This window comes from Mesocricetus auratus, unplaced genomic scaffold (assembly GCF_017639785.1).
Source record: "Mesocricetus auratus isolate SY011 unplaced genomic scaffold, BCM_Maur_2.0 Super-Scaffold_100038, whole genome shotgun sequence".
Lineage (NCBI taxonomy): Eukaryota > Metazoa > Chordata > Mammalia > Rodentia > Cricetidae > Mesocricetus > Mesocricetus auratus.
This window is the reverse complement of record NW_024429216.1, coordinates 5624937-5696755: the sequence shown is the minus strand read 5'-3', so window position 1 is coordinate 5696755 and position 71819 is coordinate 5624937. Positions and strand designations below refer to the sequence as shown.

The window sequence follows — 71819 nt, the reverse complement described above, 5'->3', positions numbered from 1 at the left end:
TCTTTTTCTTGTCTTATTGTTCTAGCTAGAACTTCAAGTACAGTATTGAAGAGATATGGAGAGAGGACAGCCATGTCTTGTTCCTGATTTAAGAGGAATAGCATTGAGTTTCTCTACATTTAGTTTGATGTTAACTGTTGGTTTACTGTATATTGCTTTTATTATGTTCAGGTACGTTCCTGTTATTCCTAATCTCTCCAGGACCATTATCATTGAAGGAGTGTTAGATTTTGTCAAAGGGTTTTTCTGTATCAAGTGAGATGATCACGTGACTTTTTGTCGTTTATTTAAATGGTGGATTTCATTGACAGATTTTCTTATGTTGAACCATCCCTGCATCCCTGGGATGAAGCCTACTTGATCATGGTGGATGATTTTTCTGATGTGTTCTTGGATTCGATTTGCTAATATTTTATTGAGTATTTTTGCATCAATGTTCATGAGGGAGATTGGTCTGTAGTTCTCTTTCTAGTTGTGTCTTTGTGTGGCTTGGGTATCAAGGTAATTGTAGCTTTGTACAAAGAGTTTGGCAATGAACCTCCTGCTTCTATTGTGTGGAACAGTTTGAGGATTATTGAAATTAGCACTTCTTTAAATTTCTGGTAGAATTCTGCACTAAAGCCATCTGGACATTTTTTGGTTGTGAGACTTTTGATGACTGCTTCTATTGCATTAGGTGTTATAGGTCTGTTAAGATTGCTTATTTGCTCTTGATTTTGGTAGGTGATATCTATCCAGAAAAGTGTCCATTTCCTTTAAAATTTCAAATTTTGTGGAGTACAGGTTTTCAAAGTATGACCTGAAGATTCTCTGGTTTTCCTTAGTGTCCATTGTTATGTCCCCCTTTTCATTTCTGATTTTGTTGATTTGCATGTTCTGTCTGCTTTTTAGTTAGTTTGAATAGAGGTTTGTCTATCTTGTTGATTTTTCTTGAAGAACCAATTCTTTGTTACATTCTTTGTATTGTTTTCTTTGTTTCTACTTTATTGATTTCAGCCCTCATTTTGATTATTTCCTATGTCTACTCCTCCTGGGCGAGTTTGCTTCTTTTTGTTCTAGAGCTTTCAGTTGTGCTGTTAATTTTCTATTGTGACAATCATCCAGTTTCTTCATATGTGCTCTTAGTGCTATGAACTTTCCTCTTAGTACTGCCTTCAAAGTGTCCCATAAGTTTTGGTATGTTGTGTCTCCGTTTTCATTGAATTTTAAGAAGTCTTTAATTTCTTTCTTTAATTCTTCCTTCACCCAGGAATGGTGCAATTGCGTGTTGTTCAATTTCCATGAAGTTGTGGGGTTTCTGCAATTTGTGTTATTGCTGAATTCTAACTTTAAAGCATGGTGGTCCAACAAGATACAGGTTATTCCAAATTTTTTGTACCTGTTGAGGTTTACTATGTTGCTAAGTATGTGTTGATTTTAGAGAAGGTTCCATGTGGCACTGAGTAGAAGGTATATTCCTTTGTGTTTGGGTGGAATGTTTTATAGATGTCTGTTAAACCCAATTGGGTCATAACTTCTGTTAGTTCTTTTGTTTCTTTGTTGAGTTTCTGTCTGGTGGTCCTGGATAGTGGTGAGAGTAGGGTGTTGAAGTCTCCCACTGTAACTGTGTGAGGTCTTATGTGTGATTCGGGTTTTAGTAATGTTTCTTTTATGAACATGGGCACCCTTGTATTTGGGGCATATATGTTCAGAATTGAGACTTCATTCTGATGGTTTTCCTGTAATGAATATGAAATAACCTTCTTCATGTCTTTTGATTGATTTTAGTTTGAAGTCTAATTTGTTCAGTACTAGGATAGCTACACCAGATTTTTTCTTGGATCCATTTGATTGGAAAATCTTATCCTAACACTTGACTCTGAGGTAATGTCTGTCTTTGAAGTTGAGGTGTGTTTCTTGTATGCAGTAGAAGGATGGATTCTGTCTTCATATCCATTCTGTTATCTTGTGTCTTTTTATAGGCAAATTAAGACCATTAATATTGAGGGAGATTAAGGACTATTGAGTGTTAATTCTTGTTTCGTTTTTGATTTGTTGTTGTTGGTGTTATTGTTTGTGGATTACCCTTTTTCTTTTGTCTTTTGGTAAAGTTGGATTATCTATTGCGTATGTTTTTGTGAGTGTGGTTACCTTCCTTAGATTGAAGCTTTCCTTCCATGTACTTTCTATAGGGCTGGGCTTGTGAATATGTATTGTTTAAATCTGGTTTTGTAGTGAAATATCTTGTTTTCACCATTTATAGTGATTGAAAACTTTGCTGGGTATAGTAGTCTGGGCTGGCATGCATGTTCTTTTAGTGTTGGTAGAATATCTATCCTGGGCCTTCTGGCTTTCAGAGTTCCCATCGAGAAGTCAGGTGCAATTCTGATAGGTTTGCCTTTGTATGTTACTTGGCCCTTTTCCTTTGATGCTCTTAATATTTCTTCTTTATTCTGTATGTTTGGGGTTTTTACTATTAATGGTGATGGGACTTCCTTTTGTGATTCACTCTATTTGGTGTTTTGTAGGCTTCTTGTACTTTCATTGGCATGTCTTTCTTTAGGTTGGGAAAGTTTTCTTCTATGACTTTGTTGAATATGCTTTCTGCACCTTTGAGCTGGGTTTCTTTACCTTCTTCTATACCTATTATTGTAGGGGAAACAGGACTCCACCATTAACCATGTGGCACTCTAAAGACGCATACGGATGTGGTAATGAAAGGGCGGAACCACGTCGCTAACCACATCCACTTTAGGCATAACTGGAGACAGGGTGGCGGAACTACGCCAATGGGGCATGTACGGAGGAAGGAATAAAAGACTGAGCAGTAGAACCTCTTGCTGTCTTTTAGGCTTCCAGTTCGGTGGCAGAAAAATACTCGGCTCATCTGGGTTGCTTGTTTTTCTCTTGTGAGTAATTTCTACAATAAATACTTACCTCTCTCAATAAGTGTGCTGTTTATCATTGCAACATCATATTTTTGTCTCACGGTGGGTGCAGATGGGTCTCAGGTACTCCCTCTCCCAGTGGGTGGGAGCCCTGCCCTCTGCCTTCTGCCCTCTGTGGGGGCTAGAGTAGGCAGGCTCTATCAGCAGGCTTCTGGTTGCTCCACCTGGTGGGGGGGGGGGGGACAAGTCGAGCTTGCTGGAGTTCCCAGTCCAAGAGCTTGAGTATTTTTTGTTTTTTCAAGATGGGGTTTCTCAGCTGGGTGTTGGTGGCGCACGCCTTTAATCCCAGCACTCGGGAGGCAGAGGCAGGTGGATCTCTGTGAGTTTGAGACCAGCCTGGACTACCAAGCGAGTTCCAGGACAGCCTCCAAAGCCACAGAGAAATCCTGTCTCGAAAAACAAAAAAAAAACAAACAAACAAACAAACAAACAAAAAGATGGGGTTTCTCTGTGGCAGTTGCTTTTGTAGACCAGGCTGGTCTCAAATTCACAGAGATCCACCTGCCTCTGCCACCCGAGTGCTTGGATTAAAGGTGTACACCAGCACCGCCCAGCTCAATATTATTTTTGCATCAATGTTCATGAAGAAGATTCTCTTTCTTAGTTGCATCTTTGTGGGGTTTAGATATTAGGATAACTGCTCTATTGTGTGCAACAATTTAAGGAATGTCAGTGTTAGCTCTTCTTTGCAGTTCTGGTAGAATTCTGAGCTGAAACCATTTGGTCCTGGGCTTTTTTTGGTTGGGAGGCTTTTGATGACCATTTCTATTTCCTTACGGGTTATAAATCTATTTAATTTATCTGGACTTGATTTAATTTTGTTATGTTGCTTATCTAGAAAATTGTCCATTTCCTTTAAATTTTCCAATTTTGTGGAGTATACATTTTTGAAGTATGACCTGATGGTTCTCTAGATTTCCTCAGTGTCTGCTGTACCTTTATTTTCTTTCTGATTTTGTTAATTTGGATATTCTCTCTTTGCTTTTGGTTAGTTTGGATAAGGGTTTGTCTATCTTGTTGATTTTCTCAAAGAACCAACTCGCTTGTCTCATTCTTTGTATTGTTTCTATTTTATTGATTTGAGCTCTTAATTTATTTCCTGCCATCTATTCCTCCTTGGTGTATTTGCTTCTTTTTGTTCTAGAGTTTTCTGGTGTTCTGTTAATTCACTAGTGTGAGGTTTTTCCAGTTTCTTTATATGAGAATTTAGTGCTATGGATTTTCCTCTCAGCACTGCTTTCATTGTGTCCCGTAAGTTTGGGTATGTTGTGAGGTCATTTTAATTAAATTTTAAGAAATATTCAATTTTTTCCTTATTTCTTCCTTGACCCAGTGGTGATTCAGTTGAGCATTGTTCAATTTCCATGTTTTTTGTGGGTTTTCTGAATATTGAATTATAACTTTAAGCCTTGGTAATCCAATAATATAATTGGGGTTATTCCAATTTTTTGTATCTGTTGAGGTTTGCTTTGTTACCAAGTATGTAATCAGTTTTTGAGAAGGTTCCATGAGGTGCTGAGAATAAGTTATATTCTTTTGTATTTGGGTGGAATGTTCTATAGGTGTCTGTTAGGCCCACTTGAGTCATAACATGTTAGTTCCCTTATTTATCTTCTAAGTTACTTTCTGGCAGACCTGTCCAGTGATGAGAGTAGGGTGTTGAAGTCTCCCACTATTAGTGTGTATTTCTTAATGATTTAAGCTTTAGTAATTTTTTTGGCATAGATTTTCAAAATGGACTTCATCTTGATGGATTTTTTCTTGTGATGAATATTAAATGTCTTTTTAAAATCTCTTTTGATTGAGTTTGAAGTCTATATTGTTAGATATTAGAATAGCTACAACCCTTTAAGGTACTGTCTGTCTTTGAGGCTGATGTGTTTCTTGTATGCAGCAGAAGGATTCTGTTTTCCTATCCAGTCTATTAGCCTGTGTCTTTATATAGGTGAATTGAGTCCATTTATATTAATGGATGTTAATGACAATTGCTAGTTTGTTATTTTTTGGTGGTGGTATTGTGTGTTTCTCTCCTTAGGAATTTGATGGTGTGGGATTATCTATTGCCTGTGCTTTTGTGGATATAGCTAACATTCGTGGGTTGGAGTTTTCCTTCCAGTACTTTCTGTAGGGCTGGATTTGTGGATAGATATTGTTTAAATCTGGTTTTGTCATGGAATGTCTTTTCTCCTTCTGGTGTGATTGAAAATTTTGTTGAGTATATTAGTCTGGGCTGGCATCTGTGTTCTCTTAGTGTCTGCATGATGCCTGTCCAGGACCTTCTGGCTTTCATTGTTTCCATTGAGAAGTTGTGGGTAATTCTGATAGGTCTGCCTTCATATGTTACCTGGCCTTTACTTTTACAGCTCATAATATTCTTTTATTCTATGTCTAGTGTTTTATTATGTGGCAAGGGGACCTTTTTTTCTTTTTGCTTCACTCTGTTTGGTATTCTGTAGGTTTTCACACCAGAATGAATTCTCTGGTGATTAATAAGCGTTGAGGCACTACCAAAAGGGTTTCCACACTCCTTACATTTATAAGGTTTCTTACCAGTATGCATTCTATGGTGCTAAATAAGCCTTGAGTGTTGAGTAAAGGCCTTTTCACACTCCTTACACTCACAAGGTTTTCCACAGGTATGAATTCTCAGATGCAGAAAAAGATTTGAGCATGAATTAAAGGTTTTCCCACATTCTTTACATTCATAGGGTTTCTCACCAGTGTGAATCCTTTGACGTTGGGAAAAATATAAACTACAACTAAAACTCTTGCCACAGTCCTTACATTCATAAGGCTTTTCACCAGTTTCTCACTTTTCTTTTAAAAAGTGAGAGGTGACTAAAGGCTTTCCCACACTCCTTACACTCATAGGGTTCTCCACCAGAATGAATTCTCTGGTGCTGAATTAGTTCTAAGTTCTGATTAAAAGTGTCTTACATTCATAGGGTTTATCTTCATGATTAGTTTTTCAGCATAGATTAAGAAATGCAGGTTAAATAAAAGTGGGCATGTCTTTAGAGGTTAAGTATTACTTGACTAATATGTCTGTTCTTTAGTGATAACATCTTGGTTTCACACATTGATTTCAGAGTTGAAAGAAAATAAAAAGACATATATTAATTTTTTTCCTATTCTGAGGGAGTTAAATTCTGAAAAAGAAATAGGAGTTATAAGCTAAATAATAATGAAGTAGGAAGGGACCCTCAGGAGAACAAGAAATGGGAGTTTGTAAAGCCCTGATTCATTTTCTATAAAAGTAAAAATCTGTCCCTTCTCTCCCCTGCTGACAATGTATGGATTGTGCCTTCCTATCTTTCTCTTAGCTCAGAGATAAAACCCCATTAGATGTTATAAGGTCCCCACAAATGAGCCATCCACTAAACTGTATCTTACATGAAAAGAATTTTATAAGATATATTCATTTGTGTATATGTGTATGAGTATATGTATATACATCACATGTGTGCATGTGCTTGTAGAGGTCAGAAGAGGGTGTCATGCACTCCGGAACTGGAGTTACAGGCGAAGGTGAGCCATCTGATGTGGGTGCTGGGAACTGAACCCGGGTCCTTTGGAAGAGCAGCAAGTGCTCTTGACTGCAGAGCCACCTCTTCAGTAACCCACTCCCAATTTTATGAGAAAAGAAACTTCTTTAAAATGCCACCCTCATGGCTAGAAGACAATTGCCTGACCCAAGACCTTTCCAGAAACCTGAAGAAAAAAGGACCTGTCTTAACCATATGTTGTGACACGTACCTATAGTCCCACCACTGGGAAAGAGACAAGACCCTGTCTCAAAAATTAAACAGAACAAAAACCAGCCTGCTATTTTCTCTGATGGGGTGGGCTGCCTCTCTTAGTTGTTTCCACATTGCTTCTCCATACCCTTTTCTTGCCTCTCTTCTCTTGTTCATGTGGGAAAGCCTCCATGTTAAAGCTTCTGACCGAGTGTCCATTTCCTCTCTGCCTGTCTTAGTATCTGTTATTGCTGGGATGGAAGTTACCATGCATTCTATATCATCGCCTTGAGAATTAAATGCTTAGATAGTTCTCAAATATGGGTAAGCAATTTTTAAGGCCAACAAGAAAAGCAGACATTAAAAACAGCTGATGAAGCCTGGCATTGGTGGCACATGCCTTTAATCCCAGCACTTGGGAGGCAGAAGCAGGAGGATCTCTGTGAGTTCAAGGCCAGCATGGTTTACAGAATGAGTTCCAGGACAGCCTCCAAAGCAATACAGAGAAACCCCGTCTTGAAACACCTAAATAAATAAATAAGTAAATAAATAAATATATATATAAATAAAAGAGCTAATGAAGGGATCTGAGGAGGTGATCGAGGAAGTACAGGAATTTTAAATCTTGGTGCAGAGCAAGACATTTTAATATTGTTAATTACTGAATTCCTGGCCAGCACTTGTATAGCTCATATCCAAACAAGGTTCCTCAAACACATTTTCTCTATAAAGACATCATACAGTTGTATCCTTGGGAACACTACAAACACTTTGTTTGTGGGTCTATTTGTTTTCATGGTGCTGGGGACTAAACCAAGAGCCTTTCTGTGCTAGGTAAACCCTCTGTTACTTAGTTCCATGATAAAATGTGTGAAATGAATGCTTTCATATAATCATCACTGGGGACAAGAAACAACACAATTAGCATTAGAACAACTTCACACATTTTATCATGCTATGTATGATAAAATGGACTATTCCAGCACCAACATCGGGTGGCTCACAGTCATCTTCAACTCCAGTTCCTGTGACACCCTCTTCCCCTCTTCTGGTCCCTACAAGCACCTGCACACATGTGGTACATGTACATACACTCAGACATACAATAAAATAAAAAATCTTTTTATAGAGAATACGTTTTCATGTAAGATACACTTTAGTGGATAGTTCATTTGGGGACAGTTCATAATCATTTCATTTTCTGAATATATGTTACACTTAATTTTTTTTTGAGGTAGAGTCTCACTATATCGTCCTGACTGGCCTCGAACTCACTATGTAGATTGGACTGGTCTTGAACACACAAAGATGTGTCTATCTGCTTCCTGAGTGCTGGGATTAAAGGCATGTACTCTATGCCTGGCTTAAATCTTTTAAAGTAAAAATGGTTTTTACTTCATGCGTGTGATATGGTTATCTAGAGGGTGTGTTTGTGCATGTGTGTGTGTGCACGTGCACACATGTGCACATAGAGGTCAGCCTTGGGTATCATTTCTCAGACTTACTGTCTACCTTAGTTTTGAACGGGGTCTCTCATTAGCCTTGGAGTTCAATGGTTAAGCTAGGCTGGCCCCAGGGATCCACTTTCTTCAGTGCTGGAATTCCAAGGATGTACCACCATACCCATCATTTGTTTGTAGATTAGGAAGATCCAACTCAGGTCCTCATGCTTTCCCAATGGAACTATTATCCCGGAACTAAACTGCTAAATATAGGCAAGCTGATCAAAAAACTGCAATTGTGCAGTATATGAAATGAAAACTAGCACAGGGAATGGAGAAACAAACACATGTGCAGCTTTCTTAGGGTGGGAATAGTCTGTTATATAACTAGAAATGTGGCATATGTTTTCTTTTTTTTCTTTTTTTTTTTTTTTGGTTTTTCGAGACAGGGTTTCTCTATGGCTTTGGAGGCTGTCCTGGAACTCGCTCTGTAGACCAGGCTGGCCTCGAACTCACAGAGATCCACCTGCCTCTGCCTCCCGAGTGCTGGGATTAAAGGCGTGTGCCACCAACGCCTGGCGTGGCATATGTTTTAAATTGTAGAGCATAGTTGTTTTAGAAACAAAGGGAAGGTATTTGTCCCAGGAATAAAGCTTATGGACCCGTCATCCTTGCTTACCTGGATAGAGGTCACTGGCCAGCTCTCTATCAACCACTGGGGCTCTTTCCCTTGCTCCACTAAGGAGATCACAGCTAGTTTAGAATTGGAAAGTCCTTCTCAGAAGAAAAGACATGAGACATGATTATGCTGTGGGTGTCCCAGAAATCAGATCCAGTACCTTGGTGATCCAGGAAATGAATGGATCCACTAAAGGAACAGAGAAAAAGACGGAGATGAAGCTGCCTATTCCGTTCCGTTCAGCTCAAACCATTCCTCAAGCAACAGAGAAGGGAGATATTCACAAGGACAGAGTCTGAATTTCAGAGGGTAGTTGTCCTTACCCACTGAAACCAGGTAAATGAAATTGTCCAGCATCACTTCTTTATATAAATTCATCTGAGCAGAGTCTGGGTGTTCCCATTTCCCCCGAGAGAAGTGTATGGACACATCCCTGAAGGGCAGTGATCCCTGAAACAATAAACATGGTTTTGCAGTGGAAAAGAGAGAAGATGGAGTAGACGCTTTGTAGGAAAGGGCTCAACAAAAGAAGGGTGGCATATTGTTTACTAGAGGACACGTCTTCTGTGAACTAGAGGATGTGTCTATGTATGGGCAATGGACTGCACTCTGCCAGTGATATGAAATAGAAAGCATCCAGCTCAGTGAGTTGATATGAAATAGAAAGCATCCAGCACAGTGAGTTGCTTCTTTTCTCTTACTTTCCCTCAAGAAAAGGAAAATATAATGGGCTTCAAAAATATAGTTTATTTTTAGTAAAGTTTTAGAATGTGAGGGTGAAACAAATCTAAAAGCTCTAAAGAAGAAAACATAAGCCATATAGAAACTTTCAGAAATTCAAGTGGCAATGAACTTTTTTTTGGTGGGGGGTGGTTGAGACCAGTTTCTCCATGTACTCCTGACTGTCCTGGAACTCACTCTGTAGACCAGGCTGGCCTGGAACTCACAGAGATCCTCCTGCTTCTGCTTCCTGAGTGCTGGAATTAAAGGTGTGTGCCACTATTGCCTGGCTAGCAAAAGACCTCTTAACAGTAGGACTTGAACTCAAAAGAAAACAAATCAATCTTTTACTGCTATTATAAAGGGAAATTAATTCTGGCTCGTAACTCTACACTTAGTCAAATTACTTGGTTACTGTGAAGACTAAGAATTCTTGAGGCTGGAAAGATGGCTTAGTGGTTAAGAGCCCTTACTATAGAGGACCTAGGTTTGGTTCCTAGCACTTACATGGTGGCTCAAACTATCTGTAACTCCAGTTTCAGGGGTCTGATACCTTCTTCTGGTCTTTTAGGTACACATATGACACATAAATAAAAAGCAGACAAAACACTTAAACACATAAATCTTTTTTAAAAGATAATTCTTAATCTGCATAGAATTATAAAATTATATCTAATACAATTTTAAGAAGTTATTAGACCATCTTCTATCAAAACCATGAAAAAGAAAAAAATATATTTAGAAATAGGGATGATGAATGAAGTCTGAGCACGATTGTAAATGGTAACTCTCAGGACAGCATCTGGCAGCAGACCAGGCAAATAACAGCTAGGAATAAAAGACAACTGTAAAGAAGATCTCCAAATGTTTGATGATATGGAAAACAGTATTTATAGGCTACTGATAGAAAGGTTAAGAAGATTTGGAAAGTAGCCTTCATGTACATGAATCCAGGAAAATGGAGAAACAAATCAATTTACTTTCAGAAAAGCAAAACTGTATTAGGAGAATCCAAGGTCTATATATTATTTGTCTCAGATTAACAATATCTGTGTGATACTAAACACATGGACAATAGTAAGCTAAATAAAACCATGATATAAAGTCTACAATGGGGATAGGAAATAACAACCATGGTAGGAAAAATCTCACTCCAGTTACATGTAGCCAGAGGTTGCTAGAGAATGTTTATCAGAAAAAGTGTAGTGATACTTTGTTTATGATCTAATAAAGATTGCCTGAAGATCAGAGTGCAGAACTAAGCCACTAGACACACACCTAGTAAAGATCTATGCCACACACACACACACACACACACACACACACACACACACACACCTAAACCACTGGGTAGCCACAGAGGACAGGCAGTGGTGACCTCATCTTTAATCCAAGCACTTGGGAAACAGATGGATTTCTGCGAGTTCAAGGCCACCCTGGGCTACATGAGAGTGAATCAGTGTAAAAGGGAAACAGCTCTGTTTGCAGCACTTGGGATGACACGCCATTACCCAGCACTAGAGAGAATATAAGGGGAGGAGTCAGGGGCAGTGGAGGAGAGAGGATCGCCCATTTTGGTATGAAGAGAGGTAGTCGCTGGCCACTCTGCTTCTTTGATCTCCACTTTAACCGCCGTATCTGTCTCTGGGTTTTTATTAGTCATGCTATAAGAAAGTAACAACAGGACCATTAACTGGACATATAGGGAAAATGGCAAGAAAAAAGGGGCTAACACAAGAATGGGCCTGGGTAATGGGCCTGCCATTTTCATATATTTTTAACGTGTCTTAAATTCATGTAGGGCAGAGTGTAATTTGTGGGAGTTGATCCTTCCATCATGTGGGTTCTAAGGGATGGATTTAAGGTTGTCAACTTTGCTGGGAAATGCCTGTACCCACTAAGCTGTTTGCCCAGCCACACCATGTCTTAAATTTCTGAAATGTAAAATTAAGTAAATATTAATTTAAAATATTCCTGTTTTTAATTATGTTTTTATAATTGTTGTAAGAATTATTTAATTTTTTGAGTTTTATAATTTTATGGCTGTAAGAGCAAGGTAAACTGGAGATGGAGTTAACTCCATCCTCAGAAAAAGCCACCTTGAGAAATTCCCTGTATGGCACAAGGCTGATTCAACTCCAACCAAGGAACCAAGGAACCATAAACAGTTCCAACGAGCACCCAAACTGTGCCCACCCTGGACAAAGTGACCCCATCCGGGTGGTCAGGCAATGACTAATTTTGGTAAATAACATCTTGTCACAAATGTCCTTGTGGGCAACCATTAGTAACAGTTTTGAAATTCCCCTTAGCCACCATGTCAATGAATCCAAAGGTCACCCACTCTTACCCAATCCTGAACAGCCAAGGCACGTACCACCCTGCTTGCTGTCTTTTCCTTTAAAATTCCTTGCAATTGAGGCCAGGCGCCCTTTTCCTGTGCCAGTTTGCTGGACAGGGTCCCTGCCGAGGCTTGTAAAATTAAACCTTATGCATTTGCATCAGAGTTGGCTCCTTGGTGGTCTCTTTTGAGGTCTCACGAACTTGGCATAACAGTGGCAGCAGAAATTTATACAATACAGATACTAATGAATAAACCTTTCATTTTAGGCACGTTGCTGGGCAAAATCCTTAGCAATCTTTTCTAATACACGTTCTCCATACTTTGACTACCATCTCTTTCATTCTGTTGTTCCATTGTTGTAGCTTTCACAATCAAACTGCAATCTCAAGTGGTCATAAATTGCTTAGCAACAAGAATATATTCAGAGAAACGTATTTCTACAACATCATGGAGTGTATTTCCATAAACTTAGATAGTTTACCTATTGTGCACTTAGGCTATATGGTACAGCTTATTGTTCTGAAGGGACCAGCCCTCTGATTTAGCAGCCATGACAGGCTAACATGTGTTTGCCTGACCTTGCCCCTCCTGTCCTGGTCACTAGAGGTCAGAAAACCTCTTCGTGGCAAGGAACCAACCAGAAGTTAGCTGATGGGGCTGTGCTTTATGTATAAGTGAACAAAGTGACATGCAGAGCATAGCAACCGCCCTGAGAGGGCCTATGGGCCATAGCAACCAGTTGACCAATCAACACAGGACAGGTCGTCCAAGCCCAGAATCGCACCAATCCTGAGACTGTTGCATACCCCTAGACACTCCCGTTGCTCTACCCAATATGTTCCCTAAGTCCTGGTTTCTTGGGGTTTTTCTCCATTCATCTGCCATGATGAATGGATGAAAGGCTTGAGCTAACAACTACAATAAAAGACTCTTTACTTTTGCATAGAAATGGGTCTGTTGGTGACTTTGGGGTTTCAGAATTTGGGCACAACAGTTCCTAGGCTATAAACGTATACTGTATATTACTGAAAAGTTTCTGTGCCCCTGATAAGACTCTCCGCCGATGCAGCAATCTAAATCAGACCAAATCCAATCTAATTAGAAAAAGCCTACGTTTAATGGCTACAATGCTGCTGGATGGCTTTCCAGCCCCACCCCCCCACCTCCAGAGGAGACGGGAAAGAGAGATGGGAAAAACCACATATCTGGTTTCTGGGAGGCAGTTTGAATACCCTGTAGGAGTGGTCTTGAGCATCCCTGGAGGAGGGGTCATCATTTGGTGGGCTTTCTAAGATGCAGCAGGGTTTGGAGACAGAAGAAGGGGCTGGGGTGAAGCTTCCACCATAATAATTAGTATACTGCAAACAGGCAATTTCAACACAATAGTCTCTGTTGGTAAGAATAGAAAATGTACAAGATTTTTCAGCTCTTCTTTAATTTTATGGGATCACCTTTGTACATGGGGTTTGTAACTGACCATGACATGGTTATGTGGTACACCACTGTATAGTCCTTCTATGTGAGTTGTCCCAGTCAATTAATGAATCTAAGGGCAGTAACCCCTCAATCTGTGACTGTCTGACCAATGTAGGAGACCCCACAATTATGTTTGCTGTCTGACACAAGACTTGTGGCTGCTGTCTCAAGTTAGAGCAGTCTTGTGGGAAAGAGGTCCTTAACCAGTAGGTCCGTATTAACTCAAGACAGAACTGAATTGTAGGACATCTAGATGGTGTCTAAGGATTAGCGATTGTTTTAGAAGAGGACACACATTCTCATCTCACAGGAGAATTGAAGTTACTTCTCCTTCAGCTTAGGTGAAGCAAGGGGATACACCTATACCACAGGGTATGGAATACAAAGGTTAAGATGCTCTCAAAGAATTTCCTTAGATTCTCTAGAGTTTAGAGGGCACAAGCCTGGCGCAAAGAGATCTTGAAACTAGATTATATTAAATTAGAGGTTGTAACTAGTAAAATGAAATTGGTATGAATGGAAAGCAATAAACCATAAAACCAAAGAAAATAAAAGACAGTTCTTAAGACAGCAAGAGGAGTCAAAGGCAGATTATCAAGACTGGAACAAGCACATACAAATACATCAACGGAAACCTTTTGTTTATTCAGTTTGTTCATTTTTTCAGGATTGGAGCTCAAACTCAGAGTCTTGGGTAGGCTAGGCAAGTGCTTTATCACTGAGCTATATCCACCAGTGGATATCAATGAAATAGAACGAATTTTACTCATGCATATTGAGATACTGGATGTATTTGCAAGTTAATAAGAGCCCAAGGGCTTTCCAATATCTGATTTGAGAAAAGGAGAAGTAATAAGGTGTGGGGGGAACCCTGACCCTTACTTTATAGCATATATAAAAGTCAGGTATAAGTAGATCATCTCAATGGGAAGTTGGAACTCAACTCTGGAAATCAATGGAAACAAAAATATTTTGCCAGTATGTCCGTACACCCTGTACATGCCTGGTGCCTGCTGGAGTCAGAAGAAGGTGGTAGATCTCCACATAGTGAAGATAGTTACACATAGTTGTGAGCCACTAGGTGGGTATTGGGAACCAAACCCAGGTCCTCGGCAAGAGCATCGAATGTTCTTAACCTCTGAGCAATTGTGTCAGCCCCCTGACAGAGCAACGAATGTTGTTAACCTCTGAGCAATTGTGTCAGCCCCCTGACAGAGCAATGAATGTTGTTAACCTCTGAGCAATTGTGACAGCCCCCTGACAGAGCAACGAATGTTCTTAACCTCTGAGCAATTGTGTCAGCCCCCTAACAGAGCAACGAATGTTGTTAACCTCTGAGCAATTGTGACAGCCCCCTGACAGATCTTTAACATTTAAAGCTTGACACAAATGATCTGAAGAAAGGCATAAACTCTGGCTCTTTTAAGCAAAGAAATATGTGTGCTTTAAAAATGGAACGGGCACAATAATGAAGCTTATTAAAATATTAATATTAGTTACTTGGCCAGTTTTAATTTTTCTTGGTAATTTCTGGGTTTTGACATTTCTAAAACAATATTTAAATTAATAACTCTCACACTTAAAAAGGCGAATGTTCAGCGAGCAGAAGTAGAGGCAGTTTTCGAACAAGTGAACATTAGGTGTATGTTGAACATTAGGAATAACAATCGGCAGTTATTCTTTCCTCCAATAGAGACAATATAGGGAATATATATTCAAATGACAAACGGTCACTAAGCAAGTATTTACAGAAGGCGGTCAAAAAGGAAAGCCCACCATACCTTGGCTATTATTTGTAGTTCATCGTGCACTCTTTGCCTCCTCTGGGCAACTCACCTGGCAAAGGGTAAAACTGGGAGTAGAAAAACAAGTAATTGTGACACACCTGGTTTTTCTTGGTCAGGCCAGAGGTCACTACCAGTCTCATCCCCATTACCCATCGCGCATTGGGAATGGCGATCAGGGAAGAATGAGCACCCTGCCCAGATCTCTCACCTCAGAGAGAGTTCGTGGACAGAGTTCTGCAGTCACCACCTGACAAGTGACAGGAGTCCCATGGAAACTCGCAAGATGCCACATACATTCAGGCACAGTCGCTTAAGCCACAACTCCACTGTGACCAGACGGTTCACGCTCTCACGGGAAAGCCTATTAGAACGTATTGCAGACGACCCACAAAAACGCCCTCAGGGCGCCTGCTCGCACAGTGCCAAGGCTCCAGCTCGCACAAGCCTGCCCTGTTCTCCACGCTCTTCTTTCTAGGCTGTCTTTGCCCGGCTCGTCTAACGGTCCCGCCAGATCCTGCGAAAGGCACGATCGGCCGCTAGGCTTTCTGGGAAATGTAGTTCACAAAGGTACAGCCGCCCATTGCCGACCCCACCCCACCCCCCCGCGCCGCCTCTGGCCGCTCCCGCAGCTGCTCCCGTCCCGCGCAGCCTCGCAGCCAGCGCCACCGCATGGGGGCGCTAAGGAGCTCAGCCACCCGGGACGCCCTCGGCCGGCTCTCGGTCGGTCGCTCAGGAGCGCTGGCCGGAAGTTGGGCGGGCCGCGAGGCCTGCCGGGAGCACCTGGGCTCTGGGACCTAACGGGCGCGCGCCGCCGCCGCCGCTCGAGTCCATGGACCCGCCCGCCTGTGGGTCTCCTGCACGCAGCGTCTCCGAGGTTGCGTTTCGGGGGTGTCTGGCTGGCGGCGCTGCGGGGAGCCCTCGGCGGGCAGCGAGGAAGCGGCCCGAGTGATCCGGTTCGCGCCGGCCGTGGGCTGCCGACTGGGCGCGGGCTCTCGGGGGGCGCGGGGTGCTCCGGCCGGGCGACCTTCCCCGTGAGTGTCTGGAGTTGCAACCGAAAGCCTGGTGAGGGCGAGTGTGCGTGTGTGCGTGTGAGTGTGCGTGCGTGCGTGCGTGTGAGCGTGACTCCGATGATTTGGGGGTGGGGTGGTGGTGTGAGGGTGTGGTGAGTGAGGGTGTGGTGAGTGCGGGGGTCCTGTAGCGGGGGCGGCTGTACCGCGTCCTGGGTCTCGGCTCTCGGGTTTGTAGCGTTTGGCGTAACTAAGAAAGGAATTATGTATATATACATACATGTATATATACTTTTTTCTTTTTTAAGAATTTCTGTTTCTTCATTGGCCCTTCCGCCTTGGTCTTACCAGCACTTTGTTCTCTAACTTTTCAGTTTTTCTTTTCATGACTTTTCTAAGTTATTACTGTCTAACGGCTTGCTTGGCTTTTTTATTTATTTATTTTTGCGGTGTTGGTGTTAAACTTAGCGCTGATTCAGTCGTGCCAAGCAAAAGCTCTGAGCCACATTCCTAGCCCTGAAATTAGTTTAATAATGGCTTAGAAAAAAAAAAAAAAAGAGCATCCTTAAGCGCTCCAACAAACGTCAGTAGGGATTCATTCTCCAGTTCAGGTCCTTAGCAAGCATTTACTGACCCGGCTGCCTTTGGTTGGATTCAGGACAGTGGGGTGAATCCAGATCCACCCTTCGTCTGTCTTTTCTGGGGCTCCGGTTCAAAAGAACTGATTCTGAAGACGTTTTCTTTTCCCCGTGGATTACGGGATCATGCGAGGGCTCTAAAAACTCCGCTTCCAAATGTGTTCCTATTACGTTAGCCAAAAAAAAGTTGAGTGGGTAATCCACTTAGCAGTTTGAAGAGGGGACAGACAGTGTTACCGAAATAACTGTTTGCCACATCGAGACACACCCGTCTTAATTCTGGGGGTTACCTTTTAGTGCAAGTGTTCTTGTTTGATAATATTGCCTTCTCTTTTTTGAATCCCATTTGTCGGGGGAATTTTGTATTCCAAACCCTTTGTCTTTGTGTTTCAGGTTTCTCATGAGAATAGTATCAGCTGAGCCCGTTAACTCATCTGTCCAGCTTGACTGTTACTAGGTGAGTTTAATTCTGTTTCATTTGTCATAATTACTGGAAAAAATGTTTTTATTGCTTACATTTACCTTACCCCTTCCTTAGTTTCCTCACTGGCTTGGCTTGTGTTCTTGTGTGTGTATACTTAACAAAACCGAAGCTTAAACTTGAACACCAAGCTAGGTGGCCGTCTTTTTCTGTTATTCTTGGGTAGGGCATCACATCACTTTCTATTCTAAAATTCTCAAGCCGAGTGTGGTGGTACATGCCTGTGATCCCAGCGTGCATGTTCAAGGCTGCCTGAGGCTGATCCATGATACAGTGCAAGAGACCTGTCTCAAAACTGGGGGAGGGCATGTCCCAGATCAGCCGATGTATGTTTTTAAAACTGTGGTAAATACACAATGCAAAATTCATTATATTAATATTTACTCACATAATTCATTGACACAGAGGATTTACCTGTTATGTTTTCATCATCACTCCCCACCTACAGCACTGTTTTCATATTAGAAAATAAAAATTTGATATTCTTTAAGCAATAATTCCATTTCCTCATCCTTACCAGTTCTAGCGACTACTATTTTTTTCTGTGTCTAAATTTGAGAATGCCAAGTATTTCATGTCAAAAGACCTGTGCCATAGTTGTCTTTTTGTAACTGATTTAACATAAAGTCCTCAACATTCTTCTGGATTAGTAATGTTAGAATTTTCTTCTAAGCCTAAGTAATATTTTGAATATGAATACCTATTTTTAACCTCTTCATGAGTTAATCTACTACATGGCTGTTGCAGATGGCACTGCTGTAAACGTAAGGGTACAAAGGCTCTGAGTCCTTGCTTTCGGTCACTTGGAGTGTTATACATTGAAGGAGGGGTTACTTTTTTTTTTATTGGTTACTCTCTTTTTAGTTTTTTGACTGCCATATTTGTAATGGCTGCATATTTTACTTTTTGATCACCTATCATTGACAAATTTAGAAGTAAATTTCTGTTTTCATGAAGTTTACATTGAGAAAACAGTGGGTAGATACTATAATATAAATTATACCACTTTTTAGAATTTGAGAATTGCGGAATAAAAAGTAAACATGTAAACTTGATGATGGCACACATCTTTAATTCTGATACTCAGGAGGCAGAGACAGTATGAACACAAGTTCAAGGCCAGCTTGAACTACTTAGTAACTTACAGGACAGCCTGGGTTACAGAGAAAGACCTTGATTTAAAAAACACAAAAGTAACCATGTGAAGGATATTACGAATATCTCACACATAACACCAAGATTTATTAAAACAATCTTTTCTGCTTTATTAGTTTTATCATACCCAACAAAGATGCATTCACTTTTTCCTCTATTTTTTTCTCTTAGTAAAGGTTCATATCTTGTAAACTATATATTTTAATAACTATTTCATTAGTTTATATCTAGTACCATGTGACAAGGTTATAATTTTTATTTCAAATAAAAAGCCTTGAAATTCTAAATTATAATATTCTTTTACCTAAATGACCAAGACAGTTCAGATAGAGAATGATAATGGCTGGATTTTTAATGCAACTCCCTTTACTCCAACATGGGATTTTTTTTTGTTTGTTTTTTTTTGTTTTTTGTTTTTCGAGACAGGGTTTCTCTGTGGCTTTGGAGGCTGTCCTGGAACTCGCTTGGTAGTCCAGGCTGCTCTCGAACTCACAGAGATCCGCCTGCCTCTGCCTCCCGAGTGCTGGGATTAAAGGCGTGTGCCACCACCGCCCGGCCCAACATGGGATTTTTATGACTGAGTATTTTTCAAAAGACTGTATTATCGTATGCTTGTCACACACATGTCACAGCATGCATGTGGAGGTCAGAGGACAACTTGAAGAGTCAGTTCTCCCTTTTTTAATGGGTTCCAGTGATAGAATTCAGGTCATCAGGCTCAAGCAGTAAGTCTTGTTACCCAGTAATACATCCTGCCAGCCCTAAGTTGTCTGCTTCAGCATTGTCTCTGTCTCTGCATGAGGCTACACTTTTGTTCTCAAAGGTGTTTGAGCATCCCTTCATTTCTAGACTCTTGGTGTCTCTGTTGAGTAGTTCATTTAGCCTGAGGCACTGAGTCTGGGTTTTATCTAGTATCTCTAGCCAGTGACTCTGCGGAGTTTGGGTGGCAAACAAGGAAATAAGTGTTTTGGTCAGTATTAGTTGTCGCTTGGTTTGTATCATGTTGTCTGAAAACGTAATGTTTTAAACATCAGTAATCTACTGGAAAATATTCACCACTGGGAGCTGTCTCTGAGCCTGTGAAAATGCGTGAGGCAAACTTGATCTCCTGTCTAGGTTTACAGGTCCTACCTCCCCCACACTGAGACACATCTGTGGTGTGAGTCTGAAGCCTGGGGACAGGTGTCTGCCATGGGAGGAGACCTTCTGACCTGAGCCCCGCACCAGAAGCTTGAGAACCCTGGGTGGGAGTGGACTCTGACCCGCACACCATCTTGACCAGTCCTTCCCGAGCCGGCAAGACCCAAATGACATCTCAGCCTTGAAATAGCAGCAGCAGTGTGTGACATGGAGCAGGTGACCCGGGGAAGAGGTGAGATGGCAGAAAAGAACAGTGGGTTCCTTGGAGAGCTGTATTTTCAGGGCAAGTGTGGAAGCTTGGAAAACACGATGCTCTTATCGTAGAAGTTCACGTGGTATTACTCATTATTCAAGATAGACATATTTTATTTTGCTAATTCGACTGATTTTTTATTTTCGTATTTAATTTTGTGTGTCTGTATCTATGCATGTGCCACAGGGCATATATGAAGGCCAGAGGACAACTCACAGGTATTGGTTCTCCCTAGGGATGGAACTCAGGCCGTCAGGCTTGAGGCAGGTACATTCGCCTGCTGAGCCATCTTATCGGCTCACCCTTTCTTAGAGAGCATATTTTAGTATACTTTAAAAGTGGTGTTAAAAGCCTTTAATTCCAGCACTCGGGAGTCAGAGGCAGGTGGGTCTCTGTGAGTTCCAGACCAGCCTGGTCTACAGAGCCAGTTCCAGGACAGCCTCCAATGCTACTCAGAGAAACCCTTCTTGAAAAACCAAAAAATAAAAAAATAAATGGTGTTATAAACTAGAAATAGGCATTTCCTGTTTTATCCCTTCTTATCCCTATTCTTAGCAACAACTACTTGAACATTTTTATCTGGGTATTCATTGCCATTTTTCTGAATAACATCTACATATTGCTAATTTTTGATTTATCAAACTTTTACATTTTTATATAATTTACATCAGGACTTTTCTCTTAAAGAAATACTGTATGCTATGTAGCCAGTAGGATTATTGAACAATGTATCTAACCTCCCAAAAATTTCATCAGATTGCTTGTGTAAGTTTAGTTCCCCACATACATTTTGGAGTCTCTGGAGATTGATGTGGTACTTAACATTTCTCATGGTGCTGAGGATCAAGTTTCTAAAGAATGTTAGAACATCTGTTCATGAAGCTTTCCACATCCCTGTGTCTGAACCTCTGAGCAAATCTGTTTGGCCTCTCTTTCCTCAGCTTGGTGTTCCAAGGACTCTGCACTTTGCCAGGAGGAAGAGGACGTGACCAGACTTTATGTACGTTCTAAACATAATTTTTCCCAGCATTGTTTTGCAGTGCAACTGTTTGGGGCTACTATAATCTAGGACTAAGCTGGGAAAAAGTGAAATGAATGAAAATAAGTGAAGAAAAATACAGATTAAAAAAATAAAAGCCAGGGGAAAGGCAGTATGGGTGAATAAATAAGTACTGCAGAGAAGTTAAATATTACCTAGAGAGACAAAGCAAACATGCAACCCATTCCATAACTTGTAGCTTCTGTGGAAGAAAACTATTTAAGGAAAGCAAAAGCTTTTTTGTTGACACTGAAAGCAAAAAAAAAAAAAAGTAAAATTCTAAAACAGCTCTATGATTTTTGTTATTTTAACCTCAAATTTTACAAGTTAGTCTTGTCCAAAGAAAATTTATATAGAATGATATGTGGAACATGCATGTTTCTTTGGAACAATCCTACTCATGTTTTTTGTTTGTTTTTCAGTTTAAGCTTTTGATAGCAAGTTAACTAAATTATATAGATATTCTATGGCATCCTTGCAGTCCTGTTGTTTGTAGCCTTCCAGCATTTTTTTAGTGGTCTTAGAAGATGCAGTGTTTGTTGGTTTTGAGATAGCGTCTCACTGTGTAGCCTTGTCTGGAGCTTGTCAGGAGACTGGCCTTCGCAGTACTCCTCCACCCGCCTCTGCTGCTAGGGTCAAACGCATGTGCCACCATACCTGTCAGAATCCTTTTTTGAAAACAACTTTTATTATACTTTACTTACTTTGGGGAGGGCAGCAATATGTATGCCATTGTGTAAGCGTGGATGGAGGTCAGAGGACAACTTGTTGGAGTCATCTCCTTTCACCGTATGGGTCTTGGGGATTGAACTTAGATCTTCAGGCATGGTGGCAAGTGCCTCTACCCACTGAGCCATCTCACTGGCGCGGTGCAGGTTCTTGTCTTACAGTATTATCTGTTTACTTCCACCTAGACACTTTCTGTTGTTGTTTGAAGTTGCTCATACTGTATTTTGAACGTTTTTCTTGCCTGCCATTTTCTTCAGCTCTCATCATCATGAAGCAGACACACACTCTTTTTGCTGTATGAGCTAGATGAGGGTTTTCAACCTTCCTAGTGCTACAACCCTTTAATATAGTTCCTCATGTTGTGATGACCCCCCCCACCATAAATTTATTTGTTGCTACTTCATAACTGCTACTATTCTGAATTATAATATAAAATCTGTGTTTTCTGATAGTCTTAGGTGACCCCTGTGAAAGGGCTGTTCAACACCCCAAAAGGGTCACAGCTCACAGGTTGAGAACCACTGATTTAAATGCTCAGGAGACATTTTTCTCCTGTCGGTATAGTGTTTCTGTAGCCCTAAACAGACTCAAGTTCAGATTTTGACCTGTGATTGAAAAGTCCACGACAATGGAAGAGACGTCTCTTCTTTGTGCCTCAGTTCCATAATCTAAAATAGGGATAGTAATGGAACCATCAGAAGCCTGCGACATAGATGGTATTTTAACTTATATAGATAAAGGCAGTGAAGACTGGGTTAAGAAGCTTGTACAATCAGGAACAAGTGTATGATACACTCAGGGTTCAAACCTTCAGTTTGATTCTGGTGCCCATACCCTGGTGTGGCCTGAATAAAGAAGTGCCCAGTCTGCGGTTGGCCTCTCCCTCTCATTTGTTCTTTTTATTTGTGTCTTAATGAGTCTGGGTCTTATAAAACCTTCATGCTCCTCCTCCCATTTCACCTTTGAGGCAGGGTCTCTCACTAACACGGGAGCTCTCCAGTTCAACAACTAGTCTGTCTGGCCAGCAAGCTCCAGGGATTCCTTCATCCCAACTCTTAGATTACTCGTGTAGGCTATACCTGGCTTTATACATGGGTTCTGGGGATCCAAACTAGGTTTATCATGCTTGCTATCTGAACCATCTTCATAGTCCCTAGTACTTCAAATTTTTTTTAAGTTCTATATAAATGTGTCTAGGAGACAGACAGCTCAGTGGATAAAGCAGTTGCCGTGCAAACCTAAGGACTAATGTTCAGATTCTGAAGCTAGGCAGGCATGGTGACCACTCATATGGGAACAGAGGCAAGGCATCCCAGGAGCAAGTTGGCTAGCTAGAGTATCTGAAATCAGTGAGCTCTGCATTCAGCTAGAGACCCTGCCTAAATAAAGTGGAGAGCGATTGAGACACCAGATGTCACCTTCGGCCTCCATACGCATGCACATAATATGTATGCCCATACATATATGAACACATATACATATACCACACACACATATGTACCCTCATCCCCAATAAAAGTTCCTAATACTCCATCGTGTGTATATTCCACGTGGTATCTAGTAGACATTTGAATCATTTCCATCTTTGTTTTAGAGATAAGGTCTCACTATGTAGCCCAGATTGGACTCCTCCTGCCAGCCTCATAAGTGCTGGGATTGTAGACAGGTGCCACCAGACTTGACTCCATTCACACTTTGACTGTTATGCGTAATCCTGCTAAGAATTTTGGAGTACAAGTTTTTACATGAACATATTTTTAGTTTTCTCATATTTGTGTCTAGGAATTGAATTCCTGAGTCACATATTTATTTTTAACTTTTTAGGAATCATTCCTCTATTATTCAAAATACTTGGGGCGTTCTACATTCCCCCTGCAGTTCATGAAGAGTGTGGTTCTCTTTGTCCTCATGGGCACCTGTCATTTGTTCTACATTCCCTGGAGTTCATGAAGGGTGTGGTTCTCTTTGTCCTCATCGGAACCTGTCATTTGTTCTACATTCCCTGCAGTTCATGGAGGGTGTGGTTCTCTTTGTCCTCATGGGCACCTGTCCTTTGTTCTACATTCCTTGCAGTTCATGGAGGGTGTGGTTCTCTTTGTCCTCATGGGCACCTGTCCTTTGTTCTTTTGAGTATAGCTGTCCTGCTGCAATGAAGTATGTCCCGTTGTGATTTTGATTTCCATATACTCAATGGCAATAGTCAACACATACATGGCTTTTTGGCCATTTGTGTATCTTTTCAAAGAAATGCCTTTTATTCATGACTCATGGTCATCTTTTTCTTGCCCGTCACAGTAAAAAGTCAGGGACCACTGCCGTTAGCTAATAATCAAGGATGAATGAGTGCTTGCTGACTCAGTGGTTCCCAAACTCTTAGAGCGTATTTTCACTATGATGTATTAGCCCCTTCTTTGTACTGTGAAATTTGGTAAATATGAAGACTTCAAAAACAATCTTTAACAAGCTTTGACAACCCGGTTTACTAGCTAAATGAATGCTACTTATTTTGATCACAGGCCCTAATTTTGATGACTTCAGATTAACTGGGATTGTGCTTTTACAGAAAACAGTGACATTCAAGGATGTGGCTGTGGACCTCACCCAGGAGGAATGGCAGCAAATGAAGCCTGCCCAGAGGAACTTGTACCGAGATGTGATGCTAGAGACCTATAGCAACCTAGTGACAGTAGGTAAGGGGAGCTTTCTGGATGCCATACAATTCCTCATTCCCGCAGTGTGTGGACACTGGTTTGCTGGATGGGCCTCACCCTCCCTCACGATGACATGTGCTCCAGCTTTGAAGGTAGATATTAATAAAGTATGTCATTGTGCAACTTCCTCGAGTCTCCTCCTTCGTAAGTCCTCAAGACCCCAGGACTCAGTCCCAGATCTATATGATTGTCTCTAGCATTAACATGCAAGTTCTTTCCTGTGACAGGTTACCAAGCCACCAAGCCAGATGTCATCTTCAAGTTGGAACAAGAAGAGGAGCCGTGGGTGCTGGAGGAGGAAATGTTTTGGAGACATTCTCCAGGTGAGTAAGTGAGAAGTTGCTCTGAGTGAGAAAGGCAGGTGACAGTTGTTCAGTGAGGGGTCGCTTCCATTTCACATTTCCCAAGACACATTCCTATTCTAGGAATGACTGCCTTATTGGAGTTGTAGTCTTTTTGTTAAGTTTTTGGTGCAGTAACCCCATGTGATTTCAGGATGCCCAACATCTGGTGTTTACAACTTACCTTTATGATTGTTGTACCTTTATATGATCTTCACACCCTCCCTCAAGTTCATAGTTTATTTCCTTACACATTCAGATTTCGTGGAGTGTGGTATTTTAAATCAGCTTTATTTTACACTTGGGTGTCCTTTAGTTATTGGCTTCACTACACCTGGAGAAGCTTCAGGCTTATGTTTTAAAGTAAGTCACACTTTCAGTTTTATAGTAAGTCCCATGGTTTAGAAGACTAAGTTCCTGGCTTAGGAATACTGGTGTCCTCTTCATCTTCATAACTTCCCTTTAATATTTTGAAAACAGAGCATTTTCCTACTTGGTTAAAAAATTCAAACCATCCAAAAGATACATTTAAAAGGTGTCCTTTTATCCTTCTCACTTTGTACTTTCTTTCTGCAGTTGCATTCACATTTTGTTTTTTTGTTTTTGTTTTTTTTTTGTCTTTTTTTTTTCAGAGCTCTCTTGTTTATTTTGCCATATGTGTTTTACATTTAACTGTCTTATTTGAAGAAAACCATACTGAATTTTTTTCTTAGGACTGTGCTGAATATATGAATTAACTTTAGCAGTTTGTCAGGTTCTTATTTTGTTTTGTTTCTATCCAAATTTTCTTTTATAGATCTTGTATATTGTTTGTTAAGTTTATCCAAGTATTAGACAAGAAAGAAAAACAATTCCTTAAGAATTGAAAGGGGGAGGCTGGAATAATGGTTCAGTGGTTAAGAGTACCGACTGCTGTACCAGAGGATCAGGATTCAATCCTCAGCACCCATATAGCAGCTCATAACTGTTTGTACCTCTAAGGTCTGACACTCTGAGACAGACATATATGTAAGCAAAAACAGCAATGCACATAAAATAAAGATAAATTACTTTAAAAAATTGGAAAGGTATGCTGGGTGGTGGTGACACACATTTTTAATCCCAGCACTGCAGAGACTGATAGATCTAAATTTGAGGTCAGCCTGGTCTATAGAGCGAGTTCCAGGATAGCCAGGGCTACACAGAGAAATTCTGCCTCAAACAAATAAATAAAAAAATTGAGGGTGGGGGCCCTAGGCCACCAGTTAAGAGCAGTTGCTGCTCTTCCGGAGGACCTGAGTTTAGTTCCCAGCACGCGCGTGGCTGTCTGTACCTCTAGTTCCAGGGGATCTAATGCCGCCTTCTGGCCTCTATGGGGGTTGCATACACGTGGTATACTTACATATATAAAGGCAAAACACAATAAGTAAATAAATAGAATGAAATAAAAATAAAGAAAAAATTTGAAAGAATTGAAAACCACTTGAATTTACAGATATTTTATCCCTGGGAAATGCTAGAACCAACTAAGCAAGTATGCCAAGTTGTATGAAATTCCATTGAGATGCTAGGGTTGTCAGTAGCACTTAAAAACCAGTGACTTTCATGAATATTTCACAACTAAGGGGATGCAAATGAAGGGTGGTTATTATGGTAATAGCAGTAAAGATAAAACACTGTTTGGAGCATGGGCATGTAACAGTGCACAGAACAAAATCTACATACGTGAATGAAGCTTATAGTTGAGTGGATTTTTGTGTTTGTTTTGGTGGATGGGTTTTTTGGTTTCTTTGTTTGAAGGCTGGATCTCTAGAGAACCCCATGCTGTCCTTGAAATCCCTTGAAGTTCTGATCCTTCTGCCTCTCATTCAAGTGCTGTGTTCATGTGGTGCTGGAGATCAAATCCAGGGCTTTGTGCGTGCTGGGTAAACACTCTACAACTGAACTGCATCCCCAGCCCATAATTTATTTCGTACGTAAGGAAATACCTTGGGTACTAGAAAAATGACTCAGCAGTTAACAGCACTTGCTCTCTTGAAGAGGACCTGGGTTTGGTTCTAGCAGCCACGGTAGGTAACTCCAGCCCCAGGGCTGCTGAAACCCTTTTCTAGTTTCCGAGGTACCTACATGCACTCTAATGCACACTAAAAAAAACCTAAAACATAAAGAAAATACCTTTCTAAATCATTACATTTGACAAGATTGGCTGTATCTGAAATTTTTAAGCCATGCTTTCTTTTCCCAAAGGTTTATTGTGGGTAGTTTCTGTGAACTTCAGGCAACTCCGTGTTATTTTCCACTTTTAAATATTGTTGGAAAAAAAGCCTGGTTGCTTCTCCTCATAAATCACTTGATCTGTTTGTCCACATGAGTGAATCAGGGTTTGCAGGTGGGGGCTGCTTTGTTGCATTTTCTTTAAAGCTTTAGAATTGTTGCCAGCTATTATCAGTATTTCCTTTGGACTTGTGATTCTTTCCTTTCTTTGTCCAGAGTTACAAAACACATGACTATGTTCTGTGGGACTCTTCCCTATATGTCTCATTCAAAAGTAGAAATAAGTCTTGGCCTCTGAGCTTCTCTACTGTGACCAACCCATTTTCTGTTCTTATATTCTGGAGTTAAAGTTTCATTGAACATGTATTTACTGTTCTGTTCTTTGTGTTTGTAGGGTAGAGGTATTTAATACCATTGTTGTGAAACAGGGAGACCGCTGTTTTGATCCCATAAACCACCTTCTTGGAAGTAGTTTTCTTTGCTCTTCTCCAGATTCTGATTTTTCTTTAGTTCCCACTCATTGTTTATTTCTTGTTTTATAAAATTGTTTTTGCATGACTCCTTTTCTCAACTTTCCCTGTACTGTTGGGGGCCAGGCCATTTCGAAACTTTACCAATGGTCCTGTTGGAAAGACAAAGCGAGCATTAGTTTCTGTGCTTATGGGCACATTTGACAAGAGCTGGGGCTGGGGCCAGGGCTTCAAGGAAGTCAAGGTTTCCGCTCCTGGGAGCAGAGACTTCCCTGTGAAGGCCTGTGGTTAGCAATCCCAAGGCCACTTGGTGCTTGGTCTGTGGCACACTTGAGATATCCTGTGTTGCCCTGTACGACATTACCTGACTAACTTCCTGCGGACTTCTTCCCATTGTATGCTGGCTTTGTCCCATTTCCCCTGCATGCAGTGTGTAAGATGCTCTGCTGCTTAATAAAGTTGTTGGCATGAGCCACCAGCTTATGCAGTCCTCCTGACCCCAACTTTTCGTCTTTATGTTCTCATCCCTGTTCTTCCCCCCTGACACCTTGAAGTTTAGTCTTAAAGCGGGTCTGAATTTCAAGTTACTCACGTTGATAGCACTCCAGAGGTGTGGAGAACCATAGAATGAGCTGATGGCACTGCTGTTAGAAAACCATAGTCGATAGAGATGACTTGGCTCTTGATCACTTTATATTTTGTATTAGAAATACATTCATTAAGCATATATAAAAGCATATATAAAAATAAATTACAACTAGATAGTTGACACTCTCTTCATATTTTTTTTCCGAGACAGGGTTTCTCTGTGGCTTTGGAGGCTGTCCTGGAACTCACTCTGTAGACCAGGCTGGCCTCGAACTCACAGAGATCCGCCTGCCTCTGCCTCCCGAGTGCTGGGATTAAAGGTGTGCGCCACCAACGCCCGGCTCACTCTCTTCATATTTTCTAAAAGTTCTGGATTGGAATCTAGTTTGGACAGCCTAATCTTCAAATGCTTTCATAATTATTACTTTATGAAAGCTTTTGGTATACAGAATGGACAGACTTAACAGGATTCTGTGACAGTTCATGTAGGCAAAATAATAAGAACCTGTGGTTTTGTGTCTCTTGATCTAGTGGAGCTGTTGTTTTCCTTTATATACAGCTTATTTTTTCTTTCAGTATGTATGTATGTGTTTGTGCATGTGATTGTGGAGGACAGAATCCTCAGAAAGGCCATCCATTCCTTTAACAGAGGTTCTCTTTGGTCTGGAACTCACCAGTAAGGCCAAATTGGTTGGTCATTGAGCTGAGATCCTCCTATTTCCATGTGAGTGTTGGGGATCGAACTTGGATCCTCCTGCTTGCAAGGCACTTTACCAACTGAGTTATCTCCTCTGCCCAATTTCTTTGTGTTTTAATATTCAGTTTTAATTTTCTCCAAAGTAATACATGTATTTGTTTTAAGAAAGTTAATAGAAATACAAATCTTGCCATGTGGTGGTACACTCCTTTAATTCCTGCTTTGGGAGGCAGAGGCAGGCAGATCTCTGAGTTTGAGGCCAGCCTGGTCTACAGAGCACGTTCCAGGACAGCCAGGGCTACACAAAGAAACCACGTCTCAGAAAAAAAAAAATATTATAGTGGTACCCTATTCTAACCTTATCTTTCCCCTCTTTTAAGGAAATTATACAAAAAAATTAAGGTAATACAGATTTTTATGCCTTTTCTGGTATTGGACTGTACTAGTTAGATCAGAATCCAAAAGCTTTGTCCAGTGTCCCACATACCAGTATCTGTAAGTCTTTTATTTTTAAACTTTCTCGTGTCCTACCTGGAGGCACAACCTTTAGGACACTAAGCAATAAAAAGGGTTGGAAGTCTCATAATTCAGTATATATATAAATGTGCATATAATTCCTGCTTTTTTTGTTAACATGAATCCTGTATCTGCTTGCTTCTTCGTCTAGAGTCTCTTTGGTTCACTTTCTCTAGAAATCAGTCTTTCTCTTGCTTGGATTGTAGAGACCCAACCATTTTCTTGTATAGATTGTTTTAATTTTCAGGAACCTCCCTAATGGCATATAGTGTTTAAAATGGGTGCATATACTTAGCGACCCTGTCTTTTTTAAGTTTATTTTTGTAAATTTTATTTTGCATTCAAACCACAGTTCCCTCTCCCACCCCTCCCTCCATCCCTCCTCTCTTCCCACCTCTGCCCATCCCCACCCATTCCTCCCACAGGGTAAGAGCTCCCATGGGGGCATCTACAAAGCCTGGCCCATTAAGTTGAGGCGGGACCAAGCTCCTCCCCCCTGCATTAAGGCTGAACATGTCATCCCATTCTAGAGAATGGGCTCCAACAAGCTAGCTCATGTACCAGGGACAGATCCTGGTCCTGCGGTCAGGGGCCCCTTAGATAGATTCAGCTACACAATTATCTCTTACATGCAGAGGGCCTAGTTCAGTCCCATGGAGGCTCCATGACTGTCAGTGTAGATAGAGTTCGTGAGTTCCTGAGTTTGGTTCAGCTGTCTCTTTAGATTTCCCCTCCATGATCCTGACCTCCCTTGCTCCTATAGTCCCGCCTCTTTTTCTTCAACTGGATCCCTGGAGTTTGGCCTAGTGCTTGGTGGTGGATCGCTGCATCTGGTTCCATCAATTACTGGATGAAGGCTCTATGATGACAGTTGGGGTGTTCACCAGTTTGATCACAGGGGGAGGCCAGTCCAGGCACCCTCTCCACTATTGCTAGGAGTCTTAGCTGGGGTCATCCTTGTAGATTCCTAGGAGTTTCCCTAGCACCAGGTTTCTCCCTAACCTCATAGTGGGTCCCTCTATCAAGATGTCTCTTTTATTGCTCTCCATCCCTCTTCCAACTACCAACTCTCCTTACTCCCCTTCCCTCCTGTTCTCATCCCCCATCCCCTCCCCTTATCCCCCCACTCCCAACTGGGAGATCTCATCTAATTCCCCTTCCCAGGGCAACCTGTGTGTCCCTCTTAAGGTCCCTCCTTGTTCCCTAGCTTCTCTGGAGTTCTGGATTGTAGTCTGCTGCCAGAGTGTCTTTATATTCCCTTATGTAAGGCATCTGTCAAGGTTCCTGTTCATTTGTTTTATTGGATACTTTGTGTTGGGGTAGGGGAATTGTTTTTGTTTTGGCTATACTGTGAGCTCACTGTGTAGCCCTGGCTGTCCTTATTTAAATCTTTCTGCTTCAGCCTCCAAGTTCTGAAATCACAGGCATGTACAACCATACCTGGCAAGGTTTTGTTTGTTTTAATGTTAAATTTATGTGTTCTCTGTATATGTCAGTGATAATCTTTTCTCATATATTTCTTCTACAAGTACTTACTGTCTGTGGCTTATCTTCTCGCTTGTTGGTGTCTTTGGTAAAGTAGAAGTTTTTAAATTTTAGTCAAGTTCAGCCTACTTTTTTCAGTGATCAGGCCTTTGCTCTTGTTACCACCAACCCCCTCCTGTCACCACCATAACTCAGACTTTGTCCTGTGTTATTTTCTACTAGTTTTACAGTTTTGTGCTTTACACTTAGCTCTTTGGTTTGAGTTACTTTTTGTGAAGAATGTTGGGTTTGTATCTAGACGGATTTGTTTGATGCAGATGTCCAGTTGTAGCAGCTCTGTTGAAAGGCTGTCTTTGCCCTATCACCTTTGCTCATTTGTCAAAAATTAATTGACAATATTTGAGTCTTATTTCTGTGTTCTTTATTATGTTCCCTTGTTCTGTTTGTCTCTTCTACTGACTACCAGACTATGTGATTGCTAGAGCTTGATGAGTTGTTTTGAGGCCGGGCGGTATCCAACCCCCACTGTTTTTCTCTTTAGTACTGTGTTCTCTATTCTGAGTATTTCGCCTCCATGTGAACTTTAGAATCAGTTTGTCTCTGTACACAGAGTAAAGTGCAAAAATGAGTTTGCTTTGAACCTGTGAATCAAATGCAGAACTAGCATGTTGGGTCTTCCTGTCTATCAGCATACAGCAGCCATTTTGTTCTTTGAGTTTAGTAAGAGTTTTGTGGTTTTCCCATTTTAGATCTTGTACATATGTTATTTGATTTGTATTTATTTTGTTTTGAGGAATACTAATATAGTGATGTATTCTTAATTTCAAATTCTGCCTGTTCATTTCAGATAAGCAATTTGGTTTTGCATATTAACTTTATGTTCTGCCACCTGTTATAATGATTGGTTCCAGCAGGTTTTAATTATTGATTCTTTTAGATTTTCTGTAGAGATGACCAGATTGTGAACAGACAGCATTAATGCTGCTTTTTCTATCTGTCCAATCTGACATCTTTTATTTCCTTTTCTTACTATATTAGCCCAGCATTCAGTGTGTTGTAGAAAAACAGTAGTTAAAAAGGGACACCCCTACCTTATTCCCTTTGAGTTCTTGCATCTTCTGATTCTTCATGTGTCTTGTCCCTTCATCTTCATGATATTTTTACTGTAGCATCTTACATGTGCTCTTATTCCCTTTGAGTTCTTGCATCTTCTGATTCTTCGTGTGTCTTGTCCCTTCATCTTCATGATATTTTTACTGTAGCATCTTACATGTGCTCTTATTCCCTTTGAGTTCTTGCATCTTCTGATTCTTCGTGTGTCTTGTCCCTTCATCTTCATGATAGTTTTACTGTAGCATCTTACATGTGCTCTTATTCCCTTTGAGTTCTTGCATCTTCTGATTCTTCGTGTGTCTTGTCCCTTCATCTTCATGATAGTTTTACTGTAGCATCTTACATGTGCTCTTCAGTTAACAGTCCTCTGCATACATTTCATCGTACGCTCCTGTTAAAATCTCTTGTCTGCTATATATTCCTTTCTATTTCTTTTGCCTTAAGGTTTGACCCTTAATTCTTTTGGGAAAGGGGGAAAATATGCATATTTTGGTCCAGCCCACTGTATGTAACTGCAAATACTAATTTACTTGTGCATTATGTGTTTACCCTCTTGTTTTAATTCCATCCATTTTGCTGATTTCTTCATTATACACAAGCAGTGCTACTTAGATCTACAGATGCCAGGTTGTTGTTGTTTTCACATAATATTGTCTGTAGGAATTAACTTCTTAATCTTTAAGAGCTTGGGGGCACTTGCATTGTAGTTTCTTTCTTGTTGGCTAATGTCAACCATAAAGATTCAATACCACATGAGCAAATTTTTAAATTGTTAATAGTTTAGTGATAGAAAATTTCACAAGTAATGAATTTTGGTCCTCCATTTTAGAAGTTTGGGAAGTTGATGGACAGATGGAGAAACAACAGGAAACACTTGTGAGGAAAGTCACATCCATCTTCAAGAAATCTCTGATTAAGGAAAATGTCATTGACTGTAAAAAGGTTGCAAAAATCTTTCCTCTAAGCTCAGATGTTGTTACTTCAAGACAAAGCCTCTATGATTGTAACTCACTTAGTAAGTGTTTGGAACAAAATTTAGACATACTTAGTTATAAGAAAGGCTGTGTAAGAGACAAAAACTTTGAATGTGATGAGTATGGAATACCGTTTTACCATTGCTCACCCTGTGCCATAGCTCCCTTTAAATGTAATCTGTGTGGACAAGACTTCATTCATAAATTTGATCTCCTCCGACATGAGAGAAATCATGCTGGAGAAAAACCCTATGGAGGTAAAGAGTGTGGAAAATCCTTTAGCAGGAAGGAAAATCTCATTACACATCAGAAAATCCATACTGGGGAAAAATCATACATGTGTAATGAATGTGGAAAAACTTTCATTCAAATGTCTAACCTCATGAGACACCAAAGAATTCATACTGGGGAGAAACCTTATGCATGTAAGGATTGTTGGAAAGCGTTCAGTCAGAAATCAAATCTTATTGAACATGAGAGGATCCACACTGGAGAAAAACCCTATAAATGTAAGGAATGTGGGAAATCCTTCAGCCAGAAGCAAAATCTTATTGAGCATGAGAAAACTCACACTGGAGAGAAGCCTTATGCGTGTAATGAATGTGGTAGAGCTTTCTCTCGAATGTCATCTGTTACTCTGCATATGAAAAGTCACACAGGGGAAAGGCCCTATAAGTGTAATAAATGTGGAAAAGCTTTCTCTCAATGCTCAGTATTTATTATCCATATGAGAAGCCATACACGTGAGAAGCCTTATGTCTGTAGCGAATGTGGAAAAGCCTTCTCACAAAGTTCTTCTCTTACTGTACATATGCGAAATCATACTGCTGAGAAACCCTATGAGTGTAATGAGTGTGGGAAAGCCTTCAGCCGGAAAGAAAACCTTATTACACATCAGAAAATTCATACTGGAGAGAAACCTTATGAATGTAATGAGTGTGGGAGAGCTTTTATTCAGATGTCAAACCTCATTAGACATCAGCGAATTCATACTGGTGAGAAACCCTATGCGTGTACTTTATGTGGGAAAGCCTTTAGCCAGAAATCTAATCTTACTGAGCATGAGAAAATTCACACTGGAGAGAAACCTTATCATTGTAATCAGTGTGGAAAAGCCTTTAGTCAGAGACAAAATCTCCTTGAACATGAAAAAATCCATACTGGAGAGAAACCATTTAAATGTAATGAGTGCAGTAAAGCCTTTTCTCGAATCTCATCCCTTACTGTTCATGTGAGAAGTCACACAGGGGAGAAACCTTATGAATGCAATAAATGTGGAAAAGCCTTCTCTCAGTGCTCATTACTTATTATACATACGAGAAGTCACACTGGTGAGAAGCCCTTTGAATGTAATGAATGTGGGAAGGCCTTTTCTCAAAGAGCATCCCTTTCTATGCATAAGAGAGGTCATACAGGGGAGAAATGTGCAGTGTACTAAATGGGGCAAAGCCCCTTATATATGCAATGCCTTATTTACTTGAAATAACTGATATAAGTGTGAAAGCAAGGTCTCTTTGGAAAAGTAATAAAAATCTGTTGGAGCTTATGAGCAAACATAGACAAATGTGTATATAGATAAATGCAGCATCATTAAATTTTCAATTCTGAAAATAAGTTCCAAATAATTTCATAATAAATCTTTCTATAATATTTAAAGTGATTCTAAAATTTACATGAAATAGAAGTGAAAACCAGGCGTTGGTGATGCTTGCCTATAATCCCAGCATTCATAGTGAAACTGTGTCTCAATAAATAAAAGTCCATGGAGATGCTTTTAGTAAAAGAATACTATGAACATACTTATTGTAGTCCCTACGCTCTGGAGATCAAGGCAGGAGGGTCTAGAGTTTGAGGTCACCCTGGGCTATGTAGTGAGGCCCTATCTCAAAACAAAACAAAACCTATAACCCAATTAGTACTTAGACTAGCACTGTTTATAATGTATGGTAAATTTATATCCACTTAAAAGTATATGGTGTAGAAGCATAATTACATGGGTAAACATGCTATAGAGTGCCCAGATTCAGAGCTGTGGAAATATGTGAACTTGGTGTTTGTCAGACATGAAATCATGAGTTGGCAGAGAAAGAACAATCTAGCCATTTGTTTCTGGAATATTTGACTACTGGAGAAAATTAAAGTGTAAACAGTACTGCAACATAAACACTATTCCAAAAGATTTGAATACTGAATTGTGAAAAAAACTGATCTTGAAACCACTGGATGTTGATGGATGTAAAGGCAGGAGGATAAGGAGTTCAAGGTCAGCTTTGATTACATAGCAAGCTAGAGGCAAATCTGGGATGCATAAGACTTTTTCTTAAAAAAAAATACTAGCTGTATTGTATGGTGGCGGCACTTGGGAGGCAGAGGCAGGCGGATCTCTGGGAGTTCTAGCCAGCCTGGTCTACAGAGTGAGTTCCAGGACAGGCTCCAGAGCTTCAGAGAAACCTTGTCTCAAACAGAAGAAAAGAAAAAAATGTAGACTATTTGTCTATAACTTACGGTCAAAGAATCAGTTTTGAAAATGTAAAAAGATCATGCAGTTCTAGTTCAGATTAGTTTCATTTCTATTAGAGGCTCTAAAAATTTGTAAATAATGGAAAGGAAACACATGTATAAAAATTGAAAGCCTGGATGCCTAGCAGTGGGCTAATGGATGACTAAAATGCAACCTATATCCCAAGGATGGAATAGCAGTTAAAAACAAGCAGATCATACTGTGTAACAGAGATAGTTACCTAAAACAGTGTTGCGTGAAAAATAAGATACAGTGAAGCACACTGTTTCTTATACCCATGTAAGTCTCAATGAGTCCTTCACAAAGAATAGAACTAGTTTTATTGAAAAAGTAATGTATATATGTATGTAAAGCTATGTAAAATTGATTAGAAAGATACATGCCAAGTTCTTTTTAGTTGTGTCTATCACCAGGCATTGGGACTGAGGGTGGGAGGGCGTTGATAGGAAGGGGCCTTTTTGTCTTTAAAAAGACTAGTAGAATATGTAATCTTAAGAGTTAGTGATACAGGGTAGTAATATGACTTGTCTTTTTTTCTAATATCATAATAGAACAATTCATACAAGACACCTGAATAGATTCTTTCTTTAACCAAATAGGCTGTGACACACAAGGTGACTCCTCTTTTTCCTTCAAGATGATGGTGTGTTTTCCTAGTTATTTCTTACTATTAACTGGCTAAGGGAAACCTGTGCCCATTAAAAAAAAAATGTTGTAAAGGATTCATGTGCCCTGAGATGCTGATCCATTTTATCAGAAATATTTCCATATGTCTCTCAGCATCCCCGGAGCTAACACAGAAGGACTAAGATTTTGAAATCACTCTGCCTCCATTGTGAGACCCACTCTCAGAAAATATACTTTGTCTGAGGAGTCACATCAGTTGGTAAAGCCCATCCCTTGCAAACATGAGCACCTGAGTTTGATTCCTCAAAACCTGTACTTAAAAAAAAAAAAAAAGGTGGGCTAGAGAGATGGCTCAGCGGTTAAGAACACTGACTGTTCTTCCAGAGGTCCTGAGTTCAATTCCCAGCAACCACATGGTGGCTCACAACCACCTTGAATGAGATCTGGTGCCCTCTGCTGGCATGCAGGCAGAAGACTGTATACACAATAAATAAATAAAATATAAAAAAAAAATAGGTAAGGCTTAGTGATTCACACTTATAATCCCAGTATTGGGGAGAAACAGTCAGATCCCTGAGCCATGCTAGCTAACTAGCCTAGCCTGTTTGGCAAGTTCTAGGCCAGTTAGGACATCCCCCCCCCCCCAAGTGAATGATTCCTGAGGGACAACACTCAGGGTGTTCTCTGACCTCAATACACAGGTGCACAGCTCCACACACTGATTATACATGACTATACATAGCCACACAGTTCACACAGTTCAGTTCTTAGAATGGTACTGTGTACTAGCTCTCTCTCTCTCTCTCTCTCTCTCTCTCTCTCTCTCTCTCTCTCTCTCTCTCTCTCTCTCTCTCTCTCTGTGTGTGTGTGTGTGTGTGTGTGTGTGTGTGTGTGTGTGTGTGTGTGTCTGTGTCCGCCCAACCCCCCAGACAGGGTTTCTCTGTAGCTTTGGAGGCTGTTCTGGAACTTGCTCTGTAGACCATACTGGCCTCGAACTCACAGAGATCCTCCTGCCTCTGCTTCCTGAGTGCTGGGATTAAAGGCGTGTGCCACCACCACCACCCGGCATGGTACTATGTACTAAAAATTTGAAGTTAGTCTGTTTTATTCTGTCATTGTTTCACATTTTAACACTTTTGATATTTGGATTCATCTTTCAAGCATGATGCATTAAATTCAAGTAAGTTTTTTATTATGAAATGAAAATATGAACTCAACCATGGTTATTTTATTTGATAAAGTGCTGAGGATTGATGTTATAAGTTTGAACTTCTGATCCTCCCTCCTCCCCACCTCCCCAATGCTGAGACTATGCACCACCCTGCCTAACTTATAAACTGCTGATTCTTAAACCGGAGGCTTTTACTGAGCCACATCCTCAGTCCGAATTATAATATGAAATGTGCTTTTTGTTTGTGGGTTTTTTCCTTTTGCATGTATGTGTGTAGTAGTGGGAATCAAACCCAGGGCTTTGCACATGCTTGGCAAGCACACTACTACTCTTCACTTGTCCTCACCTTTGGTTTTTTTGAGACAGGTTTCCATACAGAGCTCAGGCTGGCATTGAACATGATCCTGTGCCCAGCTGAAAATGTGTTTTATTACTATTTTAGGGTCTCGTCATCTCCTACATATTCCTATTCTTGTTCTACCATTATTCCACAGAGAATCTGTTAGGCTCTTAGCTAACTATTTATTGATGTATTTAGCATCATGCAGAATTAATAAGATGTTCTAGGGAATTTGCATTGTGATATTGATGTTCTTACCCTGTGATTTTGCCCATGATTAACATAGACATTAATTTCATTCTTAATACATTTTGAAATGAGAAGCCTTTTATATTCTCTTAGGTGGCTATAAACAATTTCATTGTTCAGTCTTAACCTGCAGCTCATTTTAATCCTTTCAAAACCATTGACTTAGTGGCATCTCTAGTTTTGGTTGGAAGCAGTGAGGATCCCAAATTCTGAGCAATATTCTCTAAAAGGTCCTCATTTTCTTAATACAGGAGACAGTCTTTAAGATAGTTTTAAAAATTTTTGTTATCTTTACAGTATTATTGATGAGCAAAAAGTCACTAATGCATTTTTTAAAAACAAGAATTAAGGGTGTTGGTCAAAGGAGTCTTTAGATTTTATATTTGAACATTTGTTTGAAGTTGGCATCACATAAGTAAAAATCTCTTTCTCAAATAAAAATTATTAAATACAGCTATGACTCTTTCAGTTTGGACTGTTATATGGTGTTTCAGATGATGGATAGTAGCTTGTCATAAATAGCAGGAATTAATTTTAATGAAAACAATGTTTTGCTGAAGTATTAATAAAAATTGTCATTTTATATAGTTTGTTCTTTGATAGGCTTCATGTCAAGTCTAGTTTTGTAAGCATACTTAATATTTACAGATGTAAAAAATAATTTTTAAATTCATACATTGTCCATATAAGACTCCTATGTAAATATTCTTAGTTGTAATGCATTAGTTTTGTTTGGGGTTTTGGCTAGACTGTCTTTTTTCTCCATTTTTTCCTTGTGTTTTCCTTTTTTACCTTGGGCCTGTGTTTCATATGCTATACACAGTTGTGTAAGTTGTATGAAATACAAGCCTCTGCTGCCTCCCCTGTAACATGGCTTTGAAGAAAACGAGCATTAACCTTGCATTGCTGATTGGAAGGGCCTCTTTGGGGTCCTTTTGAGCCTCCTCCATCCCCTCCCCCCCTCCTCCCAGTAAGACTGGTTAAATTCTCTGGGATGAGGTGAAGTGTCTGGTTATAAACAGAACCTAGAGTCTGTGAGAGAGAGCCACTGATTGTGATTGTTTCCCAGGGAGCAAGTAATCTGTCCTCTGTAAATTCACATCCCCTTCCTCTGTCTTAGTGTTAGGACCAGAGATACACCAGTAGAAGTGAATTCAGTAGGATTTGCTCATGTGAAAAATGAGAAAAAGATAAACATGAATCTCCGTGCTTTCATGGTGAGCATGTGGGGGGTGTGCATAGATGCCAGCTTTTTGAAATACTGTGGGGAGTGTTGTCTATAACAAAGCTCTACTCTCAGGCAGAAGACTTTACAGACTTTATCTCCTGGAAGAAAGAGCACGTGGCCATTACACACACTCTGTCTTGCCAAAGTTGTTAAAAGAGATAGCTGTGCTTCTGAAGGCTGCATGCTAGTGGCAGTGCAATGTGAGACTGAATAAAATTACAGAGTGCTTCCTCTCCTGTACACTGGAACACCACAGTAGTAAGGCTGCTATGTAACAGAATTATGAAGCTGGGCAGTGCTGGGACACATCTTTAATCCCAACCCTTGAGAGGCAGAGCACATAGATATCTTAAGTTTGAGGTCAACGTAGTCTACAGAGTGAATTTCAAGACAGCCAGGGCTACACAAAGAAACTGTCTGGGGCCAGGGGTGGACAGAATTAGGAGATAGACTCAGGGATCTTAGTGGATGAGAGGACCTACAAGACCTAGAAGAAACTCAGACCAGCCACAAAAAAACCATTAAAGCAGTCAAGTATATTTACCTTAGTTTATATTACATCCTTTCAGTTAAACATTGGAGGGCATGTTATACACAGATTCATAAGTAAGAAGATAAGTAGGACTGAAACGTTAAGGAGTGTTGTGGAAAGTGTGGTAGAGTATGCAAGCAGATAAGTAATGTAAGCAAAGAAACAGGAACATCCCCAAAGGCTCAAGCTGAAGTACTACGAAAGACATCTTTGATGAGCTCATCAGTGTACTGAACTCAGTCAAGGAAAGATGTAGGAAGCCAAACATGTGTCAGCTGAAATTCCTCAAACTGAAATGCAAACTCAGAATGTCTGTGAACTGAGGATCAATTAAAAAGTTGTAACATAGTTGTCACTGGAATATCAGAGGAAAAGATAAACAAATATGTTGACAACTAACGATGATGACAAATCCAGTAGGTTTAAAAGAGCACCAAGCAGATTAAATATGAAAAGATGTTTCTGTGTATATCATACTAAAGCTGCCAAAAAAGAAAAGAAAAAAAAGAAAAAGATGAAACAACCCTTGAAAGAAGCCAATGGGGGGGAGGGTTTTTCAAAGGCCCTCCTGTGGTAGCATATTCCATGTTTGGTTTCATTGTGTGTTAATATTCCATAGAAGAAGGGTTAAGAATCATACTGGATTTCTCTTCAGAAATCATGTGTGCAAGGAAAGTATTTATTTTTTAAAAGTTTGAATTCTATAGTGAAGAGATTAAGATGAAAGGAAATTTTGTAACTGTCTCAGAGCTTGACGCTGAAGGAAACCTCTGTCCTGGTTTCCTGAGGAAGAGGCCTCCAAGTCTGCACCCAAGGAACCCATATCTCACAGAAGTAACTGCAAAGGCAGGGCTCCCATCCTTTCAAGAGTGAAATTCATCCGACTTTGAGAAGTGAAAGAAGAGTTAGCACACCTGGTACTCAAAATGTGTAGTTCCCTGAATTGGAAAAACATACAAGGAACAGGAAAACTACTTTCTCAAACCTCTCCCAAAAGCCTAAAGGGGAAGAAATACTTTGTAACTCCTGTGACATAGCATTACCCTGGTAGAAAAGCCAGACTAATACATCCCTTACAAATACTTATGAGGAGCACTGTCTGTTGTTGAGAGGACCCGTGTTAAGTTCCTGACATCCCCATGGTAGCTCATAACTGTCTGTAATGTTCTCCCAAAGGACCTAACATTCCACATTGTAGTGCATTCACATACATTCAGGCAAAATACCCATACATGATAAATAGTTTTTTTTAATTTAAATACTGATACAAAAGATATCTTAGTAAAACTCTAAAGAATAACTTAAATATATGTTTAAGAGAATTACACACTATAATAAAATGATACTCATGGAATGTAAGGATGGCTCTTCATATAAAAATCAGTAAGTGAAGCATGCCACATTAGCATACTAAAGACAATCATTTCGGTTGATTTTAAAAAGGGGGCTTGACAGAATTCAAGCCCGTTTAAAAAAAATGCGTATCTGGGTGTTAGTATTTACAGTCCTAGAACTTGGAAAGAACCCTCTTGATAAAGTCTATTTAAGGAAAGGACACAACCCATGTTACCTCCCTCTAGCTGGCTTATCTCACTAAAGAAAGACTTAATGGCTACATAACGTCCGAAAACTTCATTACACATCTTAGTGGTGAAAGACAAGGTCCTCACAGCCCATCAGCAGAGGAAGAAAGTCTGTACTTAACAATAGAATATTATTTAACAATAAGAATTGAAATCCTAGAACATGCTGTAATATGGAGGGTCTTTGAAAACATTGTGTTAAGTATAATAAACCAAACACAAAAGGCTAAGTTTATGTAACTTCCACTTATTGAAGTGCCAAGAATATGAGAATTCAGGAGTTAGCATAGAGGTTACCAGGACCTGGGATGGCGAGATATGGAGTGATGTTTAATGGGAAAACAAATGATGAGAACTGTCTGGATGTAGTAGTCATGGCTCTATAATATTGAAAATACACTGAATGCTACTGAATAGTAATACACTGAAAATGGATAAAATGATAAATCTTCACACTCAAGTTTAAAAATTACTCTCATAATTCCATCTCTAGTCTTAAAACTCATTTTTTTTTTTTTTTGGCCTGGTAGTTTAATCCCAGCACTTAGGAGGCAGAGGCAGACAGATCAAGGCCATCCTGGTTTACAGAGTAAGTTCCAGGATAGCCAGAGCTACACAGAAAAACGCTATCAAAAAAATCTAAATTAAAAAAAAATTCATTTTCTTCAATGAGTTTTCCTCTCATTTACTTTTCCTGTATCTTTTGTGTAGTGGACATGATGACCAGTACATTGGCAAGCTGCTAGACTTTTCATATTTTTAAAAAATGTTTTAATTGAAATAGAATTACATCATTTTCTGCCTTCTCTTTCTTCCAGTTCTTCTCCCGCTCACTCGCAAGTTGATAGCCCCCATTTCTCTGATTATCACTGTTACATACACACACAACATAAACACATTCATATGTATATATGCACAAATGTTTAAATACAGCCCGTTGAGTCGGTTTTATTGTTTGGGTGTAATTGTTTTCAGGACTGACCACTCTGCCTTGGACGACCAATAAGGGGCTGCATCCCTGAGAGAGGCTAATTCTCCTCCCAGCCGTTGTTAGTTGCCTGTAGCTCTTCATCTAGGGGTAGGACCTTTCAAAATTTTTCCTCTTCCACGTTAGTTATGTTCATGGATACTGCCATTGTTCCAGTCTTGTTTATGTATCCATTTCCAAGAGAGACTGTTTCACAGCAGACTTCCTGGCATTCTAACTTAGAATCTCCCCATCCCCTCTTCCTCCGTGTTCCCTGAGCCACAGCTGATCCTTTAGAACTTGGGCTCCCTGCAGTTGATTTCTGCATTGTGTCCAGTTGTGAGTTTCTGTGACAGTCTCCATTTGCTGCTAAGAAAGGCTTCTTTGATGAGGGGTGGTTGCTACAATTATCCATGGGTATAAGATCAAGATTTAGAATGTAATAAGGAATTATGTTGAAATAGCAAAGTGGTGGTAGTAGATTCTTTTCTGAGGTCCAGGACTTCACTAACCCTGTGAAGTACCAGCCATGATTTCCCTCTTGTTGAGAAGGCCTTAAGTGCAATTAGACGGCTGTTGGTTACCAACACCATATGAATGCCACTTATTACATCTTTACAGAGATCTTGCCATGTTAGTCATCATTGTGGTTCATAGGTGGTGTAGTTGGGTAGACCTGTTTAACTGCTTCCTTCCCTTGTCCGCTTGCGTAGTATTTTCTAGAACCGTAGAAATCAGATCTGAAGGAAGGAGGCTTTCAGGCCAAATCCAGCATGAATTATCTAAGACCTGTGTCTTAAGTGTGCAGTGTCTTTAGCACTGGGGACCAACCTCTAAACCCCAAGAAGCAATGCAGACTATATCAATAGTCTGGTGTTTTGAGAGTCACTTGGATTTCCCTGACTGATCATTTAAAAGGTTTCTTGTGCCTAGTACTGAGGGGTATGCTAGTTTAGCATTCTTGTGGGGAGCATTGTGGGCCCAAGGGGCATAACTTTCTTTAAGATGTATGTATGTATGTATGTATGTATGAATGGATGGATGGATGGATATATCTCATTTATAATTTTAGGCACATATAAAATAGTATTATTCCTTGAGGCTTTATCAAACAGCCTTGGTGTTTGTCCCTTGTCCCTCCTCCAGCAGTATTCATAGCCACCATATTCATTATAGCCAGGAAATAGAAACAGTCCTTCATCAGATGAATAATGGACATGTGGTACATACATACACAATTGAACACTGTTCAGCTGTAAAGAACAATTAAATCATGGACTTTTCAGGTAAGTGGCTGGACTTTATAAAGTAACCCAGAAAGACAAATGCGACATTTTCTCTCTCATCTGCAATTCCTAGCTCAAAATCCTCAGATGTGATATATGACATGTAGTAACCACAGATACCAGGAAAGTGTAAAGGGGCCACAGGTGCAAGGGAGGCTGGGAGGGGAATAGCAGGACACAGGTGATATGCAGTGGGATACAGAAAGATGCTGGGTTTTGCTACACTTCTTAGAAGAGTGTTGATTTTTATCCTCAAAAGCAGAACTTGACTAAACTTTAAACTCAGTCTGCCCTTTCTGAACGAGGCAGGAGCAGAAATGGTTTTCTTCCCTTCTTTAGTCATCTCGCTGTTAATTTCCTGGGCTCAGGCATCTCTCAAAGACTTGAGATGCTCAGCCAAGAAAGGCACTTGTCCCAAACAGGACAACATGAGTCTTGTCCTGGAACCCACGACTAATAAGCTGACCAGTTACATAATATCTAAGATGCGCATCTGAAAATTCAAGACACTACATTCCTTAATAGAAAGGGAGGAGGAAGTAGAAACTGATGTAACCTTGGAAAAACACAATGCAAGAAGTCAATATTCATCTTTTGCTGCTGGCTAGTGTACCAGCTCCAAACGCTGAAATTAAAGGAGTTAGAAGGTAATGATTAAAACTATACCTCCCTTTTCTGGGGATTTATTTTTATTTTGTGTATGTGTGTGTGCTATGTGTGTGTGGTGTCTGTGAAGGTCAGAAGAGGGCATTGAATCCCTTGGAGTTATAGGTGGTTGTGAGCTGGCTGGCCTGTGCTAGGAGCAGAGCTCTGGTCCTCTGGAAGAACAGGAAGTACTCTTAACTACTCAGCCATCTCTCCAGCCCCCTAGAGTACCTTTTCCATATGTGACTGGTTACTTAAGCAGCCTCATGTATGAAATGCTTGTTCTAGTCTATTGGCATTTGCATCCATCCATCCATCCATCCATCCATCCATCCATCCATCCATCCATCCATCCATCCATCGTGTGTATGTACATGTGGCCAGTAGACAGTTCGTGGAAATCTTTCTGGCCCTCTCCTACCATTTTTTATTGGAATGTATGTGTGAGGCGGTCAAAAGATGGCTTGTGGGAGTTGGTTCTTTTATTATGTGGGTCTCAGTATTGGACTCAGCTTTTCAGGCTTGGTGGCAAGTATCTTTACCCACTAGACTGTTCTCTTGAGAGGTGTGTGTGTGTGTGTGTAGGTGTGTGTGTGTGTGTGTGTGTGTGTGTGTGTGTGTGTGTGTGTGTGTGTGTGTGTGTTTATGAGAGATGTCTCAATGGGTGAAGTGTTTGAGGTGCAGGCCTGAAGGCCTGAGTTCAGATTCCCAGCCCCAGCATACAAAAGCCATGTGAGGGGGCATGCCTGTAGCCCCAGTCCTTCTTTGAGAGAAGAATCAGGAGGTTCCTGAAACTCATCAGTCTGACAGTGTAGCCCCATGTTCAGACTCTGATTCAAAAATAAGATGGAGAGCAGTCAGAGCTACTCAAAATCAGCCTCCTACCTCTACATGTGCATACACATAGATTACACACACTAACAGTTCATGTACAGAGTGTCATCGTGGTTTTTTTTGGCTATTTTTGATATGATCATGTGATTTATTACTTTAGCCTATTGATATCTTGGATTACATTGATAGACTTTTTACAGGTGTTGACCAGTCTTACAGGATCCTCCTGGCTCTGCCTCCCGAGTGCTGGGATTAAAGGTGTGCGCCATCAATGCCCAGGGTAATGTATAATTCTTATATCATGTTGGACTTTGATTTGCTAATATTTTACTCAGGAGTTTTGTTTGCATTTGTGTTCAGAGATATTAATCTATGGCTGGTTGTTTTCTTGTGGTAATTGTCTTTTTGTTGTTAGAAGTGAGTTAGGAAAATCCCTCAGGATTGATGTAATTTCTTCCTTGTTTGGTAGAATTTATTAGCGAATGTTTCTGGACTTCATGCTGTTTTCAACGTTTATAATCATTGATTCTGTGTCTCCTGTTTTTAGCCTTTTATTTTTTTTCCTGTAGTTAGATTTTCTTTTCCTTGTTTTTCACTCCTTTTTTATTACTAGTTTTAGAAGCTTCTATTAAAACATACTCAGGCTCAGGAATTTCTTCAGTAAACTTGAGTTTTAGGTGTGTGCCCACACAGACATTCTTTGTTTCTTTTACAGTGTTCTGACCTGTGCCATTTCTGCTTTATTTTGGCTGAGAATTTTCATCTGATTCCTGGCTACATTGCATTTTCTTCTTCTTCTTCTTCTTCTTCTTCTTCTTCTTCTTCTTCTTCTTCTTCTTCTTCTTCTTCTTCTTCTTCTTCTTCTTCTTCTTCTTCTTCTTCTTCTTCTTCTTCTTCTTCTTCTTCTTCTTCTTCTTCTTCTTCTTCTTCTTTTTCTTCTTCTACTTCTTTTTCTTCTTCTACTTCTTCTTTTTCTTCTTCTTCCTCCTCTTCCTCTTCATCCTCCTCCTCCTCCTCCTCCTTTCTTTTTTTAAATTTCCCCACTAAGCCTTTAGCATTCTTCTCTGTTTTAAATCCTGTCTGTTCAACTACAATGTTCTTGTCATACCTGAGTCCTTGCTCTGTTACTTCAAACTCTGGTGTTCATTTTTACTGTACCTTGCTATTTGTTTTTGTTGTTTTTTTAACTGGACATTTCTTAAGTGGTCAACAGACTCCTAGTGATGTGATAGACGTAGGTGAAAGACAGCGGCCTGAGTCCCAGGAGACTCTGGGAGTCTTGTGCAAGCATCTCCGTTCGGAAGCGCTTTCCCTCTTTACAGCGTGTTTCCTGCTCTGTAACTTGATGGGGAGGAAACTGTTTTGTGTCTGATCTCAGTCGTCAGTGAACTGCTCTGAACTGTGAACATCGCCAGTGTCTCGGTTTTTACCCAGGAGGTGGAGCAGGGTGACTATAGTAAACCCCCGTCCCCAGACCCATTAGTGCTAATGAGACCCCGCTAAGTTAGACTCTTGTGTACACTCCTGGGACTGGCGTTGTGAAGGACAGAGTGCTCTGGGTGTATTTCAGAGGGTGGCTTTCCCCACCCCCTGTCAGACGCACAGTGGAGAATTTCTCTGATCTCTACTAAACCTGGCGATGCATTTGGAAAACAAACAGAAGCTCCTAAGCCCACCACCTGGAAAAGGCCCGCTCCCATGGCGTCTTGTTCCCTTTTCGGTGGTTTCTTTCAGATACACCAGCCATTCCTAATGTTAGACAGACTTGTTGAGGCTCAGGGTCTGGGGCAGAAATTTTGGAGAGAGGGAGCAAATCTATAATAAACATAATTTATTTTTCCTCGGTGCTAGCCATTTCTGTCCTGTGTGTGCTGCTTATCTAGACAGCAGGCAAATAAGACAAGCTGAGAAGCAAGTGGAGACGAGACCCCGGTGTGTTTGACTCTGGTTTGTGGGGGGGGGATGGGAAGTGCTATTGCTGATGGTCATAGTGGAGAGGAGGACTGGGCTGTACTGGTCATGAGCTCAGTCCTCCTCTTTCTAGGGCCTCAGGTTGTGGACTTTCCATCGTCTCCATGTTTGGCCGTAATCATCTGTGCCACTTAGGAGCTGACACAAAGTATATTCTGTCTGCTCTCTGTCCACATTTCTCCTTCCTGAGTCTTGGGCACGTTTGCCCCCAGAATGTCATGGCAGCAGCCTGTTTGGACAGATGTCAGGGCAAGCGTGAAGAAAATTGGCATCAGGCTAGTCTCTGGTCTGCCACAAGTGGCAGCTGCCTCTATCAGTTACGCTTGCCAGTTTGCTCCTTTTTTCCCCCAGTTCCCCTCGACCCTTCTCTTTTAGATGCTGAAACTCTAGCTGCCTGAGGCAACTGTAGTACTGCCCAAGGGATTTGTAGAGAAAGGGAGGGGAATTGCCTAGTGTAGTGTTTCAACTTTTCAAACTAAGCAATCTGTTCACTCTTGTATTTAGCTTTCAAAATGCCTTTGGCGTGCCAATCTGTGTGATGGCATTAAACTCTTGAGGCCAACCTTTCTGACCAAAATGGATGCCCCCCTCTTATATGTTACATAAAACCCATGTTATTTTGTATTTTAAAGAGGAAGGAAGGAACTCATAAGACTGTATGGGGCATTTCCCTGAGGCTAAGACTTCACCTCTCGGAGTTGCGCACTGACACTCGTTGGGAACTCATCAGCTGTAGTTTGGATTTTTTCTACCCTATCACCGTCTTCTGTGGTTTCTGCTCCATCAGTTGTGACTCTTGTAGCTGCTTGTGTCTCAGAATTGGGAGGACAGTTTGTCCTGGGACCTCACTGTTCTGATGGCTCTGAGAGGATGTTGCTTGTTTTAAATAGGTTTTTAGTTTGGTTTGGTTTTTGGTGTTTGCTTTTTCCAGACAGAGTTTCTTTGTGTCCTGACTGTCCTGGAACTCATTCTGTAGACCAAGCTGGCCTCAAACTCACATAGTTTCTGCCTCTGCCTCCTCAGTGCTATAATTGAAGGCATGTGCTACCACCGCCCGGCTTAAGTAGGGTTTGACTTGTTAGGTGAATGAGAACCTTCCAAGCTTTGTGCACAGCAGACTGGAAGCCAGAGCGTTAGGTGCGCTGCACTTTTGGTCTGAAGTAGTCCACGTGTGTCAGGCTGTTTCCCAGCTGTTCCTTCTTTCAGTTCTTTACCAACCCTGGTCTCCGAAAATCCTTTATTTCTCTTAAGACTGAAGTCTTTCTTTTTAAAAAATGGAAACATTTTACACAAAGTGTCAAGTCTGTATCTTGATAAGTGTACAGAGATCTGTGTCTCTACTCCTAGAAGAGAAAGTGAAGTATTTAATCCATCTCCCCAGTGTCCTGGGCTCCTTCTTCCAGAAGCCTCCATTCCCCATCTGAAATCACCAATTCCAACATCCAACTTGGTGGGTTGGTTTTCATACGAGTGGAGCCTTGCACTGTCTGTGACAGCTGGCTTCACTGGCTCAGATACCGTAGCTTTAGCCACATTGCAGTCTCTGTAGCTTCTTTTTACTGGTAATGTTTCCACATCCAGTCACTTGATGAAGAGTTGTGCAGCTTCAAGTTTGGGGGCTATCAGAAAGAAAGCATAGAATGTGTAATGAGACTCCGTATAGGGAGGTATCTTCATTTCTCTTGGGTAGATGAGTACTGAGGTAAGATTGACTGGGTAATGTGAGACATATGTAAGAAAAGTCTTAATTTTCAGTGCTGTTAATTCCATCTTCATAGTTTCATTTTTTTTTTCTTATCTTGGCAAGCTATGGGAATGCGAGTCACAGTGTAATTTTGACTGATGACTGCATCAGCAAATAACAGATGGGTGCCAGCTGCACTAGGCTTTGGGCAGAGTGTCTGTGCCAAACCCATGGTGAGCTCAGCAGCTGCTTCTGGAGCATAACTGATGCCTGTTCCCATGTAACTAGCCAGCTGCTGCTTCTGCTCCAACTAAATTTAACAACGTCGAGCAACAGAAAGCCATTTTACGAAGTATTCCCAGTATAGTCTCTGTCCCAGAGCTTGGCAGAGGGCAGTGTGATTGGTTCCTTGTTTAGAAGCATCCTCTGTGATTCGTGATGCCCCATTGGTTTCTTTTTAAGTATGAAATTTCTTGAAAGTTATAGAAGAACAGACAGCAGTGTGGTATGAGCTCTGAGGAGAGTCCAACCCCATGTGGCAGAGTGACTGTCCCTTTCTTACAGGTCTCAGAGGAAGGGGAAGGTTCTGGATGATATTTTATGGGTAGTCCATAGTAAGTATTTTCAGGTAGGCTGCCTGCGTTTCCTGGAGGTGGGCATTGCCTGGGAGTGGGGAAGAGCAAGAAACTAGAAAAACAAGTTAATAGAGGATCTTTAGACACTGACATGCCCCTAGGTAACATACTTGAGGGGCTTTATTAGCCAGGTGAAAGTAGCACACTTAGGATTTAGTAGTTCTTTCCTGCTCATCAGGGGAGTCTTGGGATAGTCTCTAGTGTGTGAAATCCTGGAGAAGGGTGCTTTGGAGGAGGGGTGACCTCAGTGACCTCCAAGCCTGCTAATATCTAGCTACCTAAAATTCTTCCCTAAAGAGTCAAGACCATAAAACCATTTAAATTATTTTAATGGACAGTGAGTCACCCTGTCTACTTCCTGATAAAAATAGGACAGATGTGTTCAATCTCTATCCTTGCTGTCAGGCATTGCAGGACAACTAAGGCAATCCAGACAGATGGAGTTAGGTTGTCACAGGACCATATGAGCGAGGATGGGCAGTTGTGAGGGACTGAGAATGTGGTATTTGCTTAATCTCTTAGTCTGCCCTGGGGACCTGAAGGTGCAGTGCGGTGGGTTTCTCACTGAGAGAGGCAGCAGCTGCTGGAGGCAGTTATTGATTGGGCAGCAAGTGTTCAGTCCCACCCTGCTTGGGCAAGAAGGGGGCAACTGAGAAGGTCTCCACAGAAAGAAAACCTGGTGTCACCCTGAGAAGCCGGGCTGATGCTGATGATAGCAGGGGGAGAGCTGGGAAGTAATACTGCTCACGGCAGGCTGGCTACCACTCCACCCAGGGAACAGCTGGAACAGCTGGAGTCGAGAGAGGGTGTTGTGTGTTTTGGTGTTGCTTTATTTTATTTTCAAGGGAGAAAAGGCTGTAATGCAGGAACTGTCTATTTTCTGTCCTACTGCATGAAGTTATCCAAATGTGTAAAGAGATAGACCCATTAGAGGTTTTGGCAAATTAATCAGATCCAGTTGAGAGGGGATAAGAAACAGTTGTCTTTGTAATTCTTTAACTCCCTTCCTGGTGTGTGGTAAATGTCACAAATGGTAAACCAAGGGAGAGTAAGTGACCTCAGATTAAAGGCAATAGGTTCTGATCCAAGCCCAAGGGACACTGTAGCCCAGTACTGAGATTTTCAGAAAAGTCCACTCTCAACATAGCTTCCTGAAGGTCAGGTGGTAGTGGTGGCACACACCTTTGATCCCAGCACTCGGGAGGCAGAGGCAGGCGGATCTGAGTTGGAGGCCAGCCTGGTCTACAGAGTGAGTTCCGTAACAGCCGGGGCTACACAGACAATAAAATGTTACTACGGCTGGAAGAGGACAGACAACAGCATGGCAGGGACTCTGAGGAAAGCTCAGACCCAATGATACATTTTACCCTGGAGAAGCCCTAGTCACACACAGATATGTTAGCTTCTGAGTATTTGCAAAATGCTAACTTCTCATTTGATTTGTTCTAATTTGGGGGGACAGGGTCATACTGTATAAACTAGGCTGGCCTTGAACTTATGTCTCTAACCCCAGGGCATGCAGCCTTTTCCTGTGTGAACATGGTGGACCCTTGTCTGTGGGAGCTGGGTGGAGAGAGATGCCTGTTGTTCTAGCCTGGCTGGAGTCTGACTGGCCTCTTCTTCCAGTCTCAACTATGTAGAAAGCCTTTGTAGTTCCTCGCGTGAGTGTCAACAGCAATGACCACAGCTACCTTTACTCACTCCTCGAACCTCCCCACTCAGTTCTCGAGTGCTGTGAGTGCTGTTCCCCGCAGGCTGGCTCTAGGTTTGAGGAAATAGAGAAATTCCCACTTTTCCATCCTATAGATGCCACAGGATGAGGGTCAGGAGTGTACCTGCTGCTTAGAGCCAAACTTGGGCTCAGTGTAAGCTGCTGGAGCCGAAGACAGTGAAGTAAGGCTCTCCCTCATCCAGGCGCTGGCCAGGCAGGCCAGCTCTTCTGAGATGGATGAGACCTGACAAGTTAACATGGTGGCTGCAGACAGCTTTTTCTGCTCTAGGTTTGTTTTTGGTTTCTCTGCGTAGCTCTGGCTGTCCTAGAACTCACTTTGTAGGCTAGGCTAGCCTCAAACTCAGAGATCTGCCTGCCTCTGTCTCCCATATGCTGGAATTAAAGGCGTGTGCCACCACCCCCTGGTGCTTTTACTTAAGGAAGAACAAGCTTATGTTTAGGATTCTGCCTCAGGACTTCAATCTGTGTCCTAAGCCTTTTTACTAAGTAAGGATTGGAGAAGGTGGCGAGGTGTGGGCCTCTGGTCCTCTTCAGTGCTGGGGCTGAGGGATGGCACAGGAGTGTCCTCTGTCTAAACACATAGTTTCCACATAGTTTCTTAACCATTTCCCACCTTTTTCTTTTTCTAAGAAGCCAGAGGAGGAGGAAAGAAGAGTTTTACATCGAAAGACATGACCAAGGTAAGCCACATTTGTCACTTTCGTCATGAGAAGCTTCTAGGTCTAAATGCTGCTATGATTCAGGAGTCTCCTCTAAAGCCCTCGGTGATTTGGAGAAGAGGAAGCCATGTTTGGGAGCAGTTTTCCCAAACCAGCCCAGGACATGTGCTTTGTACAAACTGTCTGTGTTAGCTAGAATTTCTGTTCCCCAGCCTTGCGTTCTTGATGGATGTGTTCTTTGTGTTCTTGATGGTGAACCTGGTCATTTAGCAGGGAAATTGAGGTTATTTCAGTCTAATTTCTTTGTCCCTTCTAGGGTCAGTGTAATGACCTTCTTGCTTAAAAATTATAACAGCCTATGGTGTCTTCCACTCATTTTTCCCCAGAAGACACTCAGCTGTTAATGTTTTCAGATTGTTTTGTCTATGCATATAAGTGGCCCTATGTTTCTGTTTTCAGTGCAAGATGGCGCTGGCAGGGACAACTGACTTAGGTACTTACTTTGAGTCACTGTAGTTTGAGGGTCTTCTCAAATGTGACTTTGTTTTTGTTTTTGTTTTGTTTTGGTTTGGTTTGGTTTTTCGAGACAGGGTTTCTCTGTGGCTTTGGAGGCTGTCCTGGAACTTTCTTGGTAGTCCAGGCTGGTCTCGAATTTACAGAGATCCGCCTGCCTCTGCCTCCTGAGTGCTGGGATTAAAGGCGTGCGCCACCAACGCCCAGCAAATGTGACCTTGTTTAGTCCTCGTCATAACCCTGTGAGACAGCTATGACTGTCATTACTTCTGTTATGTGTTCTTTTTTTAAATAGGGTATCTGTATTCCTTCTTTGAGAGTTTCACGTATACAGAGTACATTGATCATGTGCATGCCCAAATTTCCCCTTATACTTCTTCCAGATGTCCCTATGTTGCTGTGTGTCACCCCCCCCCAGCTCATACCCACATGTCTTCATCCCCTCCCCCCCCCATCAGTTCAGTAGTGCTGCCTGTTGGAATGCTGACTGGTCTTGTTAGTTTGGCCTTGGGTGGGTAGTGAGTTCGTGAATGCAGTGACCATGTCACAGTACTCCTCCCCATCCTCAAGATCATATTTGTGTGGTGAATGACATTTTTTTATTTTTTCAACATTCACTTTTATTTTATGTGTGTGGGTATTTTGCCTGTATGTATGTCTTTGTACTACATGCATATGTCTGATACCCACAGAAGCTAGAAGAGGATGGTGGATCCCCAGAGACTGGAATTACAGATGATTATAGGCTGCCATATGGGTGCTGAGAATTGAACCTGCATCCTCTGGAAGAGCAGCCAGTGATCTTAACTGCTGAGGCATCTCGCCAACCCCTCCCCCCCTTTTTCTTTTTTGTGTTGTTCTTTGACAATTTAATACAGGTATATAATACATTCTGATAACTCTCTCTGGACCCTCTCAAGTCTCCCTCCCATGCCAAACAATACCCCCTTCTCTACACGGCCCTTTCCCAGATTCATGACCTTTGGTTTTGTTGTATGACCCATATAGTTTAGCCATGGCTCTCTGTGTGACTCCTGGATGGCTTTGTTTGCTGTAAGACAGGGTTTTACTGTATAGCCTTGGCTGGCCTGGAACTTACTTGTAGATCAGGATGGCTCAAACTCGATCTTCCTGCCTCTGCTTCCCCAATGCTGGGACCAAAAGTGTGCACCACCACACCCAGCTGTAACTCTTGAAACTTTCCACTGGTGGCCCGTTGGGTACCAGTGGGTACACAGCTGGTTTTCAGTATTCCCCCTTTTCCTGTCATTGCTTTTAAAAGTAGGACTCTAAAGTTTTTCTCAGACATCTGCCAAGGGATTCTGACATCTATTATCTGGGAGTTGGGGGTTGGGGCACCTCTTGTGGTTATTTATTGTCTCCTAATCTTTTGTGTTTGTTGTTGTTGTTGTTGTTGTGTTTTACACACCTAGGGTGATGGATATGTCTTTCCTTTTTAACTCCTTCCGGGGCTGTTTTGTGTGAGGCCTTCTACAAAGGATGTCCTCAGTAGAAAGTCCATTTCCTGCAGCTATTGGAGCAGACTGGAGTGGTGGTCCAATAGTTTATCACCAGTTTTAGTTTTGCCTCGCTGTGGAAGACATTACACTTGAGTTTTCCCAGGGTAGAGACTGGGCATAGGGACACTGGATGGAGGGTGTGAATGCCATGGATTCTTTGGAGGGAAAGCGAGGGTGCAGCATGAGATGGGAGGTGTAAGGTCAGGTTGGTATAAGAGTTCATAATGGAACTGTTTTAGATGTAAAAATGTAGAAGAGCAGACTTTCGTAGGTGCAGAGAGGAGAGACAGTTATGGAGCACGGTGGGTCAGCAATTAAAGCACAGAATTACAGCTAGGTTCAAAAAGTTACCAGTTAGAAAAAGTAAATGTTTGACAAAGCACACCCACTTGCATGTACTTGTGAGTGCAATTCCGTTCAGTTGAAAAACACCGCTTCCTGGAGTCCATTGAAGCACCAAGCAGCAGGTGTGCTCAGAGCAGAGCCCACACGTGCACCTTTGTTCCCACACTGACCTGTTCATACGGCAGGCTTCACTCGGGAATGGCCTTCTCCACTGTCCTTCCTGTTAGCTTAAGAGTTTGTGTGTGATTTCAGGGCTTGGACTTCAAAGATGTGGTCATTTACTTCTCTCGAGAGGAGTGGGAGTGCTTGCACCGTTCCCACAGAAGTTTGTACCAGGATGTAATGTTGGAGAATTATAGCAACCTGCTTTCGCTAGGTAAGTTCATCCTCCCACCAAGGTTCAGAATTGCCCTTCCAGAATTTTCCTGTTCTCTATGATAAGTGCTGATTTTAATTTTTTTAGTTTATTATGTGAGTGGGTGCTCTGCCTGCAGGTATGCCTGTGTTCCACATGTGTGCCTGGTGCCCGTGGGAGCCAGAAAAGGCATCAGTCAGGTCCCCTAGAATTTGAGGTACAAATGGTTATGAGTCACCAGGTGGGTGCTGAGAATTGAGCTCCAGTCCTCTTGTAAGAGCAGTCAATGCTCTCAGCTGCTGAGCCATCTCTCCAGCCTGCTGCCGTGTTTTGTTTGTCGGCTATGCGGCCCACGATGCTCTGAAAGCCATGACATTCCTCTGCCTTAGCTTTACAAGTGCTGAGGATACAGACCTGCACCGCTCCCGTGAATACTTTTCAAGTACTCAGCTAAATTAATGATGCTTACAGAGAGAGAGAGAGAGACAGAGAGAGAGAGAGAGAAAGAGAGAGAGAGAGAGACAGAGACAGAGACAGAGACAGAGAGAGACAGAGAGACAGAGAGACAGAGACAGAGAGAGACAGAGACAGAGACAGAGAGAAAGAGAGAAGGAGGGAGGGAGGGATACATCTTCTCTTCCCCAGCCCTCTAACATTCACTTATTTTGATCCTTAAATTATTATTTCTTTATTATTATAATGGGGTGGGGAAGAGCGCACACACAGAGAGGTCAGAGAACAACTCTATGGAGTTGGTTCTCTCCATGCATCTCTACATGAGTTCAAAGGACTGAATTCAGGTTGCCAGGCTTGTATTACAAGTACCTTTACCCATTGAACCAACTTACTGGCCCAGTTTCTCTCTCTCTCTCTCTCTCTCTCTCTCTCTCTCTCTCTATATATATATATATATATATATATATATATGTATGTATGTATGTATGTATGTATGTATGTATGTATGTATATCATTGGGAAGACATTTTTTACATACAATATATTGTTCCCATCCCCCAAATCCTCCCAGATCCTTTCCACTTCCTTACCCACCCAAATCCATACTTTTTCTTTCTCTCATTAGAAGCAAACCAGGATAGGAATAAACAAACGAACAGGAAAAAAAAAAGAAGAAGAAATAGAAAAAAACATAAAAGCACAAGAAACACATACAGACACTGAGACACACATTTGCACACATTGGAAACCATAATATACAAGCAAAAGATCTGTAAGGTTAAAAAGAAAGAAAGAAAAATAAAAAGTCCAAAGCATTATGAGACAAAAACCTCCAATGATACCATTGAGTTCATGTTGTGCTGGCCATCTACTACTGAACATGGGGCATAAAACTTAATTTCTCCTTTGTGGATGTTTGTCAGTTTGAGATAGTAGCTTCTAGGTTAGGAGAGGGCTTCTGGGTTAGGAGAGAGGGATTCTGGGTTAGGAGTGAGGGCTTCTGGGTTAGGAGAGAGGGCTTCTGTGTTAGGAGAGGGCTTCTGGGTTAGGAGAGAGGGCTTCTGGGTTAGGAGAGAGGGCTTCTGTGTTAGGAGAGGGCTTCTGTGTTAGGAGAGAGGGCTTCTGGGTTAGGAGTGAGGGCTTCTGGGTTAGGAGAGAGGGCTTCTGGGTTAGGAGTGAGGGCTTCTGGGTTAGGAGAGAGGGCTTCTGGGTTAGGAGAGAGGGCTTCTGTGTTAGGAGAGGGCTTCTGGGTTAGGAGAGAGGGCTTCTGTGTTAGGAGTGGGGGCTTCTGGGTTAGGAGTGAGGGCTTCTGTGTTAGGAGTGAGGGCTTCTGGGTTAGGAGAGGGGGCTTCTGGGTTAGGAGAGGGGGCTTCTGTGTTAGGAGAGGGCTTCTGTGTTAGGAGAGAGGGCTTCTGGGTTAGGAGTGAGGGCTTCTGGGTTAGGAGAGAGGGCTTCTGTGTTAGGAGAGGGGGCTTCTGTGTTAGGAGTGAGGGCTTCTGTGTTAGGAGTGAGGGCTTCTGGGTTAGGAGAGGGGGCTTCTGGGTTAGGAGAGGGGGCTTCTGTGTTAGGAGAGGGCTTCTGTGTTAGGAGAGGGCTTCTGTGTTAGGAGTGAGGGCTTCTGTGTTAGGAGAGGGGGCTTCTGTGTTAGGAGAGAGGGATTCTGTGTTAGGAGTGAGGGCTTCTGTGTTAGGAGAGGGGGCTTCTGTGTTAGGAGAGGGGGCTTCTGTGTTAGGAGAGGGCTTCTGTGTTAGGAGTGAGGGCTTCTGTGTTAGGAGTGAGGGCTTCTGGGTTAGGAGAGGGGGCTTCTGGGTTAGGAGAGGGGGCTTCTGTGTTAGGAGAGGGCTTCTGTGTTAGGAGAGGGCTTCTGTGTTAGGAGTGAGGGCTTCTGTGTTAGGAGAGGGGGCTTCTGTGTTAGGAGAGGGCTTCTGTGTTAGGAGAGGGATTCTGTGTTAGGAGTGAGGGCTTCTGTGTTAGGAGAGGGGGCTTCTGTGTTAGGAGAGGGCTTCTGTGTTAGGAGAGGGCTTCTGTGTTAGGAGTGAGGGCTTCTGTGTTAGGAGAGGGGGCTTCTGTGTTAGGAGAGAGGGATTCTGTGTTAGGAGTGAGGGCTTCTGTGTTAGGAGAGGGGGCTTCTGTGTTAGGAGAGGGCTTCTGTGTTAGGAGTGAGGGCTTCTGTGTTAGGAGTGAGGGCTTCTGTCTACTTCCCTTCTCTGGTCTGAGATCCTGTTTTTTCTCTTGTCAATCATGGACTTATTTTACTATAGTCTGACTGTGTAGCCCTGGCTGGCCTTGAACCCACAGAGATCCTCCTGACTCTGCCTGCCTCTAGAGTGCTAGGATTAAAGGCTTGTGCCTGTGTGCCAGGCCTCTGGACCATGTTGATTTTGACATGCACAATATAAACTTCCCCTTTTGTCTTTGGACAGGTCTTGCTGACACTAAGCCAAGAGTGATCTCCCTTTTAGAGCAGGGGAAGGAGCCCTGGATGGTTATGAGGAATGAGACAAAAGAATGGCTTCCCGGTGAGTGATGGTTCCTGGACCTGAGGAGACAGGGCAGGTTGTCATCCAGTCAGTCTGTGAGAGGGCAGCACTCTAGATGCCGCTGGGAAAGCGCCCAGGCAACCAAAGCCTATGATCTGCAGGAGAAAGGATGTTCTAGAGCAGTGGTTCTCAACTTTCCTAACCCTGACCCTTTAATACAGTTCCTCATGTCGTGGTGACCCCAACCATCAAATTATTTCCATCTGTAATTCATAGCTGTAACTTTCATGGGTGAGTGAAAAAATGAGGAAATGGCTGCTTCTAGTTATGATTGAAGAGAAAATTTTTGTTGTAGGTATGAGAGCACAGCCAGAGGAATCTGGAAGGGTCCAGACAGAACATGGCCAGCAGCCTGAACCAGGCTATGAGAGGAGGGGGCATGGGAGAGAAAGAAAGGGGAAACAGGAGGAGGGGACCAAGATCCAAGAGCCAGGAGCAAGCCAGAAGACCAGGAGAGGAAGAGCGCCAAGAAAATGCATAGCCAGAGTGGCTGGACTTTATAGGAAAAGGGAAGCAAACTCAAAGGCTGGAGAGTTTTAGGTCAGAGGATGGGACATGCCAGCCAGGGTGACTGAGAGATGGTGGGAGAACCTGGTGGCCAGCATCCACCTTGATGTGTTGAATAGGCACCTCAGTCAGCCATTTGTGCTGGGTTCCTTTGAGACCTAACAATGGGAAGAATTTTTAAAATTTGTTTCTATTAGTGCATATTCACAAGCACCTGCTTGTCTGTACGTGCACATGCGTGCAGGTGCTCAAGATGGCTGGAGGAGGTCTTTGGAGCCTCTGGAACTGGGGAGGTTACAGGAGTTTAGAGTCCCCTGATGTGGGTGCTAGGAACTGAATCCAGGTCCTTTGCAAGAGCAGCAAGTGCTCTTAACCACTGAGTCGTCTCTCCAGTCCCCAGATTTTTTATTATAACTATTAGCTCATAATCTTTGTCACAAAACTACTCATGGATCTATCTAATAGTTTTTCATATCAGAATTCGTGTGTTTTGTCTAGGCTATCTGATAAATGGGTCCAGAGTGGTTTCTTAGAGCCCTTTTTATATACGTGAGGTCACTAGCATCCCCTTCTTCCGTTCCCCAGCTTAGTACCTGGCCTGTCTTCTCTTGTTTCTCTTGCAGTTAATGATGACTTGCAGCTGGATTGTTGTTTGATTCTCTTACTGTAGTTCTTAGAATTATTTTCTTAGTGGTTGCCCTAGAGATTATTATATTTGAAGGAGCACAGTATAGGAACTAACAAGTATAGTTAGCATTTTAATTTAAAACAGTTTAGAAGCATGGGGATAATGCATTCTAGACTATCCTGGGCTAAACAGTGAGAGCCTGGCTGAAAAAGAAATAGAATAAGACGGAGGAATGAACTGTGGAATGTGGGCAAGGGAGTAGCTCCCCAAATGCCTTTGGTGTATTTCTCTGACTCTTTCCCACAGGCATTTGTAAGGAAACAGGCCCTGCAAAGTCCCCCTCCTGCTTGTGCAGGACCTTGGGATGAGGGCACTGTGACTGATGAGGACTTCTTTCCACGTCTTCTGGGGAAGCAGACAGCTGCTCGTGTGCACAGCCTTTTGTGTTTCCAGGAGTATAGGTTGTCTGGATCTGTGATTTCCTCTCTAGCTCCTGATTTACTGAAAACCAAAACCATAGCTTTATGCTGCTACAGCATTACTAGTTGTTTGCTACTGTTTTCAACAATGTTCTAGGGTGGGACTTGCTGTTGCCTGCCCCCAGTCTCTGGTTTCACATCCCCTGGAGCTGAAGTTACAGACAATTGTGAACTGGCAGACTCACGTGCTGGAGAACTGAACTTGACTCCTCTGCTAGAACAGCACACGCTCCAAACCATTGAGCTATGTCTCCAACCCCACTCACCATTTTCTTATTGTGAAGGCCCCATCCAGTCACATTTATTACATGTTCTAGTGAGGGAAAAATAGATACATACATTATTTTAAGTATAGTAAGATTTCTCGTCAGACTGCCTTTGGGAACCTCCAGCCCCCAAATAATGACACAGAGATTTGTTATTATGAAAGTTCGGCCTTTGGCTTAGGCTTGTTCCTAACTAGCTCTGATAACTTAAGTTAACCTGTTTCTGTTCATCTACACTCTGCCACATGGCCACATGGCTCTTTGCCTCTCCTCCATGTATCTGACTCCCTCCATGTCTTGGCATCTTTGCACCTACATTCATCCCCCTGAGTTCCTCTCTCTGTCCCTCCCAACCTCTCCCACCTACCTATTGGCCATTCGACTCTTTATTAAACTAATCAGGTGCCTTAGGCAGGTGAGGCAAAACATAGACACATCTTCATGCAGAGTAAACAGATACCCTGCAACATTTAAGTGCCAGTAAGATACTGAAATGTAGTGTTCTAAGTTGGAGAATGATGAGGTATATCTCTGCGATATAGGACTGGGTTGGGGTAGTTGTCCGAGGAAGGACATGGGTACAGCAAGAGGACCTGAGAGAAGGGTGTGGGAGGGAGGGAATGCCAAAGTGCCAAGAACAGCAGTGCATGGGGCATGTGAGCTTAATGAATGTCAGCAAGAAGCTAGTGGAGGCTTTGGGATAATCGGGTGTTACAGACGCATTTCAGCAATGCCTTTGTCATGCACCTCATTTTATCCTCAAGCTGCAGGCTGTAGTAGAGGGGCAGGGACTGTGGGGCCCGGTTTTACCCCCACCATCTATGCCATGAGGATGGGTGTGTATAAGATTTGTCTCTAGATCGCCTTCTAAGCAGCAGACACAGTGAAACTGAATTACAAGGCTGTCTGGGAAATGTAGTGTTTGTTCTACATTACTGCTGCCAAGCGCTAAGGTGTGTATCACCCAAAGAGGAAATTCGGCCCATGTAGTTGAGGAAAGAGGAGCATGTAGCCATAGAAAGTAAGAGGGAGGTCAGAATGGTCCACAGAGCCCTGAGAGGGGCTCCAGTTCAGGAAGGAAAGGACAGAGAAGCAGATGTGTGTGGCGTGAAAACAAAGGAGGATAGAACTAACTAGGGGGAGGGGACAGAGCATAATGACATTTGTGTGAAAATGCTATAATAAAACCCATCACCTTAAATGCTGACCTTAGTGGGGGCGGGTAAGCAGCTAGTAGCTAAGAGTAACTGAGAGAATTAACTATGTGAATTAGCTACATAGAAGTTATGTGAGGAGGCCAGGGGGTGGTGGTGCACGCCTTTGATCTCAGCACTTTGTGAGTTCGAGGCCAGCCTGGTCTACAGTGTGAGTTCCAGGACAGCCAGGGCTACACAGAGAAACCCTGTCTAGGAAAAAAGAAGAAGCTATATGAGACATTCAAACCAGTTACAGGGGGATGACAGGGACAGAATTTATTGGATGTAAGAAGAGAAACCATGGAAAATAAGTTAGAGAAGCACTGAAGGTCAGCTAGCTAGCATCATGATGGATGAAGAATAAGAACAGAACAGCCGGGGTAATGGAGTTAAGTATGCTTTTCTATATATGCTTGAAATTTTTCATAGCATAGCACTAGAAAATACCAGAGGACATGTAATAAGTGTGCTTTACAATAGAGCATGTATAGTGGTGAGCACCCTAGTCTGTAAAGGTCATAAGTAGAGACCACAGTAAAGCAACAGACCGAGCTGTATTGATAGCTTAGGGAAAGTCTCTGCCAGCCGATTCAAAAGCAGTTCTAAAGCTGTGCTTCAGTGTAAAGAACGTGCAGTTGGCCAGAGAGCTGGAGCAGGGTTAGCTAAGGCAGGAAACAGGAACTGAAGGGCAGATTGTCAAAAGGTTCTTTTTCCTCTGTGTGTGTGTGTGTGTGTATGTGTGACTGACTATAGGTGTTGAGGCCAAAAGAGCATTAAATCTTCTGGAGCTGGAGTTATAGGTGGTTGTGAGTTGCCTGGGATAGGCTCTAGGAATCAAGCCTGGGCCTTCTGCAAGAGCAGCAAGTGCTTGTAACCTCTGAGCTGCCTCTCCAGCCCCCTTGGGAGGGCGTTTATTCTGAGTGACGAGGAGGTTCTGACAGAAGGGTGCTATGAACTCAACTTTTTTTTTTCCCCAAGAGAGGGCTTCAGTGTGTAACAGTCCTGGCTGTCCTGAAACTTGCTTTGTAGCCAGGCTAGATTCTTACTTACAGAAATCCACCTGCCTCTGCCTCACTAGTGCTGGGATTAAAGGTGTGCTCCACTGCTGCCCAGCTGATCTCTCTATTTTTAACAGCAGCATTCTAACCACTGTGCAGAGTGGAAATTGGGGTTGGCAGCAGATCTAGTAGGCTATATAGCATGGTGGAACTCTTTAGCCAATAATGACTCTAAACAAGATGGCTGAGATACAGCAAAGGAAACTGAACATCTGCACATGGTCTGAGGCTAGAGATGGGAGCTGTTGTCGGCTGTGCCCTGTTTATATTCTCATAGTTTCTTAGACGGTTCCTGGATGACGCTTTGAATAGATTTCCTATGTGATTTGGATGCCCACCCTGGGGAAAGAACATGGCCTTCCCCTTCCTTTTTGAACTCTTCGTTGTCTCTCATCTCATACCCCCTTCCAGATTTCAATGTTGTGTTGCTGGTGGTTTAAATTTTCATCGCTTTTAGCTGTCATTTCCAGCAATGTTCCCTTCTGAAGTGTGAAAATGACCTTCCACTCTCTTATTATCTTACAGATTGGGTGTCTGGAAGAGAAGGCAAGAATTTACTTCCAAAGGATGGCTACAAAATTAAATCATGGCAACAAAAGATGGCAAAAAAACATACACACCCCAACATTGAGGACAGCAGGGCCAGAGGTAATAGACAAGCCACAGGCCAGCTGGAGAGGCAGCAAGACCCTCAGGAGGGACATTTGAGACAAGCTGTAGTGACCTCTGTCGAGAGGCCCAGTTCCATCCAGTGCACAGTCCACAAAGATGCTCACCCTAGAGAAAAACCCTGTGAATGCAAGAAATGTAAGAAAACATTCATGTGCCAGTTATGTCTCACTGAACATGAGCAAATTCACAATAAGGAAAAAAGCATTGAGTGTGTACAGTGTGGGAAAGTCTTTAACTGTAGGTCAGACTTAATCATGCATCAGAGACTTCATGACAGCAAAAAAGGCAATGAAAATAAGAAAAGTGTCCTTGTTTGTGGTTCTGATGTTTTGAAACCTCAGAGTACTCACAGTAGTGAGAAACCTCATAAGTGTAAGGAATGTGGGAAAGGTTTCCATTCTACCTCACAGCTCAGTCACCATCAAAAGTTGCATATAGGCGAGAAGCCCTACAAGTGTAAGGAGTGTGGGAAGGCTTTTCCGTCTATTGCCCAGCTTAGTCTTCACCACAGAGTTCATACTGACGAGAAGTGCTTTGAATGTAAGGAGTGTGGGAAAGCCTTCACCCGCCCCTCACATCTTCTTCGTCACCAGCGAATCCACACTGGTGAGAAGCCGCATATGTGTAAGGAGTGCGGGAAGGCCTTTCGTTACGACACGCAGCTTAGTCTCCATCAGCTGACTCACGCTGGGGCGAGACGCTATGAGTGTAAGGACTGTGACAAAGTGTACAGCTGTGCCTCACAGCTCACCCTCCATCAGATGGTTCACACTGGGGAGAAGCCCCACAAGTGTAAAGAGTGTGGGAAAGGCTTTATCTCTGATTCACATCTGCTTCGACATCAGAGCGTTCATACCGGCGAGAAGCCCTATAAATGTAAGGAGTGTGGCAAAGGCTTTCGTCGTGGCACAGAGCTTGTCCGACATCAGAGAGCCCATACTGGGGAGAAACCCTATAAATGTAAGGAGTGTGGAAAGTCCTTTACTTGTACCACAGAGCTCCTTAGACATCAGAAAGTTCACACTGGTGATAGGCCCCACAAATGTAAGGAGTGTGGGAAGGCTTTCATTCGAAGATCAGAGCTAACACATCATGAAAGAAGCCACAGCGGTGAAAAGCCCTATGAGTGTAAGGAATGTGGGAAGACCTTTGGCCGTGGCTCTGAGCTCAGTCGACACCAGAAAATCCATACTGGTGAGAAGCCCTATAAGTGTAAGCAATGTGGGAAAGCCTTCATTCGTGGCTCTCACCTTACCCAGCATCAGAGAATTCATACGGGACAGAGGAGGAGTGAATGAAGAAACACTGCCATCAGAAAGTTCATACAGTTACAAATTCTTATGATGGCTAACAAATTGGGAAAGCGACATCAAAGGGTTTCTCATTAGCACTAGAATCCATACTCAGAGACTAAGTAGGGCCACAAATGATTGGACACTTGTCATCAGTGAGAAACCTTACAATTACAGAAATCGGAGGTGACTTAATTGTTCCAAAATTTATCTCAAGGCTTTAGTTTATGAAAAATTGGAAAGTTCATGAACGTAAAGAAAGTAGGAATGTTCTTCCAGTGACCCAGAGCCAGATATGCCTCAGGGAATTCACACCAGGGACAAACTGAGGAGGCAGTAACATCAGAGAAATTAGCTGTTAGCCCTCAGAGGAAAGATTCATAGTCACTACAAATGGGATCTTTCATACTTAAGGCCACACTTGTGTTAGAAAAAAAATGCAGCACATTTTTCGTTCTTCTCAAATTTTATGAAATACTTTTGAATTGATTCTATAAAATGAACTTCAACTGAGGAAGTGTGGGGAAGAACTTAACCACGTCTACTTTTTATTCACCCTCACCTACCCCAGAGTTCGGGCAGGGTAAATTGCTTACTGACTTTTAAATTCTCTTATAAATTAGCATTGTTGACATCATGTATCTTTGTACTGTGAGGATGTGACTAGTTTGTGGGATAGCCAAATTCAGCAGGGCAGGGTGGTGCATGCCATTAATAGAAGCACCTGGAACCAAAGGCAGGAGGATCACAAGTTTGAGGATAGCTTGAAGAATGTCTCCAGGGGGGGAAAAATGCCAAAGATAGCTGCTTTTCGTGTTATTTTCAAAATTGTGAACTTTTCTATAGCAGCCTTATAAAAGGAAAGCCTTCCATGTCCTGCGGTTGGAGGGGCATTTCACATTGACTGTTACAGAACCCTTTTGAAGACAGACCAAAAGTTTTCATTCATACTTTGCCCTTCTGCCAGGCAGCAGGTTCAGTTTAAATGGGAGGTGGGGAGATTTCGATGCCACAGTTGTGTATGAGATGAAGATGAAATCGAAATGAAATAGGCTGGTTGCACAAGCAGAGGTTGTAGGTTTTGCCTGTCTACAGGCGTTACCAATCCCCTCTGTGATGCTGCCAACCACTTACAGTCTGGTCCTCCTACTGCGCACTTAGTCTCCTGGGTGATAAGAGGGTCTGAGCAGGAGTCCGCAGTGGGCTCTAGTAACGAGACACGGGAATTGGTCTTGTCAGCTGCAGGGAGCACATTGCTACTGATAGGCGGTGCCTGATTTGTGCTACAATCAAAAGGTTGTGAGGCTGAGACTGTCGTGGGAATACATTGTCAGTGACGTTGTGGCTTCATAAAGCCATGAACTGCCCTTTCCCTGAGCTTGCAGAATAAGAAATGTGTACATTGAAAATGAGTACTCAGCTCTTTACAGTATACCTAACTCTTGGAGAATTATCGTTGAAAAATATTTTTACACATATATTCAGTTTCAATAAGGTAGAGTGTTTATATATATTCAGCTTTTATAGTATGTCTGATATAGAGAAGCATTATTTTCCAAAGTATTTTCTTAGCCATATTAAAGTATATATTCACTTTTGATTAAGTAAGATGTAGGATGTTTACTTACAGCATTTGATAGTGTATTTTTATATCCTGCTTTTTACAATATATCTTAAATCCTGGAAAAGTATTGTTTTCCTGAATGAAGTTAGAATCAAGGAGAACCTGCTTAAGGAACTGCACTAATTCCTCTAAATCTGAATCATGTGACAGCTAAAAAATCTTCTACCTCTTCAGGACACAAGGACAGCACTCACAGCTGTGAAGGGAGCAAGCATTTTTACAAAATGAAGTCAGCTATTTACAAACTCACTGTACTTAATAGAGGCTATTCTGATTAGAGCAGCAAGTCTCATCAGAAGCCAGCAAAGTGGTGCTTTGTGCAGATGTGTTTGTAGACATGCTAGTAAGTAGACACCAGAGTAACAAAGCAACTCTCCCCTCACAGTGCCTGCTGTGAAGGGAGATCACGTCCCTGTTTACAGACTTCCACTTGAGAATAGTCGCCCTAGTGAAGTTTATCTGCCTCACACTGTAGAACAATAATGCATGTGGTAAGTAAAACTGCTAATGAGTAGACAGACTACTGCAGAACGATTTATAACAATTCAGGTAGTGAGTGGGTGTGTTGTGTGCACACGTGTGTGGAGGTCCACCTAAGATGTCTTGCTTCAGGAGCCATCCACTTTGGTTTTTTGATACAGGGCCTCATGAGGAGCTAAGGCTCACCAATTAGGCTCAGCTGGCTGACCAGTGACGCCCAGGGACCCATGGGGCCCTGTATCCTTTGCGTTGGCATTAAAAGCAGGCGCCACATCACCCGGCTTTTTTATGTGGGCTTTGGGAAACTTGGAACTCAGGTCCTCACGCTTGCACGGCAGGTACTTTACTGACTGAGTCGTCTCTCCAGCCCATCAAGTCTTTTTGAAAAGGGAGAAATGATGACTGAATTTTAATCTGCACTGGTATATTAATTTAATAAATCTAAAATCTTAACTATTCTAAAAAGAACTTGCACATTTTATAGGAATTAATTAAAGTAATTAAAGCAGTTTTTAAAAGGAGATAGTAGTACTGATTTCAGTGTTGGAAGGAAAGCTCTTTAATGCGCTGTTCATGTATACATACTTTTCTCAAGACTTGAATGTCCTCTCCCAAATGTATGTATCATTATGCGCCTGAAGGCTAGAATATACCGCAGTGATTCCGTTAGAGAAAGGACATTCTCTAACAGTCTTAGGTGCTAGTAGCCCGTGGGTGCTGGGCTTCCATTCTCACTCTGGTTGGTACGCACACCCATGCTTGCACTGTTTAGGTGACAGGTTATGGGTGGAGAGAGTGTTGAATGGGATTGTGCATACACACACAGTAGTGCAGCCTCTTCTTCTCATGTGGTGATCCACAATAGACACCTTTCTGGTCGATATTTACAGAGCTAACTAGCCTCAAGTAATTCGTATGAGCCATGTGTTTGCAGCCCATTCTTCAGCAGTCATTGTTCAGGTTAGCTTTACCATCAACGAGGTCAGGACACAGGTGTTGCCGCGTGTTGGCGTTTCTGCTTCTGTAAAGCAGGTGAATTCCTGCCAGTTGAATCCTTGCCTTAACATAGTAGATTTGAAATGTACTTGGTGCCTTATTGCTTTTGTGTAAAGCTCGTGAATGTGTGTGCGTTTCCCAACTCTTGTCAACCAGGACTGAAAACATGCCTTCCATTTGCACTACCTTAACTGCCAGCAAGGCTGAGCATCTCCCGGGCCTATGGGACATTTGAGCTTTGTTTCTGTGAATTGCACATTGTTATCGGTCTCCCTTTGTAAAATTGGAGTTGTTTTTTGAGACATTTGTAGAAGCACAGCTAGACGATCATATTACCACATTAGCAATTTATTGTCTTAGTCTGGCATATGTCATTTGCCCTTGCTTATATCAAAGTGTTGTTTTCTGAAGGGCCAGACAGTATTGCAAGCTTTGGGGGCCTGTTTTCATGTGACCTTTGCAGCATGGAAGTGCATCGTTTGAACCAGTGGTTCTCAGCCACTTCTACCGCATCCTCGTAGACAATTGCCGATGTCCACAGGCATTCTTGTTTGTCACTTTAAAGATGGTTGCTGCTTGTGTCTAGTGGGCAGAGGCCGAAAGAGATCCTTCTCAGTGTCTTGTGATGCACAGCACAGCCCCCAAAGAAAATGATGTCAGTTACGTTCCTGGCCAAACAGCACTGGATACCACTGTGTCAATAAAACATTCACAAAGCAAGCAGCTGGCATATTGTGCTTGTAGATGTAGTTTCCTCACCTTATTTTAAATGGCTTTTGTCTGTATGCTGCTTTACTGGTTTTGTTCTCAATTATCTTTTATCCCAACTAGTTTTCTGTATTTTATGGCCTTAAATCTTCCTTCCTAAAAATACAGAGGATCAATAGCATGTGTGTAACGACCACCCAGTATTTTTGAAACATGGGTTTTTGTTTGTTTAGTTTTGGTTGAAATTACATAAAATAAACATCGTTTCAGAAAAATATCTCGAAGTCTCAGTTTTTCTTCGTGGAGCTCTATTTCCTGTGCCTGCAGAGGGCGTAGCCTAGTACACTGGTGTGTAAGATGTACAGATGGATCTTACGGATGATGTACAGCGTTCATTCTACTGAGGAGCAGTGTGGTATTGACAAGGACAGACCTAATTGTTGTGCCTGCTCTTTTCCATTTCTGTGTATTCTAGTCACTGAGAGAACAGTAGAAGCAGATAACATCTATGTTTTAAGCAGTGGGAGATCTAATAAAGATTTTTCACTTAAAGAATGTTCAACAAAACCAAGGAGCCATGCTTACAATCTGCACAACTTAGGAAGAAAGTATAAAAGATACAGGCCTGGTCTGCTGTGGGCCAGATATGCAATGACATGATGGGAAGTGCCACACTTCTGCTGTTCCAGGAAGGATGAGAGGCTGCACACTGACTGCCTCAAGAGGAACATGTCTGCTGCCCAGGTGTGTGCCACCTGGAGAATCTAGGTTGCATCTGCCAAAAGCAGTGGAGTCCCAATAAAGGGTGACTGTTTATGACCCAATGTTAGGCCTACAGGGAGTTCAGTTGCAGATCCAGAGAGGAAGCCTGAGGTGGCCCACAGTAAGGTACACAGGTGCGGGTAGTTCCTCAGCCCCAGCACAAACTACAGATGAGGCAGGAGACCAAAGCTGACTAAGTATTTGATCTCAGAGGAAATTAGGGTTAAACACCAGCCCCACAAAGGAAAACAGCACCTCAGCCCCTTGGGTAAGTCCTCTCCTGAATACTGTACACTCCACTGGAAAAAGAAAACTTGAATTTCTAGGAAAAAAAAAAAGGAAAGCAAAACATTAACTGTGCAAGTCCCATTTTAAACCCATACTTACAGCACCCAATGAAAATGATTTGGAAAACTTCCAGAAAAAAAAAAAAAACTGGAGAAAGCAAAGAAAGGAAGAAAAGAAAATCTTGTATACATACATGTAGGCAAAACAGCCATACCAATAAGATAAAAAATAAAGTTAAAAAAAAAAGAACAGAGTTCTTGTACACCATGAAAACACCAAATCTAACTATGGACATAGAAGGAGAACACAAACAGTTTTTTAAATCTGTTAAAGAAAAAAAGTCAAGGACCAGATGGATTCAACATCAATAATACTCAAATTATTTTTTCACAAAGTAAAGTTTCTAAATTATTTTTATGAAGCTACTATTATCCTGATAGCAAATCAGATAAAGACACCACAAAAAAAAAAAAAAGAAAGAAAGAAAGAAAGAAGACAGACCAATCTTCTGGATGAATACAGATGCAAAAGTTCTCACTATTTGATAGACTGAATTCAAGGTCGTATTTTCAAAGAGCATGACAAAGTTGGCTTTATTCCAACACAAGGACAGATCATCTTACATGTAACAGTGTATATCAGTGAGTGTAATTTATTATACAATCAGAAGGCAGAAAAGGCCTTTGATAAAATCCAACATCCCTTCATTATAAAAGTATTGGAAAGATGGCTCAGTGTTTCAGGGTACTTCCTCTTCAGAGGTTCCCAGCCTCCCTGTGGCAGCTCACAAATGCCTATAGCTCCAGTTCCAAAGAATCCTATGCCCTTTTCTGACCTTGAACACCAAGAATTCACATATACATACATACACATGCAAGTGAAACATTAGTAAATCGTGGCTCAGGAGTTGAGAACATGTACTCATGTACTACTATTTCAGAGAACCCAGAGTTTAATTTCCAGGACCCACATTGGGCAGCTCATGGTTCTGGCCTTCTCATGGGTACCTGCATGCATGTGGTGCATATACAGACAAGCAGACATACATGGAAAATCTGTCAGAAAACATGCAAATCTTTAAAAGAACTATGTATGACGGGCCGGTAGCCAGCAGTGTGCTAAATGGAGAAAAATTCAAATACCCCCACTAAGTCAAAACAGGGCAAGGGTGTCATGCTATCCACTTCTAGTCAGTATAGTGCTTGAAGTCTTAACTTGAGCAATACAAGAGAAGGAAATAATACAGACAGGGAAAAAAGGAGAGAAAGTGCCCCCTTTTGCAGATGATATGAGTCTGTACATCAAGAGATCCTAAGGACTCTGCTGTGGATTATACTCATTGTTACTAAGCACCTGACTGGCTGATAGCAGGACAAAAAGAGATTGGGCAAGACAGCCTGACACAGAGAGAATGATGGGAGAAGGAAGGGTAGAGTCGGGAGTTGAGAGAGTTGCTGGCAGCTGCAGAGGGAGCAGGAGATGAATGTTCTGTGTTAATAAAGGTATTTCCACTCGGCAGAGGGTAAACAAGGAATCTGGGTTAACTTAAATGTAAGCGCTAGCTGGTAATAAGCCTGAGCAATCAGCCAGTCATTTGTAATTAATATTCAGCCTCTAGTCAGTTATGTGGAATCAGTTAGTTGGACAGGAAACGTCCAATTACAGACTCAACACAAACTTAGATCTGAGAAACCAAAGTGACAGGATACACAATGAACACACAAAAAGTTTTCCCATATGCCAATAACAAACAGACATGTGGAAAGGAATTCACAATAACCACAAAAATGAAATGCCTGGGAATCAACAGAACCAAGGAAACGACTTCTATAATGAAAACTTTGAGACACTAAAAATGGAAATTGAGGAAGACACCAGCAAATGGAAAGATATCCCATACTTATGGGTTGGAAGAATTTAGTTTTATGAAAATGGCCTAAAAGGAAAAAAAGAAAAGAAAAGGGAAGAAAATGGCCATTCTAAATACAATCTAAAGATTCAATGTAGTCCCATTAAAAATTCCAAGAGCATTCTTCACAGGCACAGAAAAAACACATTACACAAATTTATACAAAGGTTTAAAAAGAACCAATGATAACCAAGGAGTCCTATAATGAAACACTGCTGGAGGTGTCACCAATACCTGATTACAAATTATGCTACAGAGCCATGATGATAAAAACAGCATGGTGCTGGATCAATAGAATAGACTTGAGGGCCCAGATAAAGTACAGGCAACTACAGTTACTTGAGTTCTAACAAAGAAAAGACAGTATCGTCGACAAATTGTACTGGGAAAGCTAGAGTTCTACATGAAGGGACACATGAAAGTAGAAAGGGACAAGTTGGGAGAAGCAGGTCAGCAGATGTGGGGGTGTGGGGGTGGGACAAATGGGGACACTAGAGGTGAATGCGACCACAGTACATTGCATATACCTATGAAATCGTTTTAAAGGTTGGAGAGATGGCTCAGAGGTTAAGAGCACTGGCTGCTCTTCCAGAGGTCCTGAGTTCAATTCCCAGCAACCACATGGCAGCTCACAACTGCCTGTAACTCCAGTTCCAGGGGACCTGACGCCCTCACACAGACATACATGTAGGCAAAACACCAATGCACATACTTTTCTTTAATTTTATATGTTCAATTAAAGAAAAATAAACTAGCTTACATATTGTACTTATTTTTCAATTTAAAGTTTCCACTTGGCTTTCAGACTGACAAATTCCATGCCTTGAGGAATGCAAGTAAGAAAGCCACAGGATCATGTGTGCAGCCATTACAAAGCATCTCAGGGTGGTGTCTCATGAATCTCATACCCACATCTTGTGATGCTACTGCCCTTTCCTATATGACCCTGTGTCTATATATTTAATTAACTAACTTAATTTCCTGTGGTGCTTTGAATAAGGATGCCCCCCCTTATAAGCTCATAGATTTGGATGCTTAGTCACCAGGGAGTGGCACTACTTAAGAGGGACTTGGAGCTGTGGCCTTGTTGGAGGAAGTGTGTTGCTGGAGGTGGGTTTTGAGGTTTTCAAAAGCCCAAGTCAGGCTCAGTTTCTCATTGTCTTTCTGCTGCCTGTAAATCTGTATGTAGAACTCTTAGCTATTTCGTCAGTACCATGTCTGCCTGCATACCACGTTTCCTGTCATGAGGATAATGGACTAAACCTCTGAAACTGAAAGCCAGCCCCAATTAAATGGTCTCCAGTATGGACTCACTCAAAAGTGGATATTAGACATAAAGCAAAGGATAACCAGCCTACAGTCCACAACCTCAGAGAAGTCAAGAAATAAGGAGGGCCTTAAAAGAGACATACATGGATCCCCCAAGAAGGGGAAATAGACAAGATCTCCTGAGTAAATTGGGAGCCTCGGGGAGGGTGGATGGTTGTAGGGAGTCAGGAGGGGAGAAGTGGAGGGTGGAGGGGAACATGAGGGATCAGGAAGGTTGAGAGGGGGAGAGCAAGGAAAGAGATACCTTGATAGAGGACCCCAACTAAGAATCTAAGCAATAGGCCAGGCATTGGTGGCACACACCTTTAATTCCAGCACCTGGGAGGCAGAGGCAGGAGGATGTCTGTGAGTTCAAGGCCAGCCTGTTCTACAGAGGAGTTCCAGGACAGCCTTGAAAGCAATACAGAGAAACCTTGTCTTGAAAAACCAAAAAAATTAAATAAATAAAAATAAAAATAAATCTAAGCAATAGTGGAGAGGCTACCTTAAATAACCTTCCCCTATAATGAGATTGATGACTACCTTAATTG

General features: G+C 41.9%; 1 protein-coding gene across 6 annotated transcripts; it reads left to right on the top strand.

Annotated features, from left to right (window-relative positions):
- The first annotated feature begins 15266 nt into the window (after window positions 1-15266).
- Window positions 15267-67278, top strand: LOC106022533 (zinc finger protein 568). Of its 6 annotated transcripts, none has more exons than XM_040734545.1 (10): window positions 15267-15679; window positions 17151-17214; window positions 19510-19765; window positions 20728-20786; window positions 24118-24244; window positions 24493-24588; window positions 51338-51387; window positions 53997-54120; window positions 56979-57074; window positions 61755-67278. In XM_040734545.1, exons 3-10 carry the CDS (start codon window positions 19741-19743, stop codon window positions 63197-63199), a joined length of 2022 nt encoding a protein of 673 aa, XP_040590479.1. In that variant the 5' UTR covers window positions 15267-15679; window positions 17151-17214; window positions 19510-19740; the 3' UTR covers window positions 63200-67278. The 6 variants fall into 6 exon arrangements, with proteins under 6 accessions (XP_040590479.1, XP_040590481.1, XP_040590478.1 ...); XM_040734544.1 differs by lacking the exon at window positions 15267-15679 and adding an exon at window positions 15793-16143; XM_040734546.1 differs by lacking the exon at window positions 15267-15679 and adding an exon at window positions 15793-16174 and having other exon boundaries at window positions 51341-51387.
- The last annotated feature ends 4541 nt before the right edge of the window (window positions 67279-71819 follow it).

Bases quoted from the DNA above. Each gene is read 5' to 3' on its own strand.
- LOC106022533 (XM_040734545.1), top strand. From the start codon at position 19,741: ATGGAGCAGGTGACCCGGGGAAGAG. The intron at 19,766-20,727 runs GTGAGATGGCAG...CTCTTTCCTCAG, and splicing joins GCAGGTGACCCGGGGAAGAG to CTTGGTGTTCCAAGGACTCT. The intron at 54,121-56,978 runs GTAAGTTCATCC...GTCTTTGGACAG, and splicing joins TAGCAACCTGCTTTCGCTAG to GTCTTGCTGACACTAAGCCA.